This window comes from Apteryx mantelli, chromosome 2 (genome assembly GCF_036417845.1).
Source record: "Apteryx mantelli isolate bAptMan1 chromosome 2, bAptMan1.hap1, whole genome shotgun sequence".
Taxonomy (NCBI): domain Eukaryota; kingdom Metazoa; phylum Chordata; class Aves; order Apterygiformes; family Apterygidae; genus Apteryx; species Apteryx mantelli.
Genome location: NC_089979.1, coordinates 163,906,897 through 163,972,276, shown reverse-complemented (window position 1 = coordinate 163,972,276; position 65,380 = coordinate 163,906,897). Strand labels below are relative to the sequence as shown.

Sequence of the window (65,380 nt, the reverse complement as noted above, 5' to 3'; positions counted from 1 at the left end):
AGTCTAGTTTTGGGATTCCCAAGACAAGATACTGACATACTGGAGCAAGTCTAGTGGAGGGCCACCAGGATGGTGGAGCACATGACATATAAGGAAAAGCTGAAGGATGGGTTTGTTCAGTCTTAAGAAGAAGAGGCTAAAGATTGGATCTTACTTTTGACTTCAACTACCTAATGGGTAGTTATAGAGAAGCTAAGGCCAGGCTCTTCTTAGAGATGCACAGTGATGGGGCTAAGCATCAACAGGCAAAAGTTGCAACAAGGGAAATTCTGATTAGACATTAGGAAAAAAATTCATAGAGTGGATAAATGTTAGAGCAGGTTGCCCAGAGATGTTGTGGAATCTCCATCCTTGTAGAAGTTTAAAACTTGACTGGCCAAGATGCTGAGGAACCTGGTCTAGCTTCAAAGTTGGATCTACTTTTGAAGATGGAGCTGTCTTAAGTTGGATTAGGTGACATTCAGAAGTCCCTTCCAAAATGAATTACTCCATGATTCTATGACAGTGGCCATACACTTTTTAAACATAAGTATTATGGCCAAACAAGTCTTCAACAGCTCTTTGTATTACATGGGAGTCTGAGTCTATGCCAAGTGATTTCAGGGATGCAGTTCTATTCTCTCTGCATGATAGGGTGACAAATTAGAGTGTGCAAATTAACAAGGGGTTTCTTATCTATCCACCCCTGGGAACCTAGTGGTCGTCTGTCAACTTCTATAACATTGTGTCAGACTTCTTTCTGAGAATTTCTGTAGTATCACCATCCATTACAAATATTTGGATAAAGATATTGAGTGGTTTTAGAGCTGAATGTGGTGGCACGTTTAGACTCTTTGTTCTTCCAATTCCAGAGAAAATATGTGAAGGCACCAACTTAATAAGTGGTTTTATTGATCTATAGAGGCTTTTGAAAGTACTAGAGAGATGTTTTGGCAACACCTCAGGAAAAATATAGCTGCTTGGGCAAGTCTGTTGCAGTCATCTGCTTCATGGTTCCATGAAGCTAAGGCAAGACAGGCCAAGCTGATTTTGATAATAGTCATTACCTTAATGCAGAGCTGCAAGAGTTGTGGGCAGACTGAGGGCAATGCCATTTCCTATTCTCTCCAGGATCCAGGGAGGATGGGCATACACAGGAGGATTTAAAGGTTAGAGTATTCACAGGTTACAATTTTCACAACAACCCAGCCTACTTTCCTGTGCAAACATTTTTTAGAGTTTGTCCCCAAAGATGAATTAAAGTACTCACTTAGAAATATCAACTCCTGTTTGAATTTTCTAGATATTAATATCTGTATTGAAATGAAGAGAATAGAACTGGACATAGTATTTTAGTCCTGGTCTTATTATGCTACCAGTCTTAGTGTTCTCTGCATAATACATCAGCAAAGATTTTATACCACTACCCCAACTATTTGTTTTTTGTGGCTATGTCTAGAGGAATCAGTTGTTGTAATAACACAGTCATAATGAGGCAAATATAATAGGAAGTCATTTCTTTGTTCTTCATTTGATATCTTCCTTGCTGCTGCTGCTAGTGAAGCTTGTAATTGTTGCAGTCAGGAATCTGTATTTGTGTAAGAAGAGAGATTCTTCAACACCTGTACACAGAAATTCCCCAAAACACTTCCAGCTGCTGCTTTTCCTACCCTTTCTTCTGGGCATCATCTCCCCCTTTTCAATGGAGCAAAACTAAATTTTAATCCCAATAGCAGCAATGAACAAGCTCTTCCCTGAGCAGCAGAAGAAAGCCTCATTTTCTACAAAATGATCTCCTATACGTCCTATCCTCCTCTCGCTGCAGCTACTCCAAGTGTCCTACTTGCCCAGTATGACCCCACCTTTGGAGAATGGCATTCGGTTCCTCCCTACATGTACGTAGGGGCGATAGCTCATTTGTAAGGCTCTCTGACATTCCATTTAATAAAAAACTTGCTCTTATGTCCATTATGTCCACCTACTCATAATATCTTCAACTTCTTCCTATAATTTGTTTTTGTCTGCCAGTTGTGCAGAAGAATAGACTCTGGCTGTGAGAACATCAATATAATGGATAAAAGTTGAGCTCTCCTACTTTCCCCTCAGTAGGGAGCTCATCCCTTAACAAATATCCACAAATCTAAGCACGAAAGAGAATATCAATGTATGAGCATGAATAAAGTCATTGCAAACTAGCACTTTCTTATACTTCCAGGAATCCACCTACAAGATACAAAAACATAGGAAAAACTAAGAGTTGTTAGCTCTGTTGCTTATATGACTAGTTGGTATTTATTTGAGAATACTGTATCTAAAGGTATGTTTACATTGTGTGTTCTGATCAGTTCACAGCCTGGACTTCCAGCCTGAAACAGGCTTGTGCTTAAACGTTTAAACTGATACACTACGTCAGCTGAATACCATTTCAAATAGGCTGGATGTTGTTTTTACAACAAAATCAAAGCTTTTCTCAGTTTTATTTTGTTTACTTCTGTCATACTGTTTGATTATGTGCATGCATACATACATGGATGTAGCTGGCTGCCAAAAAGGAATGTTGCGGCTACTTAAACTGATGTCACCCATTCCCTTTTCTCCATTTACCCCACTTTCAGTTGAGGGCAAAGCTAGTTTCTTCCTGACATATCTGTTCTTCTTTCTGCAATTATCCTAAGTCAAGAATCTAAACAAGGAAACATTTAGAGCAAGGTTTTTCTATTTGTTAAAGATGGGGAAATGGTAATAGAAAAAATTATGGTTTTAGACCCTATTCACTCACCTCAATGATTACAGAGACAGTGACAACAGCCATCTTCATTTTAAGGTTCGTTTGTTTACTTATGTATACAGAACCAGGTATTTTAATTGCAGTGCAATTAAATTAACTTCATAATATTTTATAGCATGCCATGAATAATATATGAGAAGTAAAGTGAGAAATAACTCCTTATTTTCTGGTTTGATGATGCTGATTAGTGGATTTGAATACTACATCCTGCTGCAGTAAAGGATAAAACAATAGGCTTGATTTGATCGTTTTCTGCATATTCTGTGTTTCAATATTAGCTTTTCTTCATTTAAGCACTATTATTTGATATTAAATTCCTTGATTTAATGTAATATTGTATTTTTTAGTATGTGTATTGGAGTAGTACTAACTCCTCAGTTATTATAAGGGACCCCAGTTTTTGGATCTTTCCTTCTGGCCAGTTGATGTGATGGCTGGTTCAAATCCAGCTTTGTGGCCACTAGTTAAACAATACCCATATTTCACAGATGTAAGCAAAGAAGATGCTTAATGTAAATGTCTGTGGAGTAACAAGCTATTTCCTCACATAACACTTTGGCATTCTGTAGGTGATTCAGTAAACCTATTCCTCTACATAATCAAATCTTATTCCATCCTTTTTGTAAAGCTTTCATCTTCTTCTATCTTTCTTTGGTATTGAAGAGCAGGAAAATATTTTACTGGGTTTATAGAGTTGCTGGCCTTTTGCCAATGCCAGTCCTACTAAATGCAATGTTGAATTCCCAAGTCCTTTATCGCAGTAGAAGAAAAGTTTCTGGCTGGCTTCAGACTACAGGAAGAGAAGTAGATTCCCAGAAACCTTGCAAGAAGATCTGCCCTTTCCAAACACCTAGCAGTTGGATGATATGTGTGAGATATGTATATATGGTATAGGTATCTCAAATAATAAGCAAATAGTATCATACTGTTCACCTATCTCCAGCCCCCCCAAAAAAGGCAAGTACTGCAGTGTCACAACATATTGAAGCCCATTGCCATATCATTTCAGAGTTTGACCTAGAAGTACTTCTATACTGATAAGCATTGGAAGATTAATTATAATTGCAACTTTCCCCTTCACTGGCAACCATGTTAAATGAGCACCAGTAATCCAAACAAGAGTTAAAATATATTTAAAGGCACAAAAAACATACAAATATACCAAATAGCAACAGCTTCAAAGTGGAGTAGATTTAAAATAGATATTAAAAATGGAGCAGTTGTGACCCAAATTTTTAGACTATTAGTCATACCTCTTTTTCACAACAGCTTGCCAGGATTGCTTCGAAGACTTCTCAAAATTACAGGTCCTACCATTGTTAGCCTTCAATGATGGAATGACTGGCTGGGTAGATGAGGGGAGAGTAGTGGATGTTGTCTACCTTGACTTCAGCAAGGCTTTTGACACTGTCTCCCATAGCATCCTCATAGACAAGCTCAGGAAGCGTGGGTTAGATGAGTGGACAGTGAGGTGGATTGAGAACTGGCTGAATGGCAGAGCTTGGAGGGTTGTGGTCAGCGGTGCAGAGTCTAGTTGGAGGCCTGTAGCTAGCGGTGTCCCCCAGGGGTCAGTCCTGGCTCCAGTCTTGTTCAACTTCTTCATCAATGACCTGGATGAAGGCACAGAGTGCACCCTCAGCAAGTTTGCTGACGATACAAAACTGGGAGGAGTGGCTGATACACCAGAGGGCTGTGCTGCCATTCAGAGAGACCTGGACAGGCTGGAGAGGTGGGCAGAGAGGAACCTCCTGAAGTTCAACAAAGGCAAGTGCAGGGTGCTGCACCTAGGGAGGAATAACCCCAGTCACCAGAACAGGTTGGGGGTTGACTTGCTGGAAAGCAGCTCTGCGGAGAAGGACCTGGGAGTGCTGGTGGACACCAAGTTGACCATGAGGCAGCAATGTGCCCTTGTGGCCAAGAAGGCCAATGGTATCCTGGGCTGCATCAGGAAGAGTGTTGCCAGCAGGTGGAGGGAGGTGATTCTCCCCCTCCACTCAGCCCTGGTGAGGCCACATCTGGAGTACTGCGTCCAATTCTGGGCTCCCCAGTACAAGAGAGACATGGGGCTACTGGAGCGAGTCCAGTGAAGAACCACTAACCTGATTAAGGGACTGGAGCATCTGTCATCCAAGGAGAGGAAAAACTTCTTTACTGTGAGGGTGACAGAGCACTGGAACAGGTTGTCTGGAGAGGTTGTGGAGTCTTTTTCCTTGGAGATATTCAAAAGCCGCCTGGACACGATCCTGGGCAACATGCGTGAAGTGACCTTGCTTGAGCAGGGGGGTTGGACTAGATGATCTCCAGAGGTCCCTTCCAACCTCAACCATTCTGTGATTCTGTTATTCCATTCCCAGTGTTGAAAGTGTAGAATGGAAACACACTTGCAGATTCCCATCAATCCCAATTGTTTTAAGATTTTTGGATGGAATCAAAACCAGCTATTAGCACTATACTTGAGCTTTTACTTGACTTTTAAGCCAAAAAGTCCATACGGGCCATAGTTCACAAATGAATGCCTTCATCATTCTGATGTAATGGTTGCTGTAAAGCTTTTCTGTGTGAAAATTGTCAGATTTTGCTACCTGAAAAGGTAATCCAGGTAATCCCTTCCCAAGAGATCAAGTCTGGTAGTACGAACTAATGATTCTGGTTGTAAAAGAAAAAAATCTCTATGTCAACTGTCAACCTCCCTCACTAAAAAAAGAAACAGAGTCCAGTTTCACTAATTAACTGAATGAGATGCCGTATGAAATTTGTAGATAAATATAAGCACTTCCTTCATTTTCCCACTCTCCATTTATCTTCCCACCTTTTTTTCCTTTTGACTTTAATTTCTTTAAATTGCATGTGTTGGAAGAAACTGCATGAAGAAAATGTTGTGGTTAAAATATGAGTATTAAATCAGTGTCTCAATATCTTTTGCTGTATGTGTTTTATGTCTGGTACCAAGAAAATGCTTAAATATTTATAAATAAAAAGAATGAAAATTGTTTTAAATTTAAGTAAAATTAAAAGTGTGGTCCCAGTGATAGGACATTTGATTTACTTGGAAAAATAAAGCTAAATGTATGTTTATATGTGCAACTATGCTTGTGTGTTTATAACATAGATGTTTACAATAGGTGCCAACTCCAGGAAATAGTTTGCTTGAACTGTCCCTTTTGAAGAATAATGAAGCTCACATGTCACCAGAAGTACTAGGAAGACTAATGCAGGAGACACTTGAATGTTACTTTAGATTATCGCTACCTTGGCCTTTGTATTTTGACACAAAAATAGTTGTGGCTGATGAAGTGCAGCTATTTACACAGTTAAGAACATAACACATTTCAATAGCAGGAAAAGATCTGTTTGACTTTCCAGGCACATGCTCCTATTTCCACAGATTTAAATCTCTTCTTTTAGCTTTAAAAATGAGGGTGAGAAGAATGATAAAACAAATCCCAGATATTTTCCATTCTGTTTGTTGAATTTGATAGATTTTTAAAGCATGTATTCCGAGAGGCAATTTCAGACACTTCTCTTAGCAGAGTCCAATTATGCTTTGGCTTCAGCTCACTGTATCTATCAAAGTGTCACAGATGCTTTCATGTAGGCAATATATTGCTCTGTCAGACCCAAGAGAGGGGAAAATTCAGGCACCCCAGAGTCTTCTCCTTAAGTAGGTGTTGAGCAAATTAGCCCCATTACAATTCAGCATGCATTAGTCCATTAAAGAGCTGGAGGAAGATTCCTTTGTGTAAATGACCAAATGGTTTCACTGTATATTTGTATTAGTCATTTCCTGTTATTCTTTAAAGAAAGTTCTTGATGCCCGATATTTAAAAGATCTTAATTTTTACAGGAGTGTAACTTAAAAAAAAATAATAATTTAATGAAAGAAAGCATTCCCATATATTTTAAAAGGTAATTAATTCTTTTTTGATATCATCAAGTTAAATTGCTTTTTGGCTCAAAGAACACAACATGCTCTCAATTCTCAAACTCCTGTATAGTTTTCCCGATTAGTGTAGATCCTGGTCTACAAATCCTCTCTTCCTTCCCCAAATCATTTCTACCCCTGTTCCATTGAGAAGACCATTGAGAAGGCAAAAGACGGGATGAAGGAGTAGCTTAATTTTCCTTTTCTTTTTTCTGTTTTCATTTGTTGGTGGCTGGAGAGCGTTCTTCTTAATGTCTTTCTTGCTTATTATGGTTCACTCTGGGAGTTCAAATGTGACAGAGAACAGTGAAAATTCCACTTAAATTATCATCACTGCTGCTACTGGATCAATTTTCCTTCTAAAAGAGAAATTCAGTGATAGCTTGTTCCCTGAAAGAAAGTAAAATCAGATCTGTAATGTTATTTTGTATGACCTAAGTTCTGAATTTTTAAATTCCTTTTTCACCCTTTAAGTCTAGCGAGCCTTTTAACAAGCATGCTGCAAACTATTACACTCCTTTTGCTTGCAGTTGTGTCAATGGAAGTGGGATCTGACAAATACATATATAAAAGAGCAACACAATTGGATGGGAAAGATCTGCCATCTCCAAACAAACATGCCCCCTCAGCCCTTTTCCTGGAATACCCCTGTGCCTTTTTCAAACCAAGGACTCTCTGCAGTAAAGTGTCTGTGGTCCTTCCCAAACCCAATCTGAGTAAACAAGAAAACATGCAGAAGAACGGCTGTTTAGGCCCCCTCAGTCACAGGACTTAGACATCCAACCTGGAATGAATACGCTCAGCTTCAATTGATAGGATTGAGCTCCACAGAAAATACAGTTGTTTCAGGCTAAAGATGAACTAGCAGCAGACTCATCGATCAAGGAGAAGAAGAGACCGATTTCATAGATAGTTAGCATAATAAGTGAAAAATAATTTATCACTCTAACTTAAACAGTATTCTTTTTTCTAGTAGGAAATACCTGGAAGGCATCTGTGTCTTCTCCTGAATATAAATTCCTCACTGCTTTTCTTACCTGTATCAGAGACCTTTTATATAAGTGCTCATTCACCAATTAAGATTTATTACTCTTTCTTATGTCAGCATAAAGCAGAGTTATCTCTGTTTCCTTTACTAGAGCTGTACCGCTGAAATCAAGTCCATGATTTTGGTAGGCTGGTTGTAAATTACCTTTTCCCTGACAAGAAATCGAATCAGGAGGAGGCACAGATCAAAACAAATATTTCCTAGAACACCTTTTATTCCTCAAGCTGTGATAACTAATAGCAGATCGCTATTCACACCCCGTACGGGCTAATTCCCTCTCACAGCTCGCTTACAGCCATCTGCACTCAGTCCAGCTTTCCCGGCTGGAGCAGCACACAGGGACCACAAACGGGTTTTTGGAAAGTCCCTCAGGGTCCCTTGTTTCATCGGATGCACATGTAACCCCATAGCCTTTGCGCAGAGCAGCCACCGCCCTCCTGGATGGGGTCCGAGCTGAAAAACCCGCCGCTGATGCTCGTGGCCTTGCACAGATTTGCACAAACGTATTTGCACAAACTCACACAAAAGGGGCTTTTGTGACAGTTGAAGGCTCATCCTTTTCTTCATGAAAACGAGAGAACAAGCAAAGTGTCCATTTTATGAATAAGGAACTCGATTAACTAGTTTTATTTCAGGTTCTTACAGGTTCCACTTAAGTTGCAATGCTGGGAATGAATTTAACAAAATAAAGAAGTGGTTTTCAACATTTTTGGTTCACTAACATCATTTCCTGGAGATCTCTTCCTACATTACACCATTTTGTCTTCAAAATAGATTTGCTTTCGTAAAGGCATGAAATGCCACATTCTCAGAAGCTCATGATCATGAATAGCTTCAAGGTGGCCCTATCTGCCAGATCATGCCACTTTTTTCTTTTTCTTTAATATTCTCTTCTAATTTCTTTAAAAACAATCAGGAACGAGATTCTTGCTTGAATCCATGTTTCATTCCACTGTCATGGATAGCTCAAGTATTTGCTCTTCTCTTTTAGCTGTTGGGTTGGTTCCATATGGCTAATATGACACCACACAACCGGTCACTCTCCCTGCTCCCAGGAAGAGCTGGCATTTCAACTCTCGCATAAATTCCTGTTTCACTGTTTTCATCACCATCAAACATCAACTTGTTTGCAGGGTTTGGGGCAAAAGAAAAAAGGAAAAGAAATCACAGCTTTCCTTTCTAGATAAACTGAGAGATGAAACTTTGTGATAAACCATGGCGAGACCTTGATTTTATCATGTAAAACTGTAATGTTCTTTCCTTTCTGAATAAATTATTCTAAATTTTGAGAAAATATCAGGGACATAGAGAATTTAGTTAAACTATTCTTCATTTCCAAGGTGCCAGGATGGCTCAGATGATAGATAGCAGACTCACTCTGCATTTTGTGAATGCAGCACAAAAAAAAGGTAGCTGAATGACCAATTTCCTCCTGTTGTACATTTACTTCTGCATTTTCTGGCCCTAAGTTTTCCTCGCAACTGTCCCGCTGTTTTGATTGTGCAGCCACATGATGAACGGTATCAGGGAACAGATCTAGTTTAAACTACCCCAACTGCAAAATAAAAAAGGCAGCTTTTAACTCTGATGAGTTCACTGTTCTGGTTCAGCATGCAACCAGACCATACAGAGCTAAGAGCAACCAGTAGAGAACAGAGTGTGGTTAGCCGAGCTGCCAAAATAAATGTTAAAGCTGAAAACACCACCTGAAGTTATGCATCCACAAGGCCTCATCGTGCAGGATAACCTCACTTTGTCCTACAGGTTAAGGAAATAACTTGAGTTTGGGACCATTGGTGGAGCTATGCACACACCCTGGCTCAAGCAGTGACAGCAGTGAAGATGGATGGTTTTTTTCTCCCTAGTGGTTAATTAGGAAATAGCATACCCATTCAGAGAGCCCCTAGATTTAGGTCTCTTCAGCCCTGATTCAGCAGTCTGGAGACACTAGGTTGGAAAGCATGGCAATAGTGAATTGAAGTCTCGGTTATGGCGTTCGCCTCTTCTCACACTCCTGCTTCGTAAGAAGTTTAAAGGCCAACCACAAATTTTTGAAAATTGGACATAAAAATTTGTATGCTCAGTTCTCTTCTATCACATCTATGATGGCCCAGCAAGGTAGTCATTAGACAGGAATCCTCAAAGCGGGAGGCAGAAACACTGAAGAAAGACCTCACAGGAAAATATAGTGGATGCAGAATTAAGAGTTATCAAAAGTACAAAGGAAAAAGTGAAAATTCCTGCAGAAGAGTGTTGAAGACAGTAGACAATGATAAATTCCTCTGCTCCAGATGAAGGTGGGAAGAGTAAATGATATAGTTGAAAGTGCAAAGTGTATGTAATGTGATGGTGTTTGTTTTACAACTATTTTGCATGGCTGCAAAGGATTGCAGAAGCAGACCTCTTATTTTTTAAACAGTATTTGACACTCATTTTTCCAGTTTGGTCAATAAAACAGTCTCTAAATCACCATACTCTGCCAAACAAAAGCTTTAGTCAGTCATCTTATTATGAATTAAATAGCTTAACCCCTTATACTCTGTGTAGAGATACTTAAAATTGGTTGGTCCTGAAGGCTACAGTTTATTCTTACCAGCCTGGACCTTCATTTCAGGGCATAATATCTTGAATTAATTAAAGTCGCTCCTGATTTACATCAGATAATCAAGCTTCTTTTTTTTTTCTTCATTAAAATTAGAAATATAATGGATTAAAAGGTTTTCTCAAAGGGTACATATCCAGTGTCTGATATAGCTAGGGAAATCCTAGATATACTTACTGCTCTTTGATGAAATAGTGTTAGGAATATTCATTTTCTAACATGATTTACTTTACTACCCTAATTCTCTTAGCATTATTTTGATAGACCACTGAGGAGAGAGAAAAGAGCAATCCCTAGTTTTCCGTTCCAGTAGATGATAAGCAAATTTTCCTGATTGAAATGTGCATTGGACTGTTTAGAAAGCTGAAGATTACTGTATGTAACAGACTGATTTTAATACATGCTTACAAAGAAAGCAATTTCCTGTTATTCTGTAATACCAATTATCCATTCAAAAGAATTTTACATCACTATGATTCTTTTTTTTAATTTCATTCTCTGATAAAAGGAAATGAGATTCCTTTATACTAAGTATTTTTTTGACAAAGATGCCAATTAACTACTTTATACCATTTAGACTTCACTATTATGTGAATCAGAAAATGGCTTCAGCTATTCTTTTAAAATAAAGCAGCAATGTAATATATTATAAAAGCTATTCTAATCTGTGCAGTAAAAAGCCTCCGTAAATCACTAAAAGCTCTCTGCTGCATCATTTCCTCATTTTCAAACTGGGCTAGAAATCCCACATATGTTAATACTGTCTCATAAAGAGCAATTTATGAGGGTTTCCCCTCTTGACCAGAAGCCCTCAGTCTCCACTGGATATAGGTGCCCTAAACACTGAAAAGGTTCCAGTTTTGTGAAATCATGGGATCACTGTGCAGAAGAACACACTACTGAAACAGTTATGCAATTTGGAGGCCAGGGTCTGTGCCATAATTACATTGAAAGAACAAAATCAACAACACATCCAAAAAATGGAAATTTTATGAAACAAATCTCACCATGGTCATTTGTTTGTAGGAAAAAGAAAATATAAGGTAGGTGATTTGGTCCTTAATTTATCTGTTTAAAACCATATTGGTTAAAAACTTTTAAAATAACTGAAATTATTTTACAGAACCGGAACATTCACAGGAGCTGCAAAATTGATTTTTTTTCCAGGCTATATTGGTTGACATTAGAAATTATAACACTTGCAATCAAGAAGCTATTATTTTTTATTTTAGTTGAGAATATTTAAGGTTTCTCCCGATTACAGACTATATATAATCCTGCACTGGAAATCTGAAATCTGTCAAAAACATTGACTTGAGATATTTTTATTAACAGTGAAGAAAAAAACATCACAGCATTGAAATTTTTCCTTTGCCAGATGACGAATTCAGGTCTGTTTTGCACGTTAATTGCTAAAACTTTTTATTTGGGCTTCATCTCATTTCTCCTGCATTATATGGTTGGAACAGTTATGACTGTTGCCTCTTTATGAAGCGTGAAAGTTTATCTTTACTAAATCTGGTGATGCTCTGAGATTCCAGAAATGCATGCAAAAATGTTTGCACTTGTGCGACTCATCTGCTTTCCTCCAGTTAAATCTGCCATTGTATTCGCTGTTGTCTCACTGTTACTATAGCAATGAAAGCTATGCAAGAACCTAGATAGTTACTCACTGATTGATGCACCTGATATATAATTTTTCACAATCTACCTTCCATTCATTATTTCCTAAATTGCTATAAAATAGCATAATTTATCATAACAGATACATTTGTACACACATACCAATTACAATATCAGCAGGAAGAATAAAGAAATAAGTTGCTGGTTATTTTAAAGACAACTAAGACAGGAAATTATCTTAAACTATTATTAAGTAACCATTCCTTACCCCAAGGTTACCCCAACTGTGGAGGGTAAAACTGAAGGGAAACTTGAATCCCACTTTAAGTTGAACGTTCAGCTTTATTGCAGATTGAACTACATTTAATGAATGTTCTTCTTTTCTAATAGCAAACATGCATCACATGAAAATGTTGCTCTTGTCTTTAACTATCATTTTTTCTTAAGTTTGAATATCCATTAACATCAATCAAGTATTTGTCCATTTACATTAAGCCATTCCAATCTTATATGCAGCCTCAGATATTATTCAGCTTTTTAAATACGTCTATGCATTTTCCTCTCAGTAGACTTTATTTTTTGTGAACTATTTCCAAATGTTTCCTTTATAAATGGGGAATGCTTTTTGGTTCCTCTTCATTTAGCAAAGTTGAGATTTATCGTGGCAGCATTTACATTTCTCCTTTTTCAAATTTCTTTTAGCTTGAGGTTTATTTCCCTCCAGCCTTTCTCACTGGCCTGGATTTGCTGGAGTTGGAGGTGCTTCACTTTTCACGCTGATGGAGGAAGAAAGTCAAGCACGGGTAAGGAGGGGGGGGGGGGGAAATCCGCCTGCTTTCACAGCCTTGCTGTGGGTGCGATAGGTGAAATGGGGATTTAACTTCGGATGGGGAAGGAAAAGTCACTGCTGAAGGTGCCTCGCCCTTTCCTGTCTAGCAGGGAGCTGCACTCGGAGGGAATCTGTATTTTCTCACCATGCATTTTAAAAGGAGGTGGGACGTCGGCATGGAGGATGCAGGTGCAGGGGGAGGACTCCGCTCACAGACTGGGACATCCACACGTAGGTGCCTGCCTAGAGACGTGTGCACATTGGCTCCGCATCTGAGCTCCTGCTTATACCCACTGGAGATCTAGTCCGCACAGTCGGTGGAGTCTAGGGCGCTACTCCACTCACCTTTAAATTAGGTAAAAGTGCATTTTGTTAGGCTACTGCTTTTCAGCGTTTCTGCATTTTTCATGGGTTTGCTTTCCTTTGTAGGCTCCACGGGGAATCATGGCCCAAAGTCACTTCACAGCACAGACGATGTGAGACACCTGCTTTCTGAAGTGATCTTTTTTGGTAAAACTTGTTGGATGTTGCCCATATCAAGATTAGCACAGGGACCTGGGGAACTCGGAGAAAAACACAAGGTGTCATTCTGCTTTCTTTACGTAGAGATGGGAATAATTGCTTCCTGCCACTATAAACTGCAAGTTACCTGTCCCCCAAAGCAGAGGAGAATAGCTGGTAAGCAGGGAGTCAAGCCTACCTGCATCAGGTCCTTTTATCACCTGTAACATTGGGTAGAATTGAAGAAAATAAGCACAGGAGACGTATTTGACAGCTATGTCAGCAGCTGAAGTTAGAGATACTTTACAGTGGCATGCTTAAAGTGCTTAGAAGCTTAACTCACATTGATTTCAATGGCATTCAGGTACTGAAAATCTCACTGGGCAACCATCCTTGTCTTTAGGGGGCATAAACATCTTTAAAAATCTACCCTTGTAATCTGTCTAGTCCTTCCATACAAATGCAAAGTGCAGTTAGTTTTACAAAGAAACATGGCTTCACCCACTACGTGGATATCTAAACCATGTTTCAAACAAGCTCACACTTCACAAAACTCAGGTCAGATAGTTTTAAAGCTTTATAAGACCTTTGGCAAACAGCTTGAAGGGAACGAAAGATAATATGGATTGAATTTGTGTCGTGAAGTCTGAGATCCATTTCACGATCTGAACATGCTACTTTATGTACGTGATATTACTTTAAAGCGTGATACTGGTGACAATTGTGAAACCAGATGGATCAATAATCTTTTACCTGTTTCAGTCTATTGTGAGGTTTCCCACCTTCACTTGTGGACTGTCCACATGATTATTAAAAATGTGCTTCTTCCCCTGAAATGAAATATTCTGCACAGCCTCCTTTCCAGAGCATCCAAGGCAGAGTGTAATTTCCTACAGCAATGCTCTCACTAAACTTACAGAAAAACAAACCATAGTTTTTTCCAAGAGGTGACAATGTTCCTCCAACACATCAAAGTCATGGATCCAGTGTAGCATCACAAACTCTTTCCCCCATTTCTCACATCCCTGCACCCCTTGGCAGAAGGTCACTTTAAAGGTAGAAGGAGATCAGCAAATCAGGCCAAACTTTAATAGAAAATAAAATAAAATTTGTCTGAGCATACTGCAAAACTATGTTCCTTGAAAGTTTCTATTCCACCTCAACAAAAGCTGCCAAGTACAAAATACAGATGGGGTAACAAACTGCATTATTGATCCTGGTTGTATTTAGTATAGGGAAGAACCTGGCACTTGGATCCTCTAAGTCCAAACAGTGCTCGCATTTTGGAAAGCATTCTCACGGTACACATGTTCATCTCTTATTCCATTCTGTGGTCAATTTGCTCTCCTTCCTCCAATTCAGCCCATTTTAACCAGATGAAGTTTTCTTTTTTCTTGTACGATCAATGCTTAAAGCAAAGAAGAGGTCTTCCTTCTGCCTTAAAAATATCAGTAGTCTGGCTAATTCAGAAAAAAAGATACTCAGAGTCTGGCATGTAAGAAAATCTGGTTTTAAGGACAGAAGTTGCACTGTGCTACTTAGCGTCAGGGCTGGAGAACAAGCCCTGTCCCATTTTTGTAGTCATACAGAGGTGGCCACAAAGAGGAAGGCTCTCTTCAGTGTTCTTCAACAGTGACTTCAGCCACTGGAGAAGTTACAGGTTTCAGGAGCAAGTGGCCTCTTTCAGGTTCCTCACCTCCTCCTAGACCACCTCCCTACTCCATAGCCTTCACTTGCAGGACTAGTTTTATCATTCCAGGTCACTTAACTCGTTTTGGCTTGGACATTTATTCTGGATTTTCACACTTATTCCTTGAAAAGGAATTTTATAGTGATTTGGAAGTAGAAAGTAAGCATCAAGAATATTTACATGGATATTGGTTGGCATTTTCCACTGGTGTTAATATTATATCTATAACCTTAATCATATATATGATTATTGTCATTTTATTTATATGTAGATATGTACACATGCATATACATACACATACACACACGTACAACGAGGGAACTGCCATCAGTTTTCCTGTCCTCTACCCAGCTTCATTCATAATCTTTCAGTATAATTTATAGATTCTGCATTATAAACCTTTCGAATTACTTTACTAAAGGAAAGAGCTGAAATCTAAATATTCAAACAAAATGCCAATGCCTTTATAAAAAAATGCAGTAGCAGAGTGCTCACACTGCGAGGCTGAAAAACACATTTGCCCCCATGTTCCCCATCCTCTGCGTCCAGCTTCACTCCCAATGACCTGCTTTTGTGTGAAAGAAATCCAGGGATGGAGCAATATCCCAAAGAAACGCTCAGATTGGAGCCTCCCCAGCCTTGCTTACTAAGGTTACAGCCTCTCCCATGAGACCCTGTATAATCACATTAGCTACTTTGATGGATAAATAGACACAAACGCCTCCGACCCATCCTTCTTTCCCTCCCACGTACAAATAACACCCTCCCCGAGGAAGAGCATCGCCAGAGTGGTGAGAAATTGCTGAAAGGGGAGATAGAGAGGGCAAGGCAGCGAGGAGGTTTTTCTAAGTCTTTCTTGGGAGATACCTGGCCTGAGACACGTTTCTCTTGCATGGGAAGAAGTGACCCCTGGAGCCTTCATTTAGAAAAGAGCGTAAGTCCTGTGTGTTTACTGCACTCTTTTTCTTCTTGGCAATTAAGGTGGTTTGTGCTAGGGTCTTCTGTACGATTCAGTGACCATCTATTTGCCTAAAAATCATTAGAGAACCTGAGCAGAAACTTTAGTGCAGGTGAGTGGTATGGAAAGGAAATTTCAAGTGGGAGGGTGCTAAAGAAAATATGAATATTTATCCCTTCTGGTCCGATGTGCTTGCACAGGAGTTTTTCCTGCTTTTGACCTTCGATTTTGCTGAAATGAGTACTCTAGTGCCAAAAATAACATGTAGAAGAGTGAAAAAAATATACAAGGCAGCTTTTCTTCTGTGCATAAGAAGGCAGAGGAATAACTTTTTATACAGATGTAATGTTCAGATTCTTTAGTTACAATATTCATTTCAAAGCAAAGACAGAAAAAAATCAATAATTAAAGTTTATAATGTGACTTTTTCTTTCCTAGGTTTATCCTATTTAGTAATAGTGTTCTAACAATTGTTTCTTGAGAGTTGAGAAGATCTTTTTTTAAGGTGTGTTTTTTTTTTTTTTTATCAAAGGCTTAATTACATCTGTTTTATTTGTAGAATGTGTTGGACTGTGATCGGTGAATGCTTTTCTCAGCACAAACTGTGGGGCAGATGCACTAATATGAGAATATTGCTGAGGAAGTAAATTAAAGAATGGTGCAACCAAGAGGAGAACGTAAATTTGGCTGTTTGGTGGTGAATTGGCAGTAGAAGGAAACCTTTCAAAACTCACCGAAATGTCAGAAACTGGTCTTTTTGCTCTGATCAAGCAGAAGAGATTAAAAGTTCCAGGTTTGCATTTGAAGTAGCCGAAATATAGCTTTTCTCTTCTAGGAGTAGCATATGTGTGTTCAGTTCACCCCAGAGACAGCAGGTAAATCTCTAGAGAAATGATTTCAAGTGAAATAGAAGATGTATGTTATAGAAAGATATTTTATTAGTCTTGAGAGCAAGAGTGATAAACTGGGGAGGTAACCAGTTCAGAGACCAGCTAAAGACCTAACAGAACCAGTTGTTCTGGGGGGGTCTTGCCATGGCATTAGTATTGGTACTGTTTCTTTAGCATGTTTCATAGCTTTAACTTTTTGAAACGCTAAATTCTGAATATTTTTTAAATCATTTGACTTGACCTAAGACTATTTTCCATAGAGATGGAGAAAAGTTCTTTGCAATTTTGGGTGTCTTTCTGTAGGATGAGAAGTGCACATGAAGAAGAAAAAAAGCTAGGAATTTTCTCTAAAATGCTTGTTAAATGACACACTCCATGCAAATGGGAACTTCAGATCTGACTTCTGCTTAGATACATTTCAGTTTATTAAGAAAAGTGGTTCTGCGTAGAAAAATGTGGCAGACGAAAGATTAGGTAATTCAGAGAATTTCTGACACTTTCTGATTTCTGACAATCAAAGTTATAATTTAGGTTGTATACTCCAGATAAATTTTTTGAATCCTTACATGTTAAATGGTTCCTTGTTATGTTTTATTAACAATACTTTTTTTTCAGATTTTATTTTGTGGAATATTTGACTTATTTTTAAAATCATTAATTTTATTATGATCTTGGGAAAACTATTTCCCTTATGTTGTATCTGAAGTTTTCCTCCAAACCTTATATTTCTTTACTAAGAGATCTTTCCATGTCAAAAGGTACATGATGAAACCAATCTTCAGAATTACAAAATGGCAAATTTGCGATACTCTCAGTGCATTTAGGACTTCTGTTATTGGTAACAATCCAAAATCTCATATATGTATTTCACCAAGTTTGTATAGCTTTCATTTGTTGTAATAAAGACTTGTTAATATGAGCCAAAAGTTTATGTAACTGGTAACAATGTTAACTAAGTTTAAAACTTTGCATATATGTGGTAACAACAAAAAAATCTGACTTAACTGTCATTTTTAAAGCACTGTGTAGGAAAATATTTTACCTAAAGAATAAAACCGTCTTTCAGGAACAATCTTCAGAATAAATTGTGATGTCCTAATTAACAAGAAGCAATTTAAATTCTAGTGCAGCAGTATCACATTTCTGCTTGGAGTGATACTAAATTAATCTAAGTTAACAAAAATGTTTATGCAGATTTGGCGTATGTAAGATTTCTGACATATTGGAAGTCTTGCCTTTAGGGATCTAGATCTTATAATCCAGTTTCTCACAATTTATGGTTTCAACTGCTTTGCACACTCGGAAGAAATGATGGCCAGTGACAGAAAAGATGTTTATTTTTTAAATTCAACCAGATAACAGTTCTGAAAGATGCTTGATGGTCCAGCTGATGGATGATTTTCTAACACTGGAAGTAAAGAAATCAACATTGCAGGTTCAAGGATCCTTATATCAACTTGCCAGCGTGCTTCACCCCTGTGCTTGCCAGCGTTTTGAGGATAATTCTGCTCCATGCACCACTGTTCTGTGCTCTCTCTGCTAAAGCTGCTCGCAGTGATACAAATTACAATGGTGACATCATTTGAAGTGATTATTTGAGTGGCATTAAACCACTGTGTGAACACACGTTCAGTATTAAAGTGGCCTCAGTTTAATTAACCTACTTTGCTTCCAAAGTCAAGTAATTTAAACCATTTTAAAGCCACTTTTGCTAACTGAGAGCTCAAATGCAAAAAAAGAAGTTGCTGTTTAGTAATGACATCTGAATACAGCTGCAGCTACTCTTATGTACGTGTCCTGAGCCTGTTGCAAAGTTGAGGTAGTGGGGATTTATTTAGTTCTCATTCTTCAAGGGTGAAGGTAATTCACATTCCTTCTGTTTGCTCCAAACCTGGAATGTACATGAAATCTGGAGATGATTCAGTCCAGCACCATAAAAAATCTGCTGTCAAAAATCACAGCTTGTCCCCCTTCCTGGCTGCTAACAGTAACCTGCAGCATGTACTCCTTCTCTTGTCCTTTTTTCAGGACTCAGCCTGTCCAGGCTTGATGAAATCAATAAATTTCCTTTCCTCCTCTCTTTCTTCCTCCTCTTTCTCCCCTTCCCTACTTCGGCTGAAAAGTCAGAAGCTCCCACTCTCTTTGGCCATGCTCCTTGAATCTGCCCCCAGACCAGGTAATATATCTTGGTATGGCACTTCTAAATGAAGTTATATTCCATATCATGTTCAGGTGCCTAAGCACACTAATACCCAAAAGAGATTAAATGTGTGTTAACTAATAGGAACATGTTAGCATCCATGTTGGGTCAAAGCAAATGTCCATCCAACCTCATATCCTGTCTGCAGCAGCAACTAAACAGCAGATGTGCAGGGAAGAACATAATAACAAGGCAAACACATCATTATAGTTCCCTGCTATGCTCTCACTTTCTAGGCATCCAAAGCTAAAGGAGTAGCTGGGCCACAGGTGATATCTTCGTATTTAACAGCCTTGATGGATTTTCCTCTGTGGATTCCTCAAAAGACTTTACGAACCTTTACACACCTTTGGCATTCACAATGTCTTGTGGCAGGGAATTCCATAGTTTGGCTGCCTATTACAAAAAACAAACAAGAAGTACCTCATTTTTTTCCAAATTGCTACCTGTTAATTTTGCTTGTTAGCCCCTGGTTTTTGTAACACAAAAAAGTGATCAGTAATCATCATCTAGTCATCTTCTTCACTTCTCTCATAACTCTGTAGATTTCCATAATATTCTCCCCTCAAAAACATTATTTTTCCAAGCTAAAAATCCTATCTAGTCTTTCTTTGTACGGAAAATGTATCCTAATGTTGGCCATCTTGGCTGCCCACCTTTGTTTTCTTTTCTTCCTTGTTTATATTCTTGAAATAGAAATAAAATGCACATGGTGTTCCAGATGTGGACAATCAATGCATTTAATTTCACCCATTTCAAAGTCACACTTCTGTTAATTCAGATTCCTTTTCCTGAGTGTCAATATTAACTTGAACTATAATTTAACTGTTTTCCCAGTCAGAAGAATTCCAAGATCCACTATTAACCTTTGATTTCTTTCAGAGACAAATAATGAAAACATCTGAGACGTTACAATACTACTGCAACCAGGGATGTGGGAAAGAGAGAGGGACTGTTTGCACTGAATGGCAGAGCTTGGAGGGTTGTGATCAGTGGCACAGAGTCTAGTTGGAGGCCTGTAGCTAGCGGTGTCCCCCAGGGGTCGGTACTGGGTCCAGTCTTGTTCAACTTCTTCATCAATGACCTGGATGAAGGCACAGAGTGCACCCTCAGCAAGCTTGCTGACGATACAAAACTGGGAGGAGTGGCTGATACGCCAGAGGGCTGTGCTGCCATTCAGAGAGACCTGGACAGGCTGGAGAGGTGGGTGGAGAGGAACCTCATGGAGTTCAACAAAGGCAAGTGCAGGGTGCTGCACCTGGGGAGGAATAACCCCCTGCACCAGAACAGGTTGGGGGTTGACCTGCTGGAGAGCAGCTCTGCGGAGAAGGACCTGGGAGTCCATGTGCCCTTGTGGCCAAGAAGGCCAATGGTATCCTGGGCTACATTAGGAATAGCATTGTCAGGAGTTTGAGGGAGGTGGTCCTCCCCCTCTCCTCATCACTGGTGAGGCCACACCTGGAGTGCAGTGTCTGGTGCTGGGCTCCCCAATGCAAGAGAGACATGGAGCTACTGGAACGAGTCCAGTGAAGAACCACTAAGAGGATTAAGGGACTGGAGCATCTGCCATTTGAGGAAAGGCTGAGAGAGCTGGGCCTGTTTAGCCTGGAGAAGAAAAAGCTGAGAGGAGATCTTATCAATGTGTATAACTATCTGAAGGAAGGATGTAGAGAGGTTGGGGCCAGACTCTTTTCAGTGGTGCCCAGTGATGGGACAAGAGGCAATGGGCACAAACTGAAACACAGGGAGTTTTCTCTGAACATGAGGAAAAACTTTTTCACTCTGAGGGTGACAGAGCACTGCAGCAGGTTGCCCAGAGAGGTTGTGGAGTCTCCTTCCTTGGAGGTATTCAAAAGCCATCTGGACATGATCCTGGACAACATGCTCTAGGTGACTCTGCTTGAGCAGGGTTGGACTAGATGATCTCCAGAGGTCCCTTCCAACTTCAACCATTCTGTGATTCCATGAATGTTAATGTCCTCTGAGAACCAGCCAGTTTTCTTGGTAACATCACAGGAAATGGATTCCTACCTCCAGGCTATGTGCAATTGTCAGCATTCAAGACCAAATGACAGTGTAGGGCCTCAGTGGCCTCAGATACCAAAACACTTAAATCACAGATAAATGCAATTTTATGAGTTACCGACTTCCATGTGCCACAGGAAGGATAGTGTGGTCCAGGAGAGAAGTCAGGTGGGTTAGCGTAGCAAATCCAGATGTGCCGTGCGCAGTCCTTCGGCAGGGCTGTGGGGTCCCATGGGGTTGTCTCTGATCCCTGGCCTCCCCAGAGTTTAAAAAGATGGTCTCAAATTCTGGTGCATGGTCGTGGGGTTCCCCATCAGAGTCTTCCTCTATCCTCTGGTTACCCCCAATATCCTTAGTTATCCGATTGTGTAGGGAATATCTCACTGATGATTAGTCTGTTCAAATTGCTGTCATTTTCTGATTTGTCATCACTGTTGCTGGTTCTCACAGTCTTGTTCCAACCACTTCTGGACACTTTTACACTTCTTGATGCCCAAGAGATTGTATCCATAGTTGGCTATCTATTTCCTTGGGCATGCCAAAACTGTTCAGGGTTCAGTTTGTTGTTTGGGACAGAGCTGATCATATTTCATCTACTACAGCAAAAAGTTAAAGTCCATGGGCTTATGCTAGCAGCTATGCTAACTAGATCTAACTCATGCTAACTGCTACAGAAATGGAGTAGTCTATGGCCATTAAAGGCTCTTCTTCCCCCCCCCCAGATTCCTGTGGCTGCCAGTTTCCTAATTTCCTCTGTACTTGCAACTGGCTACTTGACAACTTGTCAATTGACTGCTCAAACACTTCAAAAAAAAGTGATCTCTGTACAGATTTAAATTATTTATGATAGCAAAGTAGCTGAAAATTAGTCCACTCTTACTATGGAAAAGAAAATGGGACTTAACACTTCCCTAATTGCTAAGAAGGCTGGTCTTGTAAGTAGTCATTAAGGAAGCAATGTAATATAAGGCAATCCTAAAATTTTTGTGTGTTTGCAGTCTGCTGGTGACTCTAATGATGTTTCCCTGATCCCTACCATTGACTACAGAATTACTAACCTTTGGAAGTTTAGCAAACTTTGCTAAACTTTCAGCAGTTGTCTGTTAGTTGAGGCAGCAAGAAGAGTAGGCTTAACAGATGCAAAAAGATTGATCTCACCTAACCTGAGACGTGTTAGGTAACTTGAGACAGTCAGTTAGATCTGAGCTAGTCATCCGGACTCAGTTTATTGTCGATGGAGAAACACTGGCTCTTTGAGATATGATTGATCTCATCCTGGAATAAATGCCAAACAATGTCTCACCAGGCCACTGGAGAGACGGTGGAGATGTAGCTGTCCAGCCCTGAAATATCTGCAGTGAGGTGAGATGAATCCCACCCAATGTGGCTTTCTGGCTGAACTCTAACAGCCTTTAATAGGTCTTTATAAATAATTTTGAGCACTTCCATGCTGTGTTTGCGACATTCTTTCCCCAGTGCAGAATCGTTGCCTGTAAGTTCCATATTGAAAGAGTGGGACATTTCTAACTCTAAGTCTTCTTTTATAGGCAGTGAAGAAAGACAAGAGCATTTTTCAGCACCGATCATCTGACTTAATCTATGCTTATTTATGATTAGTTGGATTGTGCCCTAAGCATTGTTGATTGCAAAAGGGAGTATGGGGTAGCTAGACCAGCTGCAGACATCTCCTTTCAGTCAGATGCTGTGCCAGGAGACGCATCAGACTAGACCTCTCAACCAAGTCGTATAAGGAGCATAAACAAATTTTGGAGGTTGAACCTGAAATATTTGAAGGCTGGTGCTACAGTTTAGTTCAGGTAGGATATGGTGATATAGAGATGGCTCAAACTACTGGGCCGATATGCTGTTCATCATTTCCCTTGGTAACCTCAGTGGAGCTACACTGGATAGTGTTATTCAGATCAGAGTAAAACTTTTTCGGTTGGCTGCTCTGAGTAGACAAAATGGGATGAAATAGAAATAGCATTTATTTTCCATACATAGATTTATTTTGTTGGGTTTTGCATTTCAGCTTTCAAATTAAAGCAATAGTTTACTTTTTTTTTTTTTTTCTTATATCAGTGGTGCATGGTGGGAAGACAAGGGGCAAGGTTATAAGGAAAGCCTTTTTCCCATTAGGACAGTGAAGCACTGGGACAGGTTGCCCAAAGAGGTTGTGCAGTCTCTGTCCTTGGAGATTTGCCTGGATAAAGCCCTGAGCAACTTGGTCTGACCTCAGGGCTGACCCGGCTTGGAGCAGTAGTTTGGACTAGAGACCTCCTTAGGTGACTTCCAACCTGAATTATTTTATGAATCTATGAAAAATTAAATATATTAATACATAAAAGCTATTTCAATATATGTTTTAAAGATCATTAATACAATGTCAGTTTGGTTTGATTAAACCGCCTGCTTCATAAAATATAGCAACATTTTTGAAGAAAGAATGGGACAGTTCTATGGAAACTTTGAACTGCCCTGTTAGTTTATATCCTTTGTTATTTGGTTCTGGAAAATTTATCTTATCCATATAAAATTCAGACTCCAAAAGATGCTCCACAGCCCAAGGCCACTTCGGTAGCTTTCTTGCAAGCAGTGCAGTAGGAGCATCATATGAAGTCCCATACTGACATTCTTGGCTCCTGACATAGCTACTGGGGTACAGACTGCTGGTGCAGCCTAAACTCTCTAACTTTGTGCCTCCATGCATTGCATATCATCACTGGATAAAAGCAGAGTGCAAAATTCTGACTACGCTGAAGACAATAATAGCATTCCAGTTGATTGAATGGGACACAGCTTTTAACATATGATCTTCAACCAATCCTTATGCCAGTTACTTAAAAGAGAATTTCTGTGTGTACTATGGAAACCATAAATCAAAGAGAGAGTTTTAACAAACACGAACTGCAGTCATCTAAGATAAAGAAAAGTAATGTAACAAGGTAATTCTGGCCATCCTGTTCATACTAATTACCTTGCTCGTGCTGATCATAGGAATTGTCAATGTATTTTCACCTCATTCCATATCTCATGAATCCAGTAAATCTAGTAATTGGGAATAACTCTTATTGATTAACTGTCAATTGAATTTGGATGACTGTAATTACAAGAAAAGGGGAGAAAATGTCTTTGACATTAATCTTGTTTCCTAATCTGCCAAAACAGATACTCCTAAAAAGGAAAAAACATTTGGAAGAGAACAATCTAACCTCAAAAAAAATTGAACTACGTATTTTGATATTTGAGAAAGAATTCATAGAAAATATGTTTGAAAGCTAAAATCACAAATTATCAGTGTTTTCTTTGGTTTTCTTATTATTCTTAAACCATGTTGATTTCATTCAACATGCTCTGGTCTTTAATCTGTCAAAGAGTAAGAAAATTTTTCATTTTAACAACATATTGAAGTTCACACCATTTTGCAGGTATTTTGTGATTTGAGGAAAGGCCCAAAATGTACATTGTGGCTTCTGTAACATCAAGAGAAAAAAAGGTTTTCCATTAACACTTTTTATATATCTCTCTATTGGTCAAATTGTTAAATCTAGCCCTGGTCATGTTAAAAAAAAATAAAAAAAAAAAATCACAGCCGCACTTTGTCTGTTATTCTCTCTGAGACTATTAACAACAAAAATGATTTGGGGTATATTTTTGAAGTAGCTCGAATGAACCAGGAACGTTTTTTCATGGTTACTCAATGTTTAGTAATGATCAGCTTCTATTCAGCAATAGATTGAGTACCTCAGAATTGCCCACCCATGAAAAATGTAATTTAGCCTTCTGCTCTTCTGCTTTTGCTGCTGTCAATGGGCATTTTGCTACTGACGTGTGTGACAGCAAGCACAAGCTTTTATTTCCTTTCCTTAATGGTTGTTCACATGTGGAGCAATTTATAAAACCACCTCTATCAGGAAGGATTCTCCATGCCTGATTTCCAGCTCTGGCCAAGGACATGCAGACTCTCCTTGCACTCATGCTTCCTCCTAGTCCCTGTCCTAGGCTTTGTCCAGCAGCAGCTTTGCTTCCTAGATTTGCCTGCTAATAGTCCTGGGGGAGAACAGCAAGACAATCAAAGTTTCTTTTCTGGGATTTGGAAGATAGTTTCAGGGAAGAAAGGAGAGAAAACCATAAAGAAATCTGCTATAAAACCAGAATTGTAACAGTGAACTTCTGAGATCAGGTAGACTTTCAGGGAAGCGCTGTGTGGAGGCATGGGCGTCTGTGGATGCTCTGGCACAAAGCAAGGTAGAGCAATTATTATACTCCCTCTGTGCCTTGCACAGAAATTGTGTCATTTCATGCATCATTCACAACTCTCATTACTGATACCACAACATCTAAATTATTCTGAGCATCAACAAAGCAAATATCACTTTGGCTAGTTTTAGACTTGAAAACTTGTGAGTGGATAATATCATTTTCAATTTACTATAATATCAAGAGATGCACGACTTCTAGACTTATAGCTTGATTTTGAAAAGCTTGAAATACTTGTATTCTGTCTTGAATGTCCCTCTTCCCCTCCAGAAATGTTACTATTTTGTGCTGAAAAGAGGATTTACTTTTCATATTTATTGTTTAGTATGCTTCTTTAATAGGAGAGGTAGGCAGACTGAAAAAAGTAAGAGATTTCACTGCAGTTAGTTTGTCATTAGGCTTAGGCTTGTCGTTAAAAGGTTACAATAGCAGGTCATCCAACAGTTGTCCAGCAAGGACGGTTTAAACTTTTGAAGATGAAGTCTAACTGCTAGCTATGAGGTGGCCTTTGAAAGCCATGTGGAAGTAGTGGTGGCAGCTTCTGGTTGGAAAGACCTGGCTGTGGGCCTCTAGTTTCATCTTCTGTGCAGACACAGCAGCGACCCACCCTGGGTACATCAGTGGAGCAGATGGGATCATTTCAGAGCCTGCCGGGGCTATTGCCTTGGTTCAGCAGCTCCATGGCTTCGTACTGGATCAATAATGTCTTCCTATTGATCATAATCAACTCCAGGAAAATATTTTAGAGAATTCTCCTTCTAGAACTTTTGACTGAGTTTTAGCACAAGGCTGCAGGACTGGATCGTCTTTCTGTGTGTACTCTTTTCAGTTTTTTGAAGGACAAGGACATGTACATTTCACTATAAATATATATGCAGTTCATGGGCTTGCTTTGGGGCTTTTCCCAGCATTAGGGCAGAAGATACATATCCTCAAGGTCTCATTTGGTGTCAACAAGAGCTAAACCACCCTCTAGTCTCCTTTTTTAGTTAAAGTGGTGAAATAGACCCTGTCAGAATGTTTTTCATAGGGTTTATTTTAGATGTCTAATTTTCAACTACATGAACTGTATCTTTTTCTATTCCGACTTGATCTCCATTCACTGTGAAGGGAACCCAAGGTGACTAGCTTAGATACAGATTTCTACAAAGTAGAGACGAAACTCAGGTAAAATTAGCCACACTCTTGAAATCCTAAGTTTGGATTTATTGTACGGAGCCATGTAGCATTTAGTTGAATGAATCCTACCCAGTGCCTAATCAAAATGCACTATGACAGGATGCAAAATATTTATCTAATATAAGCTCACTTGTTTGTTCTGACAGGTGCGCATAAAACACAGACTCTGTGCACAACGCTTCTCGGGTCAAGCGCTATCGTCCACAATACCCTCAGTTAATACCAATAGCGCTAGTGACTCTACCGGTCACAAGTTAAAACAGGTGTCATTTGTCCTCCAGTGACAATTCTGAAGCCAGCATACAATTCTGTGCTTTAGTTAGCTCAGCAGAAATGTGATCAGTGCCTCTGCCTGAACAAGATAAAGTTTGCTCTGCTGGGCGACCCAGCAGCGTACGGGAGCAGTATTTGTGACTGCGAAACTGCAGCCTTCACCGAGGAAGCACCTCCTAAAACAGGCCATAAATACTTCCTGAAAATCTATGGAAGAAGCTAAAATATACCCACAGGTACTCCTTCAGCTGGAGAAAAAAAGCAAAACAGAAATCGTCTTTCCTGTTCTCCAGGTCATCCACAAAAACAGTGAAAAGTGGTAGCTTAGAAGAAGCTGAAGTCAAAAAGGCCTCTTTGAAGCCTCAAAACGACATTTCTCTAGACAACACCATACACCATCCAGCACTGAATTCCCATTACAGCAAAAAAGATCTTCCAGAGAAAGCTGAGGTGGTATTATCATCTCTAGCACCATTACGCTTACAGCAGTCCTTTCTTCTGGCACTTGGAAACTGCTCATTCCCATGCTCACTTCCATGGCACCACCAGGACTGGTTTTCCATCAAGTAGTTTCCACATATTTGCTATTGAAGTTTGGCAGGTTTTACTGTTCCAAATACTGGACTAAAGCAGCACCTTAAGTTTGTCTGAACAGTGGCTCAAGAACTTGTATGATAGTATGTACCTTAAGTAAGGTGGTGTAAAAACCTTAAATTTCTAGAGATCTGCTCACATCCTATCAACAACATGCATTAAAAAAAATTCTGAATAGGGATCTCATTGAAAAATATATAGTTCATATTATTTTCAATTTTCTTAGAAGCCGATGGCTCAGAAAAATTAAACAGTTATTAAACATGCACGGTCAAGCACAGCTGTTTAATTTTCATAGCTTACCTGTTTTGGAATTACTTATCTTGATTTCCTTTTTAGTTGTTACCATTTTTTGGACCGAAACAATGAAAGGAAGAGAAGAATGAAAAATGGCTGAGTTCTTATTTCCTGGTGCCAACAACTTCCGTAAGTTCACGTTTGAATCCTTGGCTGCTATTGAAAAGAGAATTGCTGCCAAAAGGACTTGTCGAAGAAATATTGCAGACCAGAGACCTGAAAAGAAATCACGCCCTCAGCTGGACCTAAAAGCTTTCCAGAAGTTGCCTGCTCTCTATGGAAATCCTCCTCCGGAGCTCATTGGGGAACCACTGGAGGATCTTGACCCATACTACAAAGATCGCAAGGTTAGAGCCAACCAAATTGTTTGGGGTTTAATTTGTTTTATTGTGTTGCTAAGAAGTGTTTATGGAAGGATTTATTAAAACAGCATAGGTTACATGTCCTTTGAAAAATTATCATTGCTCTTTTAAGATTATAATAATGCAGGTGCTTGGCACAGCTGAAAGACATGGAGTAATCTTGTAAAAAAAAGCTGAATTTTGAATTATAAGAATTAAATAATATGAATTTCATTTGCATGGTTTATTCAGCACTTGGATCTTGCTTGAGCCTTCCAGATGGGTCTTGCATGGCATACGTCCATGGGACTTGTGCAGAAACACCATTCAGTTGTACGTAGTGCGCTGTTCCCCTGCACAGCTGCTACAGTGCGTCTGCTGTAAACTGCGCTGAGTCTGGAGATCTGCTCGAAACTGCAGAAGCTGATAGCTGAATGTCATCGACAACAAATGCACTGTACAAATACCTGTCTCACACTTGTACAGAAATCTCCGGTGTTGTTTTGATCAAAAGGATATTGTTAGGTCTAACTGTGTTAGGCCATATGCAGCTGAGTGAAAGCTACTGCATTATAAACTACATCTTGATCACTTTATCCAGTTTGTTTCCCTGTGTTACAAATATTTGGTGATTTAATAATGAAATATTACGCATATATGTATATATATAATTGCAGGGAAGAACCATTTTTTTCCAGACTCATGCCAGCTTTTCCATAAAGTATAACTTATGCCCAAAAAAATCCTTGAAATTTTGGGTGCTACAACCATAAAAGCAATTTCTCTTATTACTTACAAAAAAGTAGGATATAAATAAATAAAATGGATAGAGGAAGAAAAAGAGGTTTTGAGTCAGCTCTACGAGAAATGATAATAATTTTGTAGATTCTCTTAATTATTTTATATGGTTTGAAACCACATTTTCCTTTCTATCTCAATGCTTGTGTTTCACTTACTGATACAATAAATGATCATCTGAGTGTAAACATTATTTAAAAACATTTCCTGAGGAGTCATTAAAACCAACCTACTCCAGCTCCATATTTTAAGTGGAGTACAATTTTTAGTAAAAAACAGAGAAATGGGAAATAAACCATTGGAAATTAAGCTTATTGCTTGAGAAATGATTAATACTTTAACTGATTTCTATAATCTTAGAGCTAGAGGATCACTATCAACATTAGCTTATAATGATAGAGGCTGCAATTCCTCCTTGCACCTCTACATAGTTTAACTCAATGACAGGTCCAACTTATTTAAAGAGAATAGTCATTAGCAAAAGTAGTTCTGTGCACAACTCTTTATAAGGCTTAAGGTTTAAAAAGGAATTTGATATTGAGATTTTTTTCTATTTCGATAGTTAACAGATATTAACTCTTTCATCAATTTTTGATGAAAGGATTGAAAAGTATTACCAGGAGTCTTCCTTTTTAAATAAATAGTTTAAAGTTAAGTCAATGTCAGACTCTTGCTCATCATCAATGATAGCACAATATATAATACAAAAATGTGTTTGCTATTCAGCTTCCAGAAAGCTTTACTGAATGTTTCTTTATTTTTTTTTAAGATTTTCATGGTGCTGAACAAACAGAAAACAATCTTCAGATTTACTGCTACACGTGCCTTATGGATCCTGAGCCCTTTCCATCCACTCCGAAGAACAGCAATTAAAATTTTTGTACATTCATATCCTTTTTGTTGGCTTCATTCATTCTTTTTTATTACAAAGACCTATGTAATACTGTCCTGTTGTATTTTAGGGCATTGAATGAATCTAGTTTCTTCCTCACTCCAGATGACTGCTGATTATGAATGAACTTAGAAATTATTATTGTCTTATGCTCTTGTTCTACTTAGAAATAAATAGTTTTGTGAGTAGTGGGGGTAATGAAGACCGATTTTCTACAAATTTGTGTTTTGAGAATGATCTCTGATGTTGACTGTCTGACGTCTCATAAACAGATATCTCATTCTGAAGCCTTTCTCAGTGAGAAAAATAATAAGGTTCCCATCCTCTAACTCATCTTCTGTTTACCCAAAATGTAGGAATTAAATCTCTGCTTTTGCAACAGCTATGTCAGAGTTGAACAACCACTGGGCAATTTCAAGAAAAAAAGGCTGAGACAGGCATACATACAAACACAGAGAGAAAGTGCAATTTAGTGAACTTAGTTTCTTTAGGTAACCTGGTTAAAAAGTATATCTTTAATATATGAAACTGAAAATTTTCAGGGATGCTTTTGTAGGGAGGAAGGATGCCTTTGGAATAAAAAGTTAATAGAGATCCCCCCCTCACACCTAAATGCACAAGAAGTGACCACGTGCGCGGCGTAAGCTGTGATGACCCTGAGTTGTCTTCGTAGCAGGGTGTGAAGTGTCTCTTGGAGACTTTCCCTGGACAGCAAGATGTATGGCGTTGGTACCTCAGTACTTGTGGTACAGCCCTCACATTTGTGATGATATTTGAAAAAAGCCTACAATTGCAGCCAGGAGGTCTTTTGGGGATGGAGAGGGCAAATGAGGAAAAAGGTAGGTTTCTTTCACATGCACATCGACCTCCCGGATTTCCAAAACTCCTGCGGTGTGACATGAGGAGTGAGATGCAGCTCCAGGGCAAGGCACTTAAGCTTAGGTGTCGATATGTGAGCTAAATACCCACGTCCCCATTAGTCCCATGAAGTCAGAGGGGCCCAGAGAACAGCCAGGCAGCCACTAGAGGTGAATAAACATAAGCATCTAGTGACTTTTAGGAGGCCCACAAGTATCCTGGCAGACCTCCCACCAGCCCCTCAGAAGAGCACAGGTCTCCCCAGTCAGAGTCAATGCTGGACTTCATCTGTGTTGTCTCGGGCAAGTTATTTAACTTTTATGGCATATATATTTATGCAAATATGTGTGTGTGTGTGTATATATATATATATACACACACACACACAAACACACAAGCACACATTATATATATATAAACTACATATTATGAATAAATAAATAATATATTAACCTTGGAGTTTAATAAGGAGTACATTATTATTATCACTGTTTATATTCCAGTGGTGATCAAACTGTTACCTGAAAAGTCCCAGTCCGAGCACTGAAAAGTTCACAATTTAACTGAAGATAAAATTCCAGAAATTACCCAGATCATTAAGGGGAAGAGGAGAGGCAGAAAGAAGTGAGAAGAAGTGAAAGACATTTTAGGCCTATGAACTTGCACCAAATTTCTTTGTGCAAGGAAAGCTGAAGTTTTAGGCTATTTGATAGCGGAGTTCAGTTCCCAGCTCCGTTCCACCTTTCCCTGAGGCCTTAAGTAAATCAGACAGTCCATGTTTAACATTCCCCTGCTATAAAATGAAACTAAAAATGCGTCCTTCCCCTGACTCTTTATCGACATTAGTTTACCTAAAAACCTGAGGTGTTAGTGACAATTTTACCAAGTTTACAATGCCCAGAGCAGTGGATGTCTAGCCTATACTGGAGTCAAGCTGTTGAAAATAATGACAGCAGTGTATTGTGATCTAATGTGAACCAAAATTGTTAAATTCCTATGCGTACAGTTCTTACACATGCTGTAAGCCCTAAATCAAATGTTAGCTCTATAACTGATAAAACATCTAGTTACATTTTCTGATTTGATGTCAAATTCTTTGCCTTCACTCCTGTTACATTATTCACTTGGTTTATTATGTGCACTATTATAACCAATTGCGTGTTCATGGCTCTGACTGAGTCATCTAAGGTTTCTCAATCTTCTTCTTGGAACAGGCAAGTTGAGTAAGTATCTCTGGGTATGTATGTATTTCAGTTCTGTAGTTTTAATTAATTAGTTAGCCATCTCTTGCAGTCTTCATCCAAAAGAGTTTAGAGGGGATTTTGTAGAGAATTTACTTGGGTTAGGACTCCAGCATTTTCTGCTTTGAAGGAAAGGGTTTTTTTTTTGTCTTTAAATTCAATTGCTCATTACAATAATTTTGGATTTACAGAAGAAAGTGAGCATAGATTAAGTTCCACGAAAGTGCTATTGAACTGGAATATTTGTATCTTACTGTTCCATTTTGTTGTCCCATGTTCTGAAGTTGCTCAATGGTTATTTGTTCGTTATCAAGGCAAATTTCCCATTGGTGTCAACACTGATTAGGCATATCAAGAGCTGCTGTCTTTTTAAATTCTTTTTAATAGTTTTTAAATGCTTAGTGTTTCCACTAATAAAACGTTCTGTCAGATGCTTCTGGCCTGTAGGATGCTGTCAGAAAGTAAAGCTCTTATCTTCAGCACTGCCAGCACTTGCTTTATTGCATCACGGTAAATCCATGCCTTTGGAGTCATATTAAAGCTGGATAATCCCAATTTTGTATTTTTTAAAGTATATTCCAGCTCTTACACTTCGGCAAAAAATGTTAAAATAAGAATCCTGCTAATTCTAACATACAAAGCAAAGGAAAAGATTCCAAAATGCGTAGTTTTAAAAACAGTCCTGCAATTGTTTCTATTTCACAATACGTAACACTGAAACTGTTGGGAATGGCAAACCTACGTCCAAACAGGAACAAGACTCTGTATGGTATTAACATACGTATCTCCAGTCGACACTGGGATGCCTCCCTATGTTCCTATGAGAAAACCAGAGTTTATGTGCTGTTGGCATTGAAACTACTGTTCAAACGCATTTCAGCAATAATTTGAGAATACTTCTTTCTAAATGAAAAGGGAAGCACTGCATCCATATAATTTCTTAATGCATTTTCTGACTACCAAATGAATGCCTTTTGAATTCTGTAGGGAGATCTCTGTCTTGTTGAAATGATAAGTGCACTCAGTAAGTCCAGAAGAGCTTTTACTGATAATTTTCCATTAATAAGAATAATTGCCATCTTAAATTGAAAATCCTGTACTCCTGTATTTCTCTAAGTGTTTTAAACACTCTGCACAGAAATGGAGGTTGCTTGCCCAAAGTAAATAATACACAGCATATCGCACATTTGCTTGACCGCTTGAAGCCAGAGGAAGATAGGAATTTCGATCATTATTTTAACAAGTGTCCAGAAAAATTGTGCTTCTCAAATTACAGGGACTGGCATGAAAGCTTTAGAAAAAAAATGTTAAATGCCAAAAAGCCTGCCACAGATTTGCATGTTAATAGCCATATCCAGATTGTTGTCAGCTGCTGTCTCAAACTACACACTAGTCAGATACTGATGGAATACCCTGAAATCAATAGGAGTCTTCCCATTACTTCTCTGGTTCCTTGCCCCAGACAGTGAATAGTCTGACTGTGTCTCCTATCCTCTTCCATTAATTGCTAATGCTGCTGTTTTTCTTTGGCACTTTTCTCCCTTAGATTCACTTTCACTAGCATTTACACTTTTGAATCATTGATAAAAATATTGGCAAGAGGATTCTGTCTAAATGAATTTACTTTCCTTCGAGATCCATGGAACTGGTTGGATTTCAGTGTTATCATTATGGCGTAAGTGGGGACATATAAAATATAGATTACTTGCACTCATGCTCTGTTTTTCAAGTTTTTATTGCAGTCGTGCAGAGGCAGTCTGCATGTGCACAGCACAAAACAGGTTTGTGGGTCATAACTGCATCTGAAAACTCTGTAGAACATCGAGTCTTCCCTATGTTTTACCGCCCACTGTATAACAGCAATATGTTAGTCTCTCAAGACAGGAATAGAGAATCGTGCAGAGCAAGCTGTAGTTAATCTGTTCAATGCCATTGCATGTCACTCAATGGTCCTTTTACATGAACGGCTGCATTTCAGTCAGTGTGATGTAATAGCAGTACTGTCAAATACAGATATACTGATAGTGTGGATGAAAGTGTAATTTTGAAAATAGAATGATATGTATAGAAACCAGAATACTGGATTAAATTTGGGTTCTTTATGTCCAAAATCATAGTTTGAGCTTCAGTTTGCAGTAATCAGAAAGTTTTTCTGCTAGTTAGAGCCAGCTACAGAAGAGAGATGGAATCAAACTGTCTCAACCAGTGTTTCAGTCTCTGACTGCAATGGACAATTTTGAGTAATTTTATTGTTATCTTTGGTTATATTTTAAGTGCATGGCATTTTAAGATGCTGACACAAATTCAGTTGTGCACAAGCCAAGGACTACCTTATAGGGAAATTCTAATAAGCAAGAAATGGCTTTTTGTTTTCAGGCACTTCAGAAAAGTCCTTGAAAGTTTATTAATGCTTAAAATATACTGAGAAGGATTAGTAGTTAAGAATGACCACTGTAAAATAATTGCCCTGTTTACTCAGTTTAGCAGCTTGACGTGTCATGTCTTGATTTTACAGGTATGTGGGAGCATTTAGTAACTTGGGGAGTGTGTCAGTCCTTCGGACGTTTAGGGTTTTGAGAGCTTTAAAAACTATTTCCATAGTCCCAGGTAAGAAGCCTCATTTGTTGAATAATTTGTGCTAGTTACAACCGATTATTTCTTCCAAACAAAATCTTGGGGTTTTCTTTTTCTTTTTTTTTGTTTCCCTTGTACCTTTACTGATTGCAGACACAGTTGAATTTGTGGACACAAATAGTGCCCAGTCAGAAAAATTAGAAACAATCTTATTCAAACAATCATATTCAATTTATTTTTACTATGTTTTTAAAGATTACAAATTAAGAAACAGTGGGTTGCCCATGTTCTCTTTCTGGTCTTTTTGATCATGTTCATTATTGTTTCTAGTGCTCACAGATTCTTCAAAAGGTATCAGTATTGGAGATTTCATTTGAATTACACATATTCCTCTTTCTGGATAAGTAAAACTAGACTATCTCTGGTTCCTCATCCTTGCATAAATGTATTACAGGGAATAAAGAAACCTCTCTATCACCTTGAATGTGGCAGGGTCAGTCAAATGAGGAAAAAATATTGTTCTCATGTTAGTTACTCTCTCCTTCAAACTATACAAATGTGATATGTGAAGCTCAGTTTTTCAGTCTGTTTTCCCTTGTATATTATCTCCCTAGGACTCAAGATCATTGTAGGTGCACTCATCCAGTCTGTTAAGAAACTTGCTGATGTGATGATCCTGACCGTTTTCTGCTTGAGTGTCTTTGCCCTCATTGGCCTCCAGCTTTTTAAGGGCAATCTGAGACAAAAGTGCATCAGGAACCATACAAAGCTCGATGATCTTGTTTATTCCAGTAACAAAACATGGGAATCCTTTGAAATGTTTGCTAGTGATACAGGTGATTTTTCTTCTTCCCTCTTTTTCATAGGACACTATACACACATATGCATGCATGTATAAACACCTGTTGCAAATCGCATTGAATATTTGCATGAATTGTTATCTGAGCATGATACTGGTCTTCAGACTGCTATAACAACTTGCAAACATCCAGCAATACTTCCCTTCCCTTCATCATAAGAAATAGCACTCCCAAAGTTTTCAATAATGTCCAGCTCTGCTTCCCAGAATGACATGACAAGAACTGAAACACACATTAGCTCATTATCTGATGTAATTCCCCAAAGTTTGGCTTTTATTCCATGCTGGGGAGTTTTAAACATCTACATTTTGCTGCCCAGTTAAGCACTCTGCAGATTAAAAGAGAGGAATTTGCCTAAAAGTCAGTTAAGTTACTTTTTTCTTCACATCATATATATCTTATATACAGATATACATTTAATATCTTATATATATCTATATCTATATCTATATATCTTTTATATATATGACTTGACTGACGTTGGTGATGAAAGACTAGACCAGAGATCTGAAAACGTACTGAGCCATTCTCAGAGGAATTGCAACTGTAAGATGCAACTCCGAAAGGAAAAGCATGGAAATGAAGGAAAAGCCTCAATACACAGGAAAAAATATACACAAAGTGGACAATGTACATACCCGAACTATGAGGAAAGTTTCATCACTGCAGGAAATCTCCACCAGAGAATTCAGACATAGCAGCAATTATATACGGAGAAAAGTGTTCTACCAGAGAAATACATAAAGAAGACATACGGGATTGCTGTTTGTATGCACTGAATGAGGAAGATTTGTTCATATTTCTTTAATAACCTGATAGATCAGGAAAAAAAAGTCTTTATATAAATGAGATGTGAGGAAATATTTTTTTGAAGAAGCTCTTGAACTTACCAAATAAACCTACTTAAGGATCAGGTCACTTACATATACAAAATGTTAGGATAATCATAAGTGGAAGGAAATTTTAAAAGAAACTGGGGCAAAGTCCAGAATACCACACAAAAGAGACAATTGATGTGACAGACTTTGGCTAGAGATAGTGATTTGCTGTGCCAAAGAAACAAAAAACCAAAACCACCTCATTCTTTCCTGTTATTTATTAAATGTAGACCATTGAAGCAGTATTAAGGCAATGACCTGGAGGAAGAAGGGATGAAGAAATTCAAAATCTGTGTTTCTTCACAAGTGCCACACATATTGCATTGGTAATGACAGCAAAAAAAAAAAAAAAAAAAAAAAAAAGGAAGGTCCAGGCAGGTGTAACATAGGCCAGGTGACAATTCCTACAAGATACACGACTCACACCACTATCAGCCCGCTTCTCTAGTAGAGGATTTTCTTGTCTTTTTTTCACTGCCTACTTTAGACCTGACTTGGTGTGAAGATCCCATAGCCAACCAGGAGAACTAGATGTTAGTATGATTAAGTTCTCCTCTCTCTGACGCTTCCCTGCTCAATCTTCTTAAAAAGCATTTTCTCGGTTTGCAGGAGCAGAGCCAAACAAAGTTTTGGTGGAAAAGAGCCCAGACAGTGACTCCTTCCTTTAGAGTGTATTTACACCATATGGTGTGGCAAGATATTATGCCGGCTCTGCTCTGAACTCTGCTTAGATCTGGGAAGCGCCAGGAAGACACTAGACTAGCCTTGCATCCTGGATAATAAAACTACATTGTAATGGGGTTAACAGCACTGAAGCTATTACTTACAGTCTGCTGCTAGCTCGGGCATCAGAGAAACTCATGCGAAGAAAAGGGGAGGACACCAAAAAGGGCACAGTTCCAGCATCTGAATGGACACATCTGTATCTGTTGATGAAACAGGGCTACGACCCGTCATCTGGTTCAGCATGGATATAAACCATGTGGATATAAACCATATGCAGATATAAACCATGGCATGGCATGGTTTATACCCACACAGCCAAATGCTCTTCTTCCTCAGAACAGGGCTTGGTTTGTGCAGCTCATCGGAAACAGAACTGGCCCAAACTACCCCAAACCGTGTCCATACGTTGTCCTGGAGGGAGTTCGTTGCCACAGGCCGAAACTGTGCCAGAGACTGAGCTAACAGTTACTGAACTTGGGATGGTGCTTGGGCCTGTGCCCTCTCATTATCAAATTACTTCACGCAGATATGGCCGAAATGGAAAATATTTTAAAAACGCTCTGTTTTGAGGGCTGCCTAAAGTCTGAAATGTATGCATGCACATATGCATGTGTATAAAAGTAGACAGGACATCTTGGAATATATTCCAGTCACTGGGAGAGCAGGAAATATGTCTTTCTTCCTTTAATGCTCATTTCATATTTGCTGCACAGCAATTTGTATGCATACGTACATACACTTACAGGTCACTGGCTATTTATCACTACTCATATTAAAGGTTAGAAGGTCCATGTTAGAGAGTGCATTGATTTTACCATTCTTTCTTCTTTTTTTTTTTATAGAAAACTTTGCTAAGAAGGAGGGCACCTCAGATATTTTACTATGTGGTCCTGGTGCTGGGTAAGTGCACTTAAGAATATTTCGTGTTTTGAAATTGTCTCTGCTTCATTGCTTCTGTGCTTACTCAATCATAAGAGGTGAATACAACATACAGATTCCATGTTTTCCTTGACAACAGAAACAGAAACAAAGGCAACAAAATCTAGCAAACAGTAAGATAATTTAATGCATGTAGAGAATGAAGCATGAACCTGCAGCTGGCTTATTCAGGTCTAAATTCCTTCAAGCCCCTCCAGAAGATCCTGCCCGAGGTCATGTTGATTGCTGTCTCAGGGGTGCACCCCCAGTTTTGCAAAATGGGCATTATTTAGTCGGGATGTGGCTCAGAGGTGAAAACCAAAGCAGAGAGCCTCACAGCGGGGCTGGACTCTCATTTTCACTTCATTTTCTGCGGACTCTTTTCAGTGAGGAAGTGTTGTTGCCCCGCTGTACCCTGCTCTTGCGCTTACCAAATGCACATCCGACATCACCTTTGCCAGCGCTACCGGCCAACACAGTCACACTTGATACCAGTTGGAGTTGGAAAGAGTGAAGTGTGGGGAAGGAAGCAAGATTAACCTCAGGTTTCCTAACATTGAGAGGGGATTCATCCTAGATGCAATAAAATTTAACTCAAACCTTTCCCTTCCCACCTGATGTAGGAGTGAAATGAAAACACTGAGGGCCTCCAGTATAGCTCGGGACAGACACACTTCTCCCCATGAAGGTTTGTGAATGTTGAACTAGGAGAACAACACACACACATTTGGAGGGCGAGTTTGGGTCTGGAGGGAGACTTGGCCACTTTGCAGCGAGGGGCAGGGGGTGAGGACCTGGAGACGAGGGAAGGTCGGTGGCAAGGGGAGGCCTCTCCTCTCCTTCCTCCTCCTCCATCCAGCCTGTCGTCTCCTTTCTGCTGTTGAAAGTTAGGTACTGCTTTTTCTGTCCTCCCACCATCCTTCTTTCCGGTCAAGTACTGCCTGGAGTAGGTGGGGAGTGCAGAAAATTGGCTTGCAGGGTAGTATAATGCATAACTGAACAGTAACCCGGGCTCTCAGGTGAGCTGAAGTTGTTTTTCTCGAAATCTGCATGGTTGAAAGAGCTTTCTATTACTACCTGTAGGACCTGCCCTCCAGAATATGTATGCAAGAAAGTTGGGCCAAATCCTGATTATGGTTTCACCAGTTTTGATACGTTTGGCTGGGCCTTTCTTTCCTTATTCCGGCTGATGACACAGGACTGCTGGGAACGCCTCTATCAGCAGGTACTGGCTCCGTACAGTGCAGAACTGATCCTCCGGGTAGGGCAAGAGCCGAAATGGAAAATGCTTAGAAAGGACCAGAAACCTGAAATAATGGCAATAGCTGCAAGTCATGGAGCCCGCATCCTCCCTTCTCCCTTCCAGCAAGCTGCGGTCTTTGCCGGACTCCTTGAAAAAAGGGATGCCAAAGGGCTTCCCAACACTACCCCTCTTATCCCACTGTCTCAGGGACTTCAGAAAGGGACTGAGATGGTCCTGGGTTGTCCTGCAGAAACACAGCAGTGCCATCTTCCCCAGGAACACAGGCACCCTCGCAGGAGGTATGATTAGAGACTCACAGGCAATTGCATAGGTAGAGGGAGAAAGTGGGTGAAAAAAGTCCAAGGAGGATCTATTTCTATTTAAGCTTCCTCAGGTACTTTTTTCTAATAAGGGAAATGTTTCAGAAAGAATTTCAAACACACTTTGAAAGACTATTTGGTATTTTATCTGGTAATTTTTATCTCTGGGGTGTTGTTCTTGCAGACGCTCAGAGCTTCTGGGAAGGTGTATATAGTCTTCTTTATACTGGTCATCTTTCTGGGCTCATTTTATCTAGTCAACTTGATTCTGGCGGTGGTAACGATGGCGTACGAAGATCAGAACAAGGCCACCATTGCTGAAACTGAGGCAAAAGAAAGGAAATTTCAGGAAGCCATGGAATTATTACAGAAAGAACGGGAGGTAGGTAATTTTGGCCCTTGCAAACATTAACCTGGGTGTGCTGCTAGTAGTCACATAAGAAAAAAAATCAGTCTTTTCTCATGAGTAGCTGTATACAGTAGTCACTTACAGCAACAGGAGCAAATGATAATTTATTAAAAGTAGTGATTCCTAGAGCAATAGGAGCAATTCCTTGTTCATCTGTATTTTTTTCCTGTGAAGCAATGAATTTTTGTTGTGGATAATGAGCTTTAAAAATGGCTGTTACTGCAAGCAAAGTAGCATTTTAAAATCTGGAAGATGTAAAATTCCATCAGCTAGCAGTTTACAAAAGATGATATAATCTTTTTCTTTTTCTTTTTTTTTTTTTTTTACTTTTCTACTACTCCAGCCTTGTAGATTGCTGAGCAGAGAAATAAACAGTAATTCAGCTGATCAGCTGCATTAACATCTGAGCCAAAGCCTATGGTAGTTGGATGAAAAGTCTCTCTAACTTAAATGGCTTAGAGGCTCCTGGAAGGCAATACTGCTGTGTTTTGAAAATACTGCTCTAAATCCAGTATGGGAAGGGAAGTCAGCCACAGTGCAAATACAGTCCTAAGGATACCCAGTGAGAAGACTGAATTTGAACACTGTTTAAGCATTTATTTTGGGGGGAAAAAAAGATATATTCTGCAGCATCATTTTCAAAATGAGTATTTTTATTGTAAGCAAACCTGCCATATGGAAGAATAGGAGCTATAATATGATTATTTTGCCCCTGGCAGGAACAATACATGTGATCACATAGCATACTGCAAATAAGAAATTTTTCAGTGCTCCATATGTCGTGGGGATTCTCTCCTCTTTCTTGTAAAGCCATCGTATATTGGAAGATTGTTAATGGGTGTTGTGAAACCTAAATTGTTAAGAAGAAAAATACAGAGCACACAAATGTTTTCTTTCTGCTTATATTCTAAATACACAACAAGAATTTCATCTATGTTTTTGCTTTAATTTTAGTCACTGGCTGTTAGAGGAATTGATATCATGTCAGTTAGCTCCTTTGAAGTCTCTTCTTTGTCTACTAAAGAAATCAAAGAAAGAAGCAATAGGAAAAAGAGAAATAAGTCCCTGGGGATAGAAGATTATGAAGAAGAACAATTTCCCAAGTCACAGTGCACAGACAGTCAACGAAAGTTGGTAATCTATTGTCTGAATCTGAGATCCTTACAGCTTTGCCAGTTTTAATTCTCAAACAAATTACTTGAAAGCACAAACCAAATCCTATTATAAAGGCTGATCACTCTTAAGCCTTTAAAATAAACAAGCTTTTGGGATGAGGAAGCATTATATGTAAAATTTCATTTGAAAAGGAAATATTGTAGGTGAAGGATAGCAGAAGAGCTATAATAAATGTTAAAATATATTTTCTGTAACACTGAGAAATAGAAAAAAGTGATCTGGTATCATAATTTAACTTATGTGCCATCATTCTTTGTTAAAAAAAATCTTATTTAAAATATAACTACAAGGCTTATCATAGAAATAGCTGTTGCAGCTGGCAGGGCTTTATTATCTACCTTTTAAAATCTAAACAAAATCCTTCCTGCATGATCTAAATTAAATAAGAGTTTTGGACTTGTGGTGGTTGATAGGAAATGTTATGAAACTCAAAAAATTAGTTGCTTTCCAAAATATTTTCTGTGATATTATGCCTTTCTCTCTTTATTCCCTTCCTTGGGCTTTTAGGCTCTCCTTGGCTTGGTGCACGGTCCCAATGTGAATCACGTGAAACGCAGACTTAGCCATGGGAGCGTGTTTAATTTCCAAATACCTGGTTCCAAAGCTGATTTTAGTGACGAGGAGACCCGCAGTGCCGGCGAAAATGAAATCCAGCGTCGGTCGCTGTCGGTCACGCAGATGGGAAGACGCTCCAGCGTGCAAAGCCAAGTGAGCCACGGTTCTCACCCTGCTACCCCGAACTGCCTGCAGAGCAGCGGCAAGTGGACCAACACGGACAATTGCAACGGAGCGATTTCATCGGCGGGAGGAGGGAACGGCAGGGTGCACAGCCTAGATCCAGCTTCTTCTGAAGGGCTGATGCTCCCTCCAGTTATGGAAGTCCTGGGGAAGGGTGATTTGGTAAGGAAAAGATATTATTTTAAATATATGCTTCATATTATGGTTTCTCCATAAGTGCTAGGTTTTTCTTGTCTGACACACTGGTGAATTTTTAACAATTTCATTGAAATGAAAAATACTGATGCAACTGTCTGGGGATAGTCGTCACTTGTCAGACGAATGTGTTTTTTGACACCAGCAGTGATACTGGTCTGAGAGGTTCCCAAAAGCTAGAGTTCATCGCTTTAGCGAACTCTGTTTTTCAGCTGTGCATAACTTTTACTAACATACTTTTGAAAGTTTATAGTGCTGGAATTATAGTGGTCACCAGAGAGCTTTTTTTATCCCATGTCCTGCCAGGGGATCATTTGGGACAGTACCAGTAGTTCCCTTCTCTTTCATAGCATCTTTAGCATCAAGCAGAAGCTTTATCCGTACGTTCTCCATGCAGGTAGAGATGTTTTTCTACCATGGTTATCCCTCAGCTCTCTCCTTTTCTGTTAGTTTCTGCAGTATTTTCTAGGGCTATTTCTCCTCATACACCCAGAATGATTCCCAGGTTTGTGTTTGCCCTGTCGTTATTAGATGCTCATGGGATCAGTTTGCCGCAGCATTATTACTGAAGAGCCGGTCCTTCGTTCTATTGCAGCTATTACACCATGGAAAAAAAGGCACATCTATTTGGCTGCCTGTCATCATTCCTATTAACTTTCATAGTTACCCATCATCACATCCTACTTCATTTTATTCCTGTGGTATCTTCCTAATCATGTTTACTTCTTTAAGCAGCCAGCTGTAAATGATGAGAACAGCATGGTGCATTTGCCTCCTCATCTGTCAGTGGAGTACTTTAATGAGGCACTTCAAAGACAAAGGGCAGCAAGTGCAGTCAGCATAATTACCAGTGTCTTGGAGGGTAAGTGGCTCCTTATTATGTTTATTGCAATCCTAAGGTAATGTTAGTGTGAAAGACCAAAATGTCAATACATTTCTTAAAGGTTAACAGAGATCTGTAGAGGTGCAGTTAGGAATTTCATCCTTAATTTGTCTCTTTTTTTTTTTAATGCATTATAGTGCAGTCTTTATGTACTTGAACACATCCTGTGCACATCATAAGATCTCATTTTGTAGGACAGACCATGAAGAGGGTAAGAGTGATGGTGGGTGGAAGGAATTTCTCTTGCGTTAAGGTTGCAGGCCTGAGGCTCTGGCTTCTCTTCCCCACTCCGTTACTGGTGATACAACACTGGCAGCGACATATGCATAAAGACTCTAACATTAAAATTAGACAAGCAAAATTAAAGGTAGCAATTCCTGGGTTTTGAGTACTTAGCCTTACTGCTTTTATTCCTTTAGCTTACCTTCTTATGTGAATTTTTGGGGGTTATATCGCTTGACTGACTGATACTTTCTCTGCCTTTAGCAATTGCTTCTAATCACAGCTGCATTAGGACTTTAACTTGTACCTGTGAAGTGTTTACTTTGCTCATCAGTGAAAGATCACTGTAGATCTTTCTGAGAAATTTCTGCCCAAATTGTTCCTCTGTTTTTTGGAGCAAGATTAGGGAGAAATATATTGTTTTTATCCATTATGTGGAGCTCTGTCCCCAGTCCTTGGCACACAAGCATAAGGTCTGGCAGGGCGGTACCTTGGGGCAGGGAAATCCCTTTTCTTCAATTATGTGTCTTGGTCAAATCACAGCTCCAACACATCCAGTGGAGACAGACTTGCTTTGCAGGTCAATTCACCAAAAGTTTGGTTTGTGCTGCACATGTCCAGCTGCGAACTGGGGTTGAAGAGGACTGTGCCCATAGTTGTAGCTGTAAGTGGCTGTGGATTAGCATGAGAACAAACATTGCAATGGGGAGCAGAGAAATTGTCTTTGCTAGGATCTTTGTGCCAGTTCTGCTGGATTCACATAGTATGAACAAAGAAACCATTTGATCTGGAAGAAGAGAAGACAAGAAGAGAAGACAAGAAGTAAACCTGGAGTGAACCAGGTCAGAGTGATTAGATTTGGATAAACAGCATAGGGTGGAATCACAGATTTGAGTCTGGAGGAGAAGAAATGAAAACTAAAACTGTGAGAGGAAATAAGGACAGGTCTAACTAACAGTAAGGAACTACAGGTCAGATCCTGTTCACCTGATCTTTGCTAAATTTTCAGGTCCCTGAAAATCAGATTATATAATACTAAATACAAGCACATTAGGAATGATCAGTAAGTTCCCATTTGTCAATGAGTTTGCACAGGACTTCAGGAGGTCTTATCAATACTGACTGGTGAATAAAGAAAGGCTATGATTCTTTCAGTGATTTATACCAAACACTTTACCAAAAGGATGTAAATTGCAATGCAAAAAAAGCTTTTATCTCGTGCTTTCATTATAGAAAATGAAGAGATGTTGCTGCTTGCAAGAGCTGGGAAATGATAAGTATGAGTTTTCCCATAGGAGAATCACAGAATCACAGAATCACTGAGGTTGGAAGGGACCTCTGGAGATCATCTAGTCCAACCCCCCTGCTCAAGCAGGGTCACCTAGAGCACATTGCACAGGATTGCATCCAGGCGTGTTTTGAATATCTCCAGAGAAGAAGACTCCACCACCTCTCTGGGCAACCTGTTCCAGTGCTCTGTCACCCTCACAGTGAAAAAGTTTTTCCTCATGTTCAGATGGAAGTGTCTGTGTTTCAGTTTGTGCCCGTTGCCTCGCATCCTGTCGCTCGGCACCACTGAAAAGAGTCTGGTCCCATCCTCTCGACACCCTCCCTTCAGATACTTGTACACGTTGATAAGATCTCCTCTCAGCCTTCTCTTCTCCAGGCTAAACAGGCCCAGCTCTCTCAGCCTTTCCTCATAAGAGAGATGCTCCAGTCCCCTAATCATCTTTGTGGCCCTTCGCTGGACTTGCTCCAGTAGTGCCACATCCCTCTTGTTCTGGGGAGCCCAGAACTGGACGCAGTACTCCAGATGTGGCCTCACCAGGGCTGAGTAGAGGGGGAGAATCACCTCCCTCGACCTGCTGGCAACACTCTTCCTGATGCAGCCCAGGATACCATTGGCCTTCTTGGCCACAAGGGCACATTGCTGCCTCATGCTTAACTTGGTGTCCACCAGCACTCCCAGATCCTTCTCCGCAGAGCTGCTTTCCAGCAGGTCAACCCCCAACCTGTACTGGTGCATGGGGTTATTCCTCCCCAGGTGCAGGACCCTGCACTTGCCTTTGTTGAACTTCAGGAGGTTCCTCTCTGCCCACCTCTCCAGCCTGACCAGGTCTCTCTGAATGGCAGCACAGCCCTCTGGCGTATCAGCCACTCCTCCCAGTTTTGTATCGTCAGCAAACTTGCTGAGGGTGCACTCTGTGCCTTCATCCAGGTCATTGATGAAGAAGTTGAACAGGGCTGGACCCAGTAGTGACCCCTGGGGGACACCGCTAGCTACAGGCCTCTAACTAGACTCTGTGCCACTGATCACAACTCTCTGAGCTCTGCCATTCAGCCAGTTCTCAATCCACCTCACTGTCCACTCATCTAACCCACACTTCCTGAGCTTGTCTATGAGGATGCTATGGGAGACAGTGTCAAAAGTCTTGCTGAAGTCTAGGTAGACAACATCCACTGCTCTCCCCTCATCTACCCAGCCAGTCATTCCATCATAGAAGGCTATGAACATAGAAGTCACCTAGGGGCACGTTTCAAGTGCAGTGGTTTTGGATTTGTCTCACCTGCATCCTGAATGTCTAAGGCTGCTGTTGACTCTCTAGAGGCCTGTGATAGTCAATGGAGACGCAGAGGCATTGGACGCGATATAGCCGATGGTGCGGTCAGCTGCGTTAGGATCAGATGAATAGTGACTTTGAATCCGTTTCTATTTTGACGATTGAAAATTTCTAGGGAAAGGGGATGATGTTTGGCCCCTGTACCCTAAACATCTGCATTTAGTCAGATGATTCTAGTAAAAGTCTGTACCTGAGACATATAAAGCCTGATCCAACAGCCGTTGATGTTAATCCACGTAGTGAATTTTGAATACGAATTTCTCTGAATTTTACCTTCCCGTTCATCAGCTGATGTAGGGACTGCATGAATGGTAGAAGGTGGAGAGGAGCTTTCGGGCTCTGTGTGAGTTGTGAGGGTGGGGTTTTTTTGTTTTAATCTTCTTTTCTTTCAAGTTTTGATTATTTGATGTTATTATTTCATCACATTGCTCAGTGATAATTATTTAATTATTATTGGGTTTTCTTTTGTTTTTAGAACTTGAAGAATCCCAGTGGAGATGCCCTCCATGCCTGAAAAATTTTGCTTTAAAGTATTTTATTTGGGACTACTGTCCACTTTGGTTGAGAATCAAGAAGAAAGTGGCTGCTTTCATAAAGGATCCTTTTATTGACCTCACCATCACTATCTGCATTGTGATGAACACTTTGTTCATGGCACTGGAGCACAATAACATGTCAGATAATTTTAAATCAATGCTTAATGTAGGCAACTTGGTAAGCAAATTCTCAAATATGTGACATTTTATACCAGGAACTGATTGATGGGTGTTTTTTACTTGAGACACAAAGAATAACTTTAAAAGTGAAAGATCAGCAAAATCTAAGTTTATGAACTCTAAATTTCTGACCTATGCAATTCCCCAATTTTGTTGATGCACTTTTAACAGACACTCCTGAGAAAGCAGAAAACAAGCCTCTCATTTCAATTGAAAGTGCATTAAAAGTTAATAAAAGTGGACTTTGTTGACCTGTCCATGACTATTACTGTCCTTGTAGGAACATGATCTAAAGATTAGATATATTCATGGCAACTCTTAGGCTGATGCTGCTTACTATTCCTTTGTCACAGGTCTTTACAGGAATCTTCACTGCAGAAATGATCTTGAAAATCATTGCTCTAGATCCCTATTATTATTTTCAGCAGCCCTGGAATATTTTTGACAGTTTAATTGTCACATTGAGCTTAATCGAACTGGGTTTGTCCAAAAACAAGAAAGACGGGAGAAAAGGAGGAAGCATGACAATTTTACGATCCTTCAGACTGGTAATGCCTCATGATGGCTCAGTTGCATAAAACACGTATTATGAATATCATAGAGAAGACTTCTGTGGTCTGCAGTTGGGACAAAGCAAAAAAAAAATTTTTTTTATCTCAGTAGTGGGAAGAAGAAATACATTGTTAAACTCATTGAGATGTTAGAGTCAAACTTTAATGTCATGTGTATTTACTTTGAATATAGTGAGAAATATTCAGAGAAAAAGTATTCCAGATTAGAGATGTTATAAAACTGGTATTGAAACGAAAAACTACGACAGGTAGTCTTAGGAAAAAAGTGGCAGAGTAGAAGTACAGAGAAAAGTATACTTAAAAACAAGCGTGAATCAAAGGGAAGGTATTCATATCATATACTTTGGGCTGATTTGGGCACTTGAGTTGTGTTTCCAAAAGGTAGCCACCTTTTATCATAACACAGCATCTAGATTCCTAAATTTGGTCCTTTCTGCCATATGTAAATTAGTTGCCATAAGCTGTACAAAGCGGATTGTATGAATACCTGTCTGCGTGTACCAAGGACTTACCAGGGACTTGAATTAGCCTGGTTCTTAAGGAGGTTGTTAGTTTATCTTTGCCATATTGCCCACGTTAAAAGAACAAACAAAAAGCTATACTTTTTTATGGAGACAGCTTTTAGGAAAACTTATTTTATGTAGAAGAACAACCCTCCAAAACTACACAAAAGCCACCTTCTGGAGGTGTCTTTCTCTCTACCCTGACTGTAAAGAGAAAGCAGCTGGTTAGTTTAAACCAGACACCTGATTTAAGCTAAAGCTGAGTGTGAAGAATCCCACTCTCAAGAAACAAACAGGTGAAAGCATGTGGAGGAAAGGGATATAACACATACACAGATTCACAGATATAGTATGTTGGTCACACCTTGGTGTCACAGTGACATACATCTTATATTCTTGGAATAGTTCAGAATGTTTATAAAATGTTTTTTGCAAGTTTTGAATGGTGCAAAGATGGATTATCTCTACTGATGTCTAACACTATGCTTTATCTTTTTACACAGCTGAGGGTCTTCAAACTGGCAAAGTCCTGGCCAACTTTAAGCACTCTTATTAAAATCATTGGTAACTCAATGGGTGCGCTGAGTAATCTGACCCTCGTCCTGGCAATCATAGTTTTTATTTTTGCTATAGTAGGGGTGCAACTTTTTGGGAGAAGTTATGGGGAGAATTGCCATAACATAACTAAAAACGGCAAGCTACGCTGGCATATGAAGGACTTTTTCCACTCATTCCTCATAATCTTCCGAATTCTGTGTGGAGAATGGATTGAGACCATGTGGGAATGCATGGTGGTAGCTGAACGACCATTGTGCCTCCTTGTCTTTTTGCTGGTCATGGTGATAGGAAATTTAGTGGTGAGTTTTTGATATTTTTCCTCTCTTTATCCTGTGAATAGTAGAATGCACTTAACTGGTTTTCTGTTAATAAAGAGTAGTTCCCCCAAACAGAGGTAGAAGACATATATGTGTTGTTACAGTCTACAAAAGACACTTTTGCCTTTCATCCCCGAGCTTCTGTCCGTATTTTCAGCATGATGCTTTGTGCACAACATCACTTGACTCTTTCATGTGACAATGTGACATGGAATTCAGCAACAAATGACTTTCCAATTGAAATAATAGAGGCAACTATTTTTCCTTCGCCTCTCAGGATCTGGATGTAAATAATCACTAAGGTTTATGGCTTACCTCCTTGAAGTAATGGAGTTAAGTGATAAATCCCTCTGTAAATCAAATCTGGGTTTTGTTTAAGATCTATCTCATAAGTATGAAATTTGTGATAGGCAAATAGCAGAGCATACGCTACTATCATTGAAATCAGGGTTTTCTTTAATCATGTGCATAAATGAATCCTCTGTAAGTGCATTCACATCCAAAGGCAACAGCTTATGCCAGTCATTCCCACCACGGCAAGTGAGATTCATATCATATAAAGTTAACTGTCAGCACTGTGAAGTGCTTAGGCTAAGCTACTCATTGAGGCGCTCTCATTATCAACAGAAACAGAGAGGCATCCAAGGGTTTGAACTATTTTCGTAAAAGATGAATAACTAAGACAGGTGGAAAGAACTGGTCTCTGGAGCACTAATATTCTCCACTGGCTGTGGGGGTGCCTAGATAACTAAGGCATACTATCTGCCCAATTATAATGTGATAAAAGTTAAGCTACATAAATCCCATCCTAAACTGGAACATGAGTTAAAATAAACTGGAATTTAGGAAGAAGTTGAAACCTGCCTGCCGCCATACCCGCTGCCAAAAATAATAATAATAAATTTTTTTATAAATTTTCCTTTTTAAATGTACTCAAAAGCAGGAAGGAAAGCTCAGTTTCAGAAACTTGGTTTTGATTTTGTGGCAGTGTTGCAGATTTGATAGAATTGCTGAGCCTGAGGAAAGTGTCAAACTAGTTAGCCATGCCCGTAGTCTTTGCTACTATTATAACCTTTGAAAGTTGTTTGTGTTAAATATTGGCAATTGGCATGCACAGATCTGTCTTAGCTACTATTTTAAATAACTTCTGGTATGGAGAGTGTCATGGCAACGTAAAGCTTTCTGAGAGATAAGTTTGTCTCATCAACGATAATGTGATCATAGTCATTTCTTCTTTGCCTTGTTTTGGTTTGTTCAGTAAGACCAAACTTTGATAGTAGCTGTATTCTTCCAAGTTAGAATTTAAATTTCTGAATGATATTCTCATGTCTTTATTTATTTATTTATTTATTTATTTATTTATTTCAATGACTTTCAGGTTCTCAACCTGTTCATTGCACTACTACTGAATTCCTTCAGCACCGACTGTCTCCAGACAACAGAAGATGATGGAGAGATGAATAATCTTCAGATTGCCTTTGCTCAGATTCACAAGGGATTTCACCATGTAAAGAGCATTACATGGGATGCCTGTTGTGGAAAGCTCAGGCATCTGAAGAAAGCACACAGAAAGAAAATTAAATTGACTGCACAGAACCGATTTGGTTTTGGAACACAAGGAAAAAATTGTAAAGAGAATTACAGTAATGAAGGGACTGAGAAAAATGGGGACAAATGCTCCAATCTTGAAGATTTTATTAACAATCCCAATATATTTGTTTGTGTCCCTATTGCTGAGGCAGAGAATCTAAGTGAGGGTTTTGAAGATGATGATAAACTGAGCACATTTACAGACACAGAATATAGTGAAAAGGTAATAAAATTGTTTATTTGTATTTGGATACTAGTGTACAACATATATAGAAAGATGTATGTATCTTAGAAGACTGTCTCCAGCAGAACAGGATGGCATATGTGTATCCATCTCCAGATGGTTACAAAATTCTGATCTAGAACCAAAAATACAAATCTTTAGAGTGAGGATTTGTTGATCACTTGGAGCCTTTTAAAATCAAGATTGTTTATGATTTTAAAAGAAAGACTATAAATTGTTGGGTTTGCTGCAAGAGTTACTGGAAGACGTGTTGTGTTATGTGCAGATAATTGCATAGTTCATAGAGTGTTGGCAGATAACTGCAGCAGTCCTTTGTGACTTTGCAATTTGTTCACCTATTTTGGCATTATTTACGTGACTGAGCAAAAACATATGTGCTACATAAAGGATATATCATCATGGACTCTTAATATGAACTTTCAACTGTGGTCCATTCTTTGTCTTTTGTCTTTGAGCATACAGAATATAGTAACTATTAGAACTAAGTAGAAGGATTAAAGATGGGATGGATCTATTAAGTTCATGTTTTTTATATGGTAGCATAAATAATCCAATTTCTTTCTGTTTTCTCTGAAATTTTCAGTTCTATTTTAACCATAGAACACTCCCTTTTTGGATCCAGATTTTCCTACCTTAAGTTTCCATCTTAATCCATAGGAAAAAATTCTCACTTAACTTCCATAGTCCATGCGTCAGACTTTGGACTGCTTGTTGAATTACTAATTCCTTAATTTGCTGCATGCCCATGAAGAAAAAATTCCCTCTTTCTATCCCTAGGTAGAGTCAGAGACTCAAAATGATTACATCTGCATGACTTGTCTTGTCCAGGGAGACCTACTTTAAATGATTTGTACAACTTATATTTTCTTTCTCTTCCAACTTGTTCATCCCCAGAAAGGAGAAAAAAGCCCCACTCTAATCCACATATTATTTTCAGGAGGAAAATCAGCTGAGGCAAAGGGGAGAACGAGGGAAAAGCTCAGGAAGCTGGAGTAAAGGATCGGGATTTTCCTCTGAAGAATTCAGTGTACTTTGCCTAGAAAAGGACAGGAAGGCATCGCCAGAGCAAAAAGAGGTAACAGAATTTTGTTATACAACATTGAGTTTCCAGTTCTGGTCGAGCTCTGTGCATTTCTGTTCTAGGATTTGTTGGAGCTGAATAAAGATTATAGGAAATGGAAAAAATGAAGTTTGACTTTGGGGAAGGGATGTTTTCTAATTCATTTTAATTCATAAGCACTTTCTAATTCTATTGCAGTGGGACTCCACAGATACGTTACTCACACAAGCATTTATAGTACCTTTAGGGCAGCCCCTGCAATGCAACATGAGAGCTCGGTTTAGTAGCATCAGTGGTGCTGAGCTTGAAGCAGTTGGTCTATCTGATTAATGATGGAATCAGGATTCTGTGAAAGAAACCGAACCTGCGCTGGGTTTCTAGGTATTCACTAAAATACAGATATATATGTATATATATGTATATATACAATCATACCTATATAGCATGGAAAAGAGAGTGCTTAGAAATGGAAAAAAACTATAAAATAATGTGATTCAAATAAATCATTTAAAAAATTCTATCTGCTATTCTGTATTTCTTGAAATCTGACTCAGAGAAAAAAAAAAAAAAGAAAGTGGCATTGAAGGAGTGTTATGCTTCCAAGTAAAAGTGGGAAATTCCTGGAAGTCCACCTGTGTCTCAATTCCAGGAAACATAATACTTTAAATGAGTTTCTCACAAAGAAACTAAAGGCAGTAGTTATTCAGAAAAATATTTTAGGATAATTTTGAATAAAGAATACATTCAAAAAGTAACAGTGTCTTCCCAGCAATTTGGAAACATAAAGAAGAAAAAAGCCTAGAATAATTAATTGGTAACAAACTGCTGATTCATTGTATGTTATATATTATGTGTGGTGGGATTGTAAGAAGTTTTGCAAGCAGAGAATATATATTATTCCAGTTCCAACTTCATAAGTACTTTCTTGAGCGTTTCTGATGCAACAATAAATTTATCTGGTTGTCCAGTTTAAATGTATTCTCCTATGTTTTCCTGTTTTTAGCCCAGCTAAAGCTTATCCAAGTTTGAGGACTACGTGCACCTGTATAAAAGTTGCAATCTCTTCAATTTACAAGCTCATTAGATAGTTTAAGCTGGTTCATGTAGATAGACAGATATGCATTTATACCTTGTAAGTATACAGCTTTGGCTCCCATTTGAATGCACCTGCAGGTATTTCTAAGCTCATATACTTTTAAAATCAAAGTCCATTCCTTTAGTAACTCTATTTGGAATATTAGTACGTGGCCAAGCTTTATTTTTTTTTTTTTAATTGCAGTTTCTCAGGGACAAATTTATTTAACTGGGGCCGAATGTAGGAAGAATCAATGCCTTATTTTTATTTTGTTTGGCAGCTTGACAGTGTCAGCTCTTCTGAAGGCAGCACAGTGGACCTGACGAATCCCGAAGATCTTTTGAGGCAGATTCCAGAGTTTGCTGAAAACTTAAAGAACCCAGACATGTGTTTTCCAGAAAGTAAGACTCTGATATTTTCACTAATTAGAAATGCAAATAGTAAAAAATAACCTATTTCTCTAGTGATGCTGAGCAAATACGGTGAGACTAATTACACTTAATTTTGGTTGCCCACAAATCAGGCATCTTGTCTACATTGTTGTCCCTCTCTAGTCAATGGAGAGATCATGGCACCTGAAGAATAATCTCCCTTTCTTTAGATACCGAGGCCCAGAGTCTGGCATACATGATGGTTGCAAAGAAGTGAGGCGAATCCTGCTCCACGGGACAGCATCAAAGTCACTTCAGGGCATTAGAGTGGGAGAAATGTGTGGGGACAGGTCCCACCTGACATGGCCACTGGCACAAGGCACTTGGCACGTCAGATTTATTCAAGATTTATTCTTACTTTACACCAATATAAATGCTTATTTGTTTAATAACATTTTGTGAACAAATCCCTATAATGATCAAAGGAGTGAAATAACAGAGAGAAGATGTCAGGATGAAGTTGAATTTCTATGGGATGATAGGCAGGGAATCCCTTTTTCAAATGATTGTGCAACATTTAGCTTTACAAGTTTTCATTATGGGCTGTAGTCGATACCTTTATGAAAGTTTCCTGCTCAAACATGTATAACAATACGTGGCTTCTGTAAGAAGAAAATAAATAGTTCATTAGATTTTTCCCAAATAACGGTCATTACTGACAGCCAGGGGTAATCACTGCGCTCTCAGTATTAGACGTGAGCGAATAAACTATATTGTCCAAGCCAGTTTGTAGGATCCTTTCTTCCAGATTAGCTTGTTATATTAAATTAATTATAAGTTTAGTAAAAACGTTCCTGGTGCTCACCTGGCTCTAGTTACCCCCATCGCCTCCCTGCCCCGCTCTGCAGCGCTGGCCTTTCCTCCTCTGCCATTTTTATGTCAATGAAATTTCTAGTGCACCGTTTTGGGATTGGATCAGTAAGAGCGAAGCAAGTAAAAATTATTCAAAGCTGGAGAGGTGTTGTCTCTGTGAACAAAGTACTTCCTGCGTTATAATGTCTTTTTTACTATTATAATGTTATACGCCATAAATCCTAAGGAAGATTTGCCATGCTTATATTGCAGTTTGCTTTTATCTCTCCAGAAAGACCACAAATGGTACGTTAATAATACAGATGTCAGATCTCTGAGCTACAGGATTTTTGTCAAAACTGCATTATAGACAGCTATATTTGTCAGCACAGCCATCAGAGCAAAACAGATACAGGTTTTCTGTCCCCATTCGAGCCCCAAAATCTGTGTCCAGGGAAGAACAGTGAAATGTCTTGTTTCACGCGCTGTAGTCCCAGGCCAGAGTGTGCCTGCTGCGGCCAAATCATTACAGAATTCAATTGAAGTTATAACAAATCTGTACCTCACAAAGATTTCTGCACACTAGGAAAAGGTCACTGTCTTGTGCAAGTAGCTTTCCACACCTAATCCCCCAAAGCAGATCCAAGTTACTGGAGAAAGAGAGGTTATTAAAGGAAAGATCATCAGAATGTTTTACATAGATTATATACTAACATATATATGTGAGTTATATAGATAGATAATATTTCTATCTGTCTGTATATACACACACACAAATTTATGTATAATACAGTGTATATGTAATACAGTGTACATGTACTATAGAAAGGCATGATATATATATATTTTTTCATTTTTGGAGATTACAGAAGCCTCCTACTTTTTTTTTTTTTTTTTTTTTTTTTTTACAATAATGAAAACATGAATTAGCCTACAGCAGACAGTAAGGAAAATGTCACCCAAAGTCATTTGGTAAAATGAATAATTAAATGGAAACAGGATTCTACAACGGGATGTTTCAGGAAAACTTAACAGGCAGTGCTGCCAGAGCCACTTGTAAGAAGTACTAAAAATCACAGAAGTAATCTGCTCAGTTTGCAAGGAAACATCTTTTAGTCAACCTAACAATTAGGCATATTCTTACAGGTTATGTGATATAAAATCAGATGCTTTGTACATTCAAAAGTAAATAAATAAATGCATGAATGGACCTTGCAAGGTAAGGTATAATGCTGCAGTATTAAAGATAACAGTAATATCTTCTTTGTCTCTAAGCCTTTTTGTCCTGCTGTGTTATGGTACTGTTTCCCCAAAACAGTGTTCAAAAACTGATAGTCTTTTGCAACAACAGGGCTCTTCCCCCTGCCCCGAAGTTTTGTGAGCCCAAACAGCAGCTACCTGAGAGCCAATGTCGCAGAAGTATCTGGAAATAATGCGTTGTTCAAAGGTGCTCCAGTAACTTTATTATATATTTAAATAGGAATTAGGGGGAAAAAAATAGATGCACATATATATATTTCCTAATTTTTTTTCTCACGGCAAAACAGATGAAAAGGGACCAACAAAAATATCCATTTAGGGTGACCAAGGACTTCCCGTGCACTCAGAATTTTTCTGGGTAACCCTGCATTTCTGTGTATATTCCTTTCTGCGTGTGTCTCTCCCTCTCAGGTTGCTTTCGATACTTTCACTGCTATGCGGGTAAAGCCGTAAACTTGGGAGGACAAACATGGTGGAACATGAGAAAAACTTGCTACCAAATTGTTGAACATTCCTGGTTTGAATCCTTTATCATATTCATGATTCTTCTGAGCAGTGGAGCCCTGGTTAGTATAACACAATTTCATATATTTAGAAGCATTTTTAGTTTGATTTGCATGCAGCAAAGTGTTTTTAGCAGAGGAGACAAGGTATATCTTCAGTCATCAAGAGGAAAAAGAACGAGGCTTCACACAGGAGTCATTCACTATTGTAATTATTACAAATTTATTGTTTATAGCAAATTATGAGAGAGACTGAGCAACTCTAAAAATATATAACTCTCAGAATCTATTTCTATTCTGGCTGCATGCTGGATTTTTATGGCTTTCTCTGGGAGATATTCCACAACTGTGAAATATATATATATATTATATGTCATTAAAACAAATAAATGACTCTTACTTAGTATTTTAATTCTCTTGAGATCATAAGCTTCTTGAATTAAATTTCTAAAAATATATGTTCCTCCTAGGATCCTGGTGCGCATGTGTGTGTGTGTCCCCACAGGGCTATAAGATACAGAGAAAGAGAAAGGAAAGAAAGAATTAAATTTCTTGGTTGATATATATCTGAGTAAACGTGGATGGCATTCAGATCTATGTAAATCACATATTGAGTGACCAGATGGGAACTTAATCATTCTAGACTATCATTTTTAAGAAGGTCATCTGACTTTTGTTGTTTATCTATATATTATAATTTCAGGCATTTGAAGATATCCATATAAACAAGAAAAGAAATATTAAAATTATGTTGGAATTTCTTGACAAAATATTCACTTTCATCTTTGTTCTGGAGATGCTCCTGAAATGGGTGGCTTATGGCTTCACGAAGTATTTCACCAATGCCTGGTGCTGGCTGGACTTCCTTATTGTACACGTAAGTTCTGCCCTCGATGTTTCCAGAAGGGTCCTAATGCAGGACATAGCAGCAGGACAGCTGATTCTTTCTCGGATGTGAATTTAAGACAGTTTGAAAGGGAAACTCTATTCGGGGAAGTGCTGAGCTCTTACCTTCCGTTAACAATGATTTTGGGGACATCATACTCTGTCACCGAAGACTTGTTCACAGTTTGGCCTCTAAATGCCTCCCACTGTAATATTCTAAACATCCACATCAAAACCCAAGTTTGGAGATATTATGCTGAGCAAAATCTAGCATCCTTACATAGTGTATTTTGTCATTGGTTTCAGTGGAGTGCAAATTTCATTCTTAAATTTTGAGATGTAGAAAACATACACCTGCTCTTCTCCACTTTCGCCAATAAGATGATGATGATGATGATGATGATGATGATGATGATTTTGAATGGAAATAAAAAAAGCAGTTGCTAGAACTTTGCTAATACTTTCTTATGTGTCTCCATTCAGGTCTCTTTAATAAGTGTCATAGGTAGTTCATTTGATTATATGAAATCTCTGAGGACTCTCCGAGCTCTGAGACCCTTGAGAGCATTGTCACGATTTGAAGGGATGAGGGTAAGACTGAATATAAATTAAAGCCTGTTATACCAATAACCACATAAGAGCATCATAACTCATGTGACTGTGTCTTTATGAGGTTGGCAGGTCTATGCCAAGTAAAGCTTAGGGTCTACAAGACTAATTTTTAAAAGGCATATTTGCCGGGCACCTCTGAACTTGCGTGCTCCTTATAGATTTTCCTTAAGTGATTGGGCCTGGCTGTTGCTGAAACTAGACCTAGACCTGGCAGAACTCTGCTCCAATGCCACTCAATCATTTCTGTCTTCTTGCCTTTTTGAGATGACGAAAAATTAAAATCAGAACCATGAACACAATTTTCATTTTGAAGTCTGTTGGAAAGCTAATTCAGAAAAAAGTGAATCACCTCCTTTTTGCAAGTTTTTTACTGGATTGATTTACAAGAGCTCTAGACTATTAAGAGGTACTTTGTCCAAATTATTATTATTTCTTACAAAAAGCAGAAATGTGTCTCTGTAGATTATTTGCTGCCTTTTCCATTGAAAGAAAATGTGAAACTTAGACATGACTTTAATTACAAACCTGCCATCGTGTAAAAGCAGAGAAATTCCCTCACCTAGTCATATGCAAAACACATCTGTGCACTGTAATGCGAAATGGTAATAATAGCCACAGCAGTGTTTGGGCAAAATTAACTTCTAGGTCTATGGAATATACTCTGGCATGTGAATATAGATAATATACAATGTCACTGCTGGACATTTACATGGAAATGCAAACTCAGTGATGTTGAGAAGTGTTACCTCTGGATATCTTTTGGAAGTGAAAGTGAAATCCCTCTGATTACAATATTGTCCTGTGAAGGCAGACAGAAATTAATATATTCTTTCAATTAATTTACTGCCAAAAATTTCCAAATCTGGTGTGGATTTCAAAATAGGTACTATCATATGTTCTACCTTGCTACATAAAATGCTGGTGACATGTTCTCCAAAAATGTTCACAAAGCTTTTTCATTTTTATTCCACTTCATAAAGTTCTTGTTTGCTACCTGACAGCAGTTAGACTTTGATGTGCTGAGTTCACTGCCTGCAAAACTTAAAGATATAATTTCATTGTTTACTTACACTGCCCCATTTTGTGCAGCAATCTGTTATGCCTTGGCATACACTTAAACCTTAAATGGATTTTTTTTCTGTGACTGTACAGCATCTAGCACAAAAAATCCCTAGTTCATGATTATGGATCCCAAATACAACAATAATCCAGTAAAAAAAATAATAGATCTAGCAAAAGACTAGCTGAGATTCACTAGTGGTCCTCTAAAACTACTTTTCACAGTCTTAATAAAACAGTCCCCCTGCATTAATGCTCATGGAAGAGTCATCCGTTAATTAGTGTTATAAAAGTTAAAAAGAAGAAAAAGAAAAAAGAAAAAGAAAAAACAAGAGAAAGTTATCAAAAGAGGATGGACTTGTGTAGTATACTTATGTGGTGGTGTTTCACAGCAAATTAAAACAAACTAGCTGTTCCTTTGAGAACATAATGGTTCTTATTTCCAAAGAGTTTGCAATGCAAGGGACTGATCTCACAAATGCAAGACATCTGTGAATCTTTGTTCAAGGTACCAGTCACAACTGAGATGGGTATTTACATGGAAAAAATTAGGCTGCTGTTTGCTGAGATGGCCAAGGGGAGCTTAGGTTTTTTTTGTAACAGTTCATTGCACTGAGTGGATAATTGCGCCTGTCTTTGTTTAAGTAACTGTATTTCTTCTCTCCCATTTCACCAAAGGTGGTGGTCAATGCCCTCGTGGGAGCCATCCCTTCCATCATGAATGTCCTGCTCGTCTGCCTCATCTTCTGGCTCATCTTTAGCATCATGGGAGTGAACCTGTTTGCTGGAAAGTTTGGGAAATGTGTCAATTTGACAGAAGAAGATTCAGAATTAAACAGCTCTATTAATAACATATCAGACTGTAAAATTTATAATAATACTGGAAAAATATTCTGGGTCAATGCTAAAGTCAATTTCGATAATGTTGGCTCTGGTTACCTGGCTCTTCTTCAGGTGGTAAGTTCCGTTCGCCTTCACTAGCCAGGAGGGACCCAGCATCCAGCCAACCCCTAGTTCATCTCTGTGGGTGATGGAAAAGAGTGGTCTCACGCAGCCCGCTCTTCCCTCATAGCTGGGTGTTCGAACAGCAATGTTGTTAGCGCACATGTAGAGCACTGGCAAGTTTCCCTAAAGTCAGAATTTGGTACAATATGCTTGTGACCACATGACAGCCTCTTTCCCCAATCAGTGTTACTTGGATATTGCAATGGTAGGAAGACTTTTACCCTAAAAGTTCAACACACTTCCCATAATCTTCCTCTCTTTCTAGGCAACTTTTAAAGGTTGGATGGACATTATGTATGCGGCAGTAGATTCACGAGAGGTTAGTCACTACCTTCAAACTGTGTTTTCTGAAAAGCACCTCTTCAGTTTTCAGCCCTGCTTTTGTGATTTTTCACGTGTTGTTGACATCTGCTATTAGTCTGTGCTAAAGCTTTCCAGTAATTATTTCTATCATCTGACGCAAACATTTCATCTGTGAATGACCTGCAGTATCATAATGCTAGCCTGCTCTACCGGTGAGTGGGATTCAACTCCAGATCCATACACCTAAATGAATTTATCTACGGTGGAAGGGTCTCCATGTCAGCTTGGCATCCAAGCATCTATTACGGTTAATGAAGATCTAGTCAAAATGCCTGAAGGATCTAGAGATCTGTTCAGCTCACCCCAGATATCTATATTGATCAGATGAACACCTCTCTAGACTCCATTGACTCTGCTAATTGGATCTCTGTCAGCCAGCATGGGAGTTTAGATTTGTTCTTTTGGTTTTATTTTTATCCCTAATAGTAATAAGAGAGCTTTTTTGCTGAGAAGAAAAAACATATCTAGGCCAACATTTTGAAAGGTAAGAGTTTGGGATTAGACTTCTAAATAGTTTGCTTGATTTTTCAAGTGCTGAGCACTTCACAGCTCCCATTCTCATCAGAAGAAGCTGAACGTTGGTTGACACGTGTGGAAAAATGTGTCAAGAATGTCCAATTCAATAACTGTTTTTATTGACTTCAGGGGGGCCTGAATCAAGTACCATTGGTAGTATCTTAAGTCAGGTTTAAAAAGAAAAAAAAATCTGCTTGTTTGTGGGGAAAAAAAAAAGAAGTGAAAAATAAAGCTAAACTTCATTCATCATTAGTCAAAGAATAAATTTTGTTCTACAGGTTATTCAGTGCAAATATATTCAATACCAGTATGAATTACATTATCCTGTTCTACCATGATCTAGCCAGAAAATGCAGAAACAAACATTGTAAAAGAAGTCAAACTGACTAACTGTCATAGCATTAACACTTTGTTGTGGTACCGTTTTTAAAAGACATACTTTCTGGTTGGTTTTATCTCAAGTGTTTCCTCTGGCATATAATTTCATCATGATTTGACATCTCATAACAGATAGTAGTCACCATCTGATCAAACATGTCCTCCATGTAAAGTTTCCCTTTATCTCCTATGAGCTCCTAGGATTTCAGTGCATCAAGTAATCACATTTCAAATGTTACTACTTTCCACAATTTCGTGCCCCTTCCTCTAGTACAAGATAAAAAAATTTGTGTTAAGCACTATTGGTCATTATAAACTATACCCTACTTCTGTCAGACTTTGCAGTAGGGCTGTAAATCTTAGTTCCTACTGGGATCAATTTGCAAAAAGAAGATTATTGTGAATTGTGGCTATTGGTCATTTTTCATTTTGCTTTTCATTTCTGCAGAAAAATGAACAGCCGCAAATGGAACAAAATCTATCAATGTATCTCTACTTTGTGAGCTTCATCATCTTCGGATCTTTCTTTACTCTGAATCTCTTTGTTGGTGTTATTATTGACAACTTCAACCAACAAAAGAAAAAGATAAGTATACTGGTGGTGCTCCCAAGCATCATCTCTCTAGCATACTATCTTAAGAGTACAAAGTTCTTGCTAAACAGGACATCTGAAACTTCTATTTGCATTTACAATAGAATTTAATAATGAAGATAGCAGAAGTAACATTATGGATGAAGTTCTTCCTCCTTTCTTTTCCCCTATAACATGAGCACACAACTCTTTCCCAAAGTTTCAAAGGCTATGACATCAGCTCTGCAGCCCCTTAAAATGTTGCTCCTGCCCTTGGTGCTGAGCACTGAGGGAGACTGTTTATTTAGGAAGTGGTTGGAGACAGATGCTGTGATAAGTATTTTGGATATTTGACAAAAGCAGGATGCAGGAAACTAGGGAAAAGGTTGCTTTTATCCAGGTTTTCGTTGCTCCGTTGCTTTCATGCTTTCTGAGCTTGCCAAGTTTCACCGTAGAACTTCTGATCTGTGAAATATATGGTTTATGCCACTGTGTTTCTTTGGGGCCTATTACAAATTATGAAAAGGGCTAGTACCCTAGCATACCCAGCAAGACATGAAAAAGAAAGAAATGTTAGCTTCCGGTATTTTAGACTTCTTAGCTACAATAATGCTGCTTTCTCATCAACAATAACAGTGAAATTTCTTTATATACCTAGGTGGGGAAGATATCTTCATGACAGAGGAACAGAAAAAATATTACAATGCAATGAAAAAGTTGGGATCAAAGAAACCTCAGAAGCCTATTCCAAGACCATTGGTAAGACTGTCTGAATTCTTCTAAAGAAAAATGCATTGCAAAATTAACTTAGTTCACTGAAAAGTGCCTACATTAATATGTTGTACATAAATTATTGATAGTATCTTTACATTGATATTCAAATTGTGCTCTTAAAGTCAATTCCGTATAAAAAAAATTGCACTGAAAGACTTTACAGGTTAAATATTTATTAAGTTTTGTGCATAAATATTATTGGATTATATATTCACCTTGGAACTGATTAAATGTCAGGATGAGAAGGGAGTTCTAATGTCACTTTTATATTCTACTTTCTTAAACATCTCTGTCCTTATCACAGCTAAATGACTTTGCAACATAAAAATTGAGATGTTAGTAAATATATGCAGATGAATGCTCCCTACTTCTATGGCTAATGCTAGATGTATTTTCTTCCTATAGAACAAATACCAAGGGTTCTTTTTTGACATTGTAACACATCAAGCCTTTGATGTCATCGTCATGATTCTCATCTGCCTCAACATGATCACCATGATGGTGGAAACGGATGACCAAAGTGAAACGAAGACTTACGTTCTTAACAAAATCAATATACTTTTTGTTGCTGTCTTTACTGCAGAATGCGTACTGAAATTGGTGGCTCTGAGGCAATATTATTTCTCAAATGCTTGGAACATATTTGATTTAGTTGTTGTGATCATGTCACTTATTGGTAAGTAAAACTGAATTGGAAAATTATTTGCTAAATATAATTCTATTCAGAAAAACATAGTTAAAATTTATCAGCTGCAAATTAATGTTGCAATGGAAGCGTAATGTTGGGAAGTGCTGAGAAAAGAGAACTACATAGTCTAGAAGGAAAGAAAGAAAAAAAAGAAGATCAGAGGGTAAACAGCTATGGTTACATTAAAATAACATGAAATAGGATTTTTTTTAAAAAATATACTATTTTATTTTAATAAAACCCAATATTTTAAAAGGAACACTGTGTTATATAAATCTTTCATAATGGTTGTTTAGCTTGTTTTTTCCCCATCTGAAAGACAGAATTAACGACCCATAGTAGCAATACCACTTTATGTGATAATTTCAGCTGTTACAGATTTTGTGCCATGATTCTCAACCAATAAATCTTCGATCAGATAAAAATTGTTTCTCTTTGTCATCTGTGCTTGTAATAAAGAATTGAAATATATAGAGACTATAGAGTTCAGAATGAGAATATAGACTATAGGATTCACATTCCTGAAACTCAGGCGTAGCTAATTGAACTTCAGGCTTCTCATCCTCTAACAGGATAGAAAAAAACAACCCAATTGTGTTAGCTTTTATTTCAAGGGATCTCAATGGAAGAATGGAGTAAAGAGCTGAAATAACATTGCTCTTCTGTCAGTGTAACTATTCTTAGTGCCAGTACTGCCAAAATAGCAAAAGCCATTTTGGGGAAGAAAAATATTTAGTTTCTTTAACATGAGTTACTTTTTGGGCGACAATAAGAATAGAGCTCTTCTTTGTGAGGGGAAGTTCCTGGAGTGGAAATCCAGAAAAATGAATCCAAGCTGTCTAAATCTAACAGGCCAGGCCTCTGCTTCTAGAGCCACTAGACCCGTCTGTCAATTGTCATGCAAATTAAATAGAAAATAACATCCATGTATAGCTATGTCCCTGAATGAACTGAAAGCCATTGTAGAACAGCACACAATAGTTTTGTGTTCATCACTTCATGGTTTTTCCTTACATGTATCTTGACTATATTATCTAAATGATGACCATGACGTTGTTATCTCATGTTTTTAGCTCTGTAGTGTCAGTATTTGAGGCTAAAAATTAGAATATAAGTATATAACTTGCACTTGCTGAAGTATTCAGGCAACCAGAAAACCATTACCACAAACACTGGCTGATATGTGTATTTAAATGTGCATAGAAAGGTTTTTGCCATCCTTAATACAATAGAAGCTATCTTCTGGTGGCTGAAGAACATAGTTCATAATTGCTGACCTTTACAGCTTTTCTTCCAACTCTGTTGAAAACTGCAACTTCTATTAAAAGTTGTTATGCTAGGGCATTAGCACAAGATATTTTTCAGCTGTACAGATATTATCATTTCATTTCATTACTAGTTAAGCAGAAATGTGATCTTCTAACCAATTATTTTTGTCTCCTTTTTAGCCTTACTGCTTTCTGGCATCGGTAAAGCATTTGAACATTTCTTACCACCTACACTCTTCAGGGTCATTCGCTTGGCTCGAATTGGACGAATACTAAGGCTCATCCGGGCTGCCAAAGGAATTCGAACTCTCCTTTTTGCCTTAATGATGTCCCTACCTGCTCTGTTCAACATTGGCCTCTTGCTTTTTCTGGTCATGTTCATTTATGCCATTTTTGGCATGGCTAACTTTGCCTATGTGAAGATGGAAGATGGCATTGATGATATGTTCAACTTCCAAACCTTTGCTAACAGCATGCTCTGTCTCTTCCAAATCACAACATCAGCTGGCTGGGATGGTCTTCTCAGTCCTATTTTAAACACTGGACCACCATACTGTGATCCAAACATAAGTGGTGTTGTAGGTGAATGTGGTAAACCTGCCATAGGCATTATTTATTTTGTAAGTTACATCATTATATCATTTCTCATTGTTGTAAACATGTACATAGCTGTTATTTTAGAGAACTTCAATGCTGCCACTGAGGAAAGCACAGAGCCTCTAGGTGAGGATGACTTTGACATCTTTTATGAAGTCTGGGAGAAGTTTGATCCTGAAGCAACTCAGTTTATAGCTTTCTCTGCGCTTTCAGACTTTGCAGATGCTCTGGCCCAACCTTTACGTGTACCAAAGCCAAACAAAGTTGAACTCATAGCAATGGACCTGCCCATGGTCAGTGGAGATAGGATCCATTGCTTGGATATTTTGTTTGCTTTTACCAAACGAGTGTTAGGAGACTCTGGGGAGATGGATGCTCTGAAAGTACAAATGGAGGAGAAGTTCATGGCTGCCAATCCTTCCAAAATATCCTATGAGCCAATCTCCGCTACACTTAGACACAAACAAGAGGAAGTTTGTGCCACTGTCATCCAACGTGCGTACCGGAGTCATTTGCTTCAACGCTCTATAAAGCAGGCTTCTTACCTGTACCATCGCAGAACTTGCAATGGTGATGTTCTTGGAGAGGGTGCTCCAGAAAAAGAGGGACTTATTGCATCTATGATGGATAAAAACTATGGTAGGAGTCTAGACAAGTTTGAAACTTTGTCCTCAACATCTTTTCCTCCATCATATGACAGTGTCACAAGAGCCAGTAGTGGCAATCTCATGGTTGAGAATGAAGAATTTGCAGATAATCAACAATCTCCAGGTATTAAATAGTTCATAACTGAAAACATTGTCAAAAATATTTTAAACATTCACAGAAACTGATATTGTAAATACATGTCAACTGAAGCCTCCTCATTAAACATGCACTGTCAAAGAAAGTTTGTTGATCAAGATCGGTTAAACATAGTTGAACATGATTACTTAGCTTCGGTAGTCGCTAAGTTGTAGCCTTTGACTCTGCTATATTCAGCTTTGTTCAACATTTATATATGCAGAAACAAAAGCTGGGAAGGGTTTGGGATCTTTTTTTTTTTTTTTTTTTAATCAATGGCACCCCACTGCAAAGCAGCTCCTGCAGTATGAGAGTACTGTGGTGCATTTACAGCAGAGGCAGATAGGCCTGCTGACATTATATCCATTGCTCCAGTTTAAGAGCCAGGGAGAAGCTCAAGCAACACTGGATCTCCTAGCGAACAGGGAAAAGAATGTCAGTTTTAAGATAAATTGCAAAAGGGAGAGGAGCTAATATTTACCCTACCCTTAGTCTATCCCTAATTAATACCCTAATTATAAACCTGTTAAGCAAATGACTACTAATTTTTTATGTCTTGGGTTGGATATATCACAAAAATAGCCATTGCATGATACACAGATATGCCATGCTATACTGGACTTCCTCCAATATGATGAATCTACAGAATAAGTCATATTATGTATGCTATTGTAGTTGTGTTGCTACATAATGAAATAATAAATACAAC

The 65,380-nt window shown here is 38.7% G+C and overlaps 1 protein-coding gene across 1 annotated transcript; it reads left to right on the top strand.

Moving 5' to 3' along the window:
- The first annotated feature begins 27,750 nt into the window (after positions 1 to 27,750).
- LOC106490268 (sodium channel protein type 5 subunit alpha-like) lies at positions 27,751 to 64,670 on the top strand. The gene is made up of 27 exons (XM_067292201.1): positions 27,751 to 28,005; positions 29,567 to 29,685; positions 31,663 to 31,770; positions 33,335 to 33,463; positions 34,304 to 34,395; positions 34,977 to 35,198; positions 37,669 to 37,726; positions 38,828 to 38,969; positions 39,492 to 39,689; positions 40,671 to 40,850; positions 41,400 to 41,792; positions 42,561 to 42,687; positions 46,027 to 46,265; positions 46,621 to 46,815; positions 47,846 to 48,199; positions 49,596 to 50,030; positions 50,992 to 51,126; positions 52,467 to 52,587; positions 55,081 to 55,235; positions 55,876 to 56,049; positions 56,541 to 56,648; positions 58,407 to 58,685; positions 58,999 to 59,052; positions 60,439 to 60,580; positions 61,220 to 61,320; positions 61,741 to 62,011; positions 63,472 to 64,670. Exons 1-27 carry the CDS (start codon positions 27,751 to 27,753, stop codon positions 64,668 to 64,670), a joined length of 5,985 nt encoding a protein of 1,994 aa, XP_067148302.1.
- Positions 64,671 to 65,380: the final 710 nt, after the last annotated feature.

Excerpts from the sequence above, each read along its gene's own strand:
- LOC106490268 (XM_067292201.1), top strand. The coding sequence starts at position 27,751 with ATGGCTGAGTTCTTATTTCCTGGTGCCAACAACTTCCGTAAGTTCACG. Across the intron at positions 29,686-31,662 it reads ATTAAAATTTTTGTACATTC|ATTATTCACTTGGTTTATTA; the intron begins ATATCCTTTTTG and ends CACTCCTGTTAC. Across the intron at positions 35,199-37,668 it reads AATGTTTGCTAGTGATACAG|AAAACTTTGCTAAGAAGGAG; the intron begins GTGATTTTTCTT and ends TTTTTTTTATAG.